Genomic DNA, 72,089 nt, shown 5'->3' on the forward strand with positions numbered 1-72,089 from the left:
TCGGTGGTCGTCTCTTCCTCTAGGTATGCGCCTCCTTATTATCCACTCCATGCTCCTACAGTCCTGCGAATTCGCGGCCCCAAGTAGTAGATCGTGGTAAAATTCACTGGAGGGGATTTTTGTGCTCTGCTCTGTTCGACGAACTGGGTGGGGATTTTTTCTCCTTTTCTACGATCATGCGGTTAATTAGTCAGGGCTGTTGTGGAATTCGTAGTGGTGATGATGCGAAAGGCTAAAATCTAGCGCTACTTGCACTTGGTTTGGTTCAGAAAACCCGCAAAGTCTCTCGGATTGGTTAATAATCATATATGTATGCCCTTCCTTCATGTTTGATTAGCACATGCATGTTTCACCCGACTTGTATGAATAGGTTGCTGCTTGTTAGGCACGATGGACATGGTTTGGTCAAGTGCAAATTGAAATGGGAATTGGGTAGGTAGTTAGGCATGATGGCTGGTTGTTGCTGCCCTGTTTATTTTAGTTGTGAGGACGACTAGTTCTGTTGCTGTTTCCCTGTCAAATGTTCTGTTGTGAGGACGACTAGTTCTGCTCTAGCTGGCATAAACACATCAATGTGGTGCTACCAGCTCTTGAACCGACAAGAAAATTGGTTAACTGTACAAGAAAATGTGGTGCTACCAACCCTCCTCCTGCCCCCGTGAGCTACCCCTCCTCCTCTCCTCCTCTCCCCCTCTCCCCCTCTCACAATTTTTCACATTTTTCTTCCTGGTTCATTAGTTTTAGATATTGTACATCAAGAAAAACCAAATGCAACCAAAACAGTCAGTTATAGCGTTGTTTGTCTTGGCTAGTCTTTGCTGATAATAATCATCAACTTGTTGTCTTTTCCTCTCAAGGTTCTTGAACAGAAACAAGAAAGGAACGCCCTGTGACTCTATATGTTTCCAAGAGTAGGTAGAATTTGCACGCAACCACCTGTTGTACGTGGAGGTCGGAACATAGGGAGTTGAGCAAGCTAGCGGTAGTTTGACTCCAAGTCTCCTCCCGGCTGTCATGAGACGTCCATGTTGTTCTTTCTGTAGTGTACTAGAAAGGTTACATCTTACAAGTTTAGAAGTGCATAGAGGAATGTATGGCATCGTGCAGCCCAACATAACAGAACAATAGAAGTCCAGAATTCAAAAAATAAAAACAGTAGAAGTCGTTGAGACGTTAGTTGATGATGACAAATTTTTTTCTGAACTCTAATTCAGAATGCCTTTTCTTTCTGAATGGCATGTGCAATTTCTGCAAGGGAAGATCCTTGGTTAATATCTGAAACTTGGTTAATCTACTAGATAAAACTTGGTTCTATCTGAAACAAAGAAACTATACACTAGATAAAATGGTTAGTATCTGAAGGGTTAAGCTTATTTTTGGTTAATCTACTGCTTCAAGTTTGCTTCATCAAATGATGCCTTTTTTGGCCATTTTAATATTTATTGAAATGGTTAGTATCTGGTACTTTAATCTTCCACAGTTCACCAAGAATCACTAGGAGTACTGTGCTGCTGTATTATGCCTATAAAAACACTTGTTTGGTCAATTAAACAGGGCATTGAAAATTGATAGGGCATTTTTGTTTTCTGTTGAACCTAAGCAATTTCATACGCTTGACAAAGTTGATGCTTTGTTCTTTTGCTCTGCTCTGCTCTTGCTCTGCATGTGCTTCTCAGTTTGCTAGCTATATCTCTAGGTTCTTGATTGGCTTCACTAGTTGATTGGTTGTTTGCATTGTCTGTTTGTGCTAATTTCCCCCGAGCACCCATGATCTATAGTTTTTGTTACAGACAGAGAGTTGGTCCACTAGTTATGTAGTTTTTAGGAAAATGCTAGTAACTTGTGCTTTCATATCCTAGTTATGTAGTTTTTAGGCAAATGCTAGTAACTTGTGCTTTCATATCTCTGTATTGGTTCAGTAGGTGTTTCCTTTATTTTGTCAGTGTTAGATCATCTAACTGAATTTGTGTGTACAAGCCCTGCAGTGCAGATGTATTTTAGTGTAAGCTCAGCAATTTTCAGTGTAGCCCTGATGCTTCTTATATGTAATTACAGTATAAAACGTCCCCTAATAACAGTGTAAATTTTCCCATAATTTTTGTTACACTGAAAATAAGGCAATTAACTAGCTACTTACTTTTTTTGCCCATTGGCATTTGACTTTGTATGGAACCTGAAGCTGTATACCAACTTATCAGATTTATTGTGCTTCTTTGCCACATTTACAGCTACCATGTTGTTTTGATACAGAAACAGTTTGGTAGCTGTCCGTGAACAATGTGGTAGCTGGTACAGTTACCAGGTCTTTTTTTTAATTGAACCAAACTGGTACAGTTACCAGGTCAGATGATGCTTAGACTAGGAAGATTGCTGCTAGATGTTAATTTGCTGGTACTAGCTACAATTTGGCACTGAAAAGCAAAAGCAAAAGCCCTTGAGTTTGCTGATATATATTTTTCCATGTTGTGATGGAGGCCTTTTTTGCCTTGTCCACCCAAGAGGCCCTTGAGTTTGCTGGAATGTCGATTAACTTCCGTTCCGGCAAATTCGGGTACTCCATATGTCCTATTTTCAGCAAAGGTCATGCTGAAATTTTCCGTGAATTTTAGCATGACTTTGCTAAAAATAGGACATATGGGGTACTTGTGACTAATGCATGCGCCGGGGTATCTTAGTAGTTAATTAAGTAGGATCAAGTGCCCCTTTATTCTAGCTGCATTAAACCATAGGCGTGCCTCGGTGTCGAAAAACCCTCAATGATAAAAGCTTAGATTTTAGGATGCCTCTGTGTCGACAAACCCTAAATGATGAGACCATGATCTTGTTCGTTGACAATAACCAACTTTTTGACCAAACTTTGTTTCTATTCAGAGAGAAACATGGCCCAGAACGATGAGGCCGGGGGTTCGGGCGGCAAGGCATTCTGGGAGCTGTCCCGAGAGATGGAGGAACAACCTCACTTGTATGAGGACGCCGCCTTCCCCACCGATCCTGAGACCACTGATGGTACCGCCGAGGATGACCCCACTGATGCCACCACTGATGGTGCCGCCGAGGATGCCACCACTGATGATGGCGGCGCACGCACAGATGGCAGCCAACAGAAGAGGCAACGGAAGGACCGGCACCCGACCGTGCTCCGCACCCTCAAGGAGGAAGTTACTGAAGTGGACTCCGACGGGAATCCAACGGCGCCCGAACAAATAGTCAAGGGGTACTCGCTTCAGCTCGGGTGCATTCTCCGGAGCACCGTCTCGATCAACACCGAGAACCTGAGGCATCCTGACCGAGGGAATTTGCGCAACCTCCTCTTCACGAAGCTGCACGAACGATACAAGTTCCCCGCTGCTTTTGAAAACACAAGCCTCAAAGGGAATAAAGTGAACAATGCTGCCCTCACGAAGATGAGCAAGGCCCTGTCTACTTGGAAAAGCAATGTGAAGAGAATGATCGAGAAAGGTGAGAGTTATGAGAAGATCAAGGAGAAAAATCCTTCGATCACCGAAGATGACTACAACGACTTCAAGATCAATTGCTCGAGCACCGCAAACTCCCAATCAAGTCAGTGGGGTAAAGAAATGCGGGAGCTGAACTTAGGGGAACACAAACTCGGTCCCGGCGGTTACAGAGTGGCGGAGCCTATATGGGACAAGGAGGACGCGGAGCGTGCCGAGAAAGGCCTACCGCCCCGCTTTGAGAAATACAGCGGTAACAAGCACACTAGGAACTATGTCAGGGCCCGGTACAAGGAGGACCCGATAACAAAGGAGCTTACCACGGATCCGAAGACCAGGGCGCTTGAGCTTGTTCTGGTAAGGAATACACCCCCGCGTAATTAGCTCCATATGGTTGCATTCTAATTAATGAAGCCAAATTTCTAAATGGTTCACATTCCTTCCGCAGGCGACTGAAAGCAGTAGCGCGGGGTCGACTACGAGCAACCCTTGGGACACCACTCTAAATAGGGCATTGAATGTAATGAAGAACAAGGATAAGCTCAGTAAGCCGACGTCAGTTGGTCGTGTGGCCGGCAAAGGCTTGTCCACAAAATGGGGGTCATACTATACCGCTGGTGTGCGGAAGGAGAAAAAGACCAGCTCGGAAAGCCAGGCGCGCGAGGTTCAAGAACTCAAGGCACAGGTGGCGCGGATTCCGGAGATTGTCCAAGAGCAAGTGGAACAACGACTCGGAGCGACGATCACCGCCATTGTGCCTACCTTGATCCAGGGGTTGAGTGCGTGGATTGCGGGCGGCCAACAGGGGCCGCCCCCGATTCCTAGCTTCATGGCCAGCAACTCGCAGAATGCGATGGCGGGGCCATTGGTGTCTCCGGTGGAGGCGGCATTGGTGTCTCCGACGCCGGCACGGGAGCTTAATGCACCCGGGTGTACGCCGGCCGGCACCTCTGCAGCAAGCGGCCCCTCCGTCAACTACACGCCCGCCGTTGGCGGTGCCTCGACATTAGCCGAGCTCGACGCCATCATCACGGTAACTAATTAAGCCTCTCTCGGCCGAGGACTTCATCTCCTTGCCTTTGACTGGGCATCCCTGATGCCCTACATGTTTTCGCAGGGCGCCGCCGACGTTCCGTGCACTCTCCTGCACTTCGTGAACAACGAGTTGGTCGATGTCGCGAAGGGCAAAATCGTTCAACCAGGCAACCCCTTGTTCCACGGTACCCAGATGCCACCCAACTTGTTTAGGGTTCAACTGGTTCGGGTGCTGCCAGGCTGCGACGAGTTGTTACCTCTGATTCGACCCGTCGGGGCCGACGATGATGATGTGATGACCCTCAGCGCCTGCCTGAGCTGGCCCCTGCTTTGGCCGAAGAGCCAGATTCGTTTGGGGGCGGGGGACACCACCCCAAAGACAACACCGCCAGTCGTGCCGGCGCCAAGTCGGCCCCATGGCAAGACCGCCGCAACGGTGCTGGACATCCCTATGCCACTGGATCCAAACATGCATATGGCACAGGATCAGAACGACTACGACGACGATACATTTGGCAACGTCGATCAGTACTTTGCCGAACATGGGTACGATGGCGACTTCATGGGGGCTCCTTCTCAAGAACCCAACCCAACAAAATACGTGCGCGATCTAGCTGGTACCGCGGAGAAGCCAAGTTGCAACAGGCGTCGTCTGCCGTTCAGCTCTCAGGAGACGCCTCCAGCTGCCGACTTCACCGAGCCTCAGATAGGCGAGGTGCGAAATATTATCAGCCCAAATACACTCAAGAAGGCGGTCTGTGAGCAGAACTCGGTCCCATTACAGGAGAAGAAGAAGGCACGCAAAAGAAAGACTAACAAGGGTGCGAGCCAGCCGGCACCGAGTACGATCCATGCTCAGGACGGGCCACCTTCACCTGAGGATATCTCGAGGAGGGTGCATGTGGCGGGTAGGGCGATGCTACCGACAAATATGCTCAATGCTGCAACCGGTGCTATGCGGAGTCTGCATGACAGTGTTCTTTCTTTGGAGAAGCGGCGTCTCAGAGAGAAGGATGTGGCATACCCGGTTTTCGCGGCCAAGGTGCCAGAGGGCAAGGGCTTTGTGGATAACTCCATCGGGGGTACGATTGTCCTGCGGTTTGATGACATCCACGCTATGTTGAACCTTCATCCGCTGCACTACACCTTTGTTCGGCTATTTTTGCTGAGTATGGAGATGCGGATCATTCGCGACAAGACCCCGGACATCGTGATAGTCGACCCCTTCTACATGCGTGCCAAGATCTTGGGCAGCGCTGGGGACCGGCAAGTCGCGAGTTCTTACCTCGAAGGCGTCATTCTGGCAAACCAAGATAAGGATAACTTCCTCGTGCCTTACTTTCCCGAGTAAGTCCTCCCCTCAACCGCCCCGTAACATATGAATTCTTAGATTTCGATCGTTTTTCTTTTAACATTCCGTGTTTTCTGCAGTGACACACATTGCACGCTCATCCTCCTAAGCCCCAAATATTCCATGGCCACGTATTTCGACCCGGACCGTCAGTCGAACGTAGACTACACAAATGTCAAGAAGGTTCTTGATGATGTTCTCCCCGGCTACGTCAAATCTGGAGGCACCTTCACCAGGCCTATTCGTAAGTACGGCAAGCACGTGTTCTCCCACAATACGACGTTCTGCTGCGTCAAGCAGCCGCCTGGCGGTCAGAAGGGTGCCTACTACGCCATCCATCACATGCGGGCGATCGTACGGGACCATCATCAACTTCTGCTACCGAGTAGACTCAAAGATTGGGCCGCGAGTGTGTCGGCAATCCAGGACACGGACATCAGACAAGAATTCTTTCGCATCCAGTCGGAGTTTGCGGAAATCATCCATCAAGATGTCCTTCGTACCTCGGGGCAGTTCTACCTCAGAAATCAACCGTCCAATAGTGACATCGACACAATGCTACAAATGCAGGCTGACAACGCCCGTTCTTTCATGACTCCCACGATAGACGGCGGCTTCATCCACGCTTCGGTCCCTTGAGTCGAGTCGAAAGCAGTGATGCTATGTCTAGTTCTGAAACATAGATTGGCTCATGTTGTAATTAAACTTTAATGAACTTGTAGTATGTCTCTTTGGTTTCGAGAGTCGTTCAACTTAGATGTAATCGATGCTATTAATGTCTTGCTTTTCTCTTCCGATCGTTCTGTTGCATACTTATATATTGCTTATGTATTGTCTGTGAATTGGTACTAACGTTTCGTTTGGCTAGTGCATAGCGATGCTGACGTATGTCGTGTACAAGGGTAAGGTTCCCGGAGTCTACGACGACTGGGAGGAGTGTCGGAGACAGGTTCACCGATTCAGCGGTAACAATTACAAAGGGTACACCACTAGGGCCGAGGCCGAATCTAGATACGCCCGCTATCTAGCGGGAGAGGGGAGGGAGCGCTGGAGGAACCGGATGAAGACGAGTTTCATCGTGATGATGCTCATCGTGATGACCGCAACTCTCTTTTATATGATGGTAGTTTAGATGATCGATATCGACTTGTAATGTGAAGACAAACTCGCTACTCGCGGTCTCGAGACTTGTAATATAATGTTCTATCTTTGTTCGATCTTTTCAATTCGGAGACTAATATGATGAATTGTATTCGGAGACTAATATGATGAATTGTATTCAAAGACTAATCTTCTATTGTATTCGATGAATCTGTTGTTGATGTGTGCTGTCTATATTTTGTCAAATTATACATTTTGTAACCTGTGCAAAAAACAGAAAATAAAAAATAAAAAAACCTAATATTCATACTAATGGCGCATCACATGACAGTGCGCCATTAGTATGACAAAGCATACTAATGGCGCATCACTGAAGAGTGCGCCATTAGTATGCCGAGGTTACTAATGGCGCATCTTACTGCCGTGCGCCATTAGTATGCCAGAGCACCTGGCTATACATGTCCCCTGGGAGGCATACTAATGGTGCACTTCTGTATACACTAATGGCGCATCAGTGGTGCGCCATTAGTATATCAGATACTAATGGCGCACCAGGGGGTGCGCCATTAGTAAAATATACTAATGGCGTGGTACTAATGGCGCACCGCTAATGCGCCATTAATGGCCAAATTAGGTGCGCCATTAGTAGGCCTTTTCCTAGTAGTGAGATATTAAAGATCCTTGAGGCAGGTATCATTTATCCCGTTGCTGATAGTGAATGGGTAAGCCCTGTCCATTGTGTCCCTAAAAAGGGAGGTATTACCGTTGTTCCTAATGATAAAGATGAATTGATCTCGCAAAGAATTATTACAGGTTATAGGATGGTAATTGATTTCCGTAAGTTAAATAAAGCTACTAAGAAACATCATTACCCTTTACCTTTTATTGATCAAATGCTAGAAAGGCTATCCAAACACACATTTTTGCTTTCTGGATGGTTATTCTGGTTTCTCTCAAATACCTGTGTCAGCGAAGGATCAATCTAAAACTACTTTTACTTGCCCTTTTGGTACTTTTGCTTATAGACGTATGCCTTTTGGTTTATGTAATGCACCTGCTACCTTTCAAAGATGCATGATGGCTATATTTTCTGATTTTTATGAAAAGATTTGTGAGGTATTCATGGATGACTTCTCCGTCTATGGATCCTCTTTTGTTGATTGTTTGAGCAACCTTGATCGAGTTTTGCAGAGATGCGAAGACACTAGTCTCGTCCTGAATTGGGAAAAGTGTCACTTTATGGTTAATGAAGGCATTGTCTTGGGGCACAAGATCTCCAAGAGAGGTATTGAAGTTGATAAAGCCAAAGTTGATGCTATTGAAAAGATGCCATGTCCCAAGGACATAAAAGGTATAAGAAGTTTTCTTGCTCACGCCGGTTTTTATAGAAGGTTCATTAAGGACTTTTCTAAAATCTCTAGGCCTCTGACTAATTTATTGCAAAAAGATATTCCTTTTGTCTTTGATGATGATTGTGTAGAAGCATTTTAAACACTCAAGAAAGCTTTGATCACTGCACCTATTGTTCAGTCACCTGATTGGAATTTACCTTTTGAAATTATGTGTGATGCTAGTGATTATGCTGTAGGTGCTGTTTTAGGGCAAAGAGTCGATAAGAAATTGAATGTTATCCAGTATGCTAGTAAGACTCTTGATATTGCCCAGAGAAATTATGCTACTACTGAAAAAGAGTTCTTAGCAGTTGTGTTTGCGTGTGATAAGTTTAGACCTTATATTGTCGATTCCAAAGTTACTATTCACATTGATCATGCCGCCATTAAATATCTTATAGAAAAGAAAGATGCTAAGCCTAGACTCATTAGATGGGTTCTCTTGCTCCAAGAATTTGACTTGCATATTATTGATAGAAAGGGAGCTGAGAACCCTGTTGCAGACAACTTGTCTAGGTTAGAGAATGTTCTTGATGACCCACTGCCTATTAATGATAGCTTTCCTAATGAACAATTAGCGGTCGTCAATGCTTCTCGTACTGCTCCTTGGTATGCTGACTATGCTAATTACATTGTTTCTAAATATATACCGCCTAGTTTCACTTACCAGCAAAAGAAAACGTTCTTTTATGATTTAAGACACTATTTCTGGGATGACCCACATCTTTATAAAGGAGTAGATGGTGTTATTAGACGTTGTGTGCCTGAGCATGAACAGGAACAGATCCTACGCAAGTTTCACTCTGAATCCTATGGAGGACACCACGCTGGAGATAGAACTGCACACAAGGTACTACAATCTGGTTTTTATTGGCCTACTCTCTTCAAAGATGCTCGTAAGTTTGTCTTATCTTGTGATGAATGTCAAAGAATAGGTAACATTAGTAGACGTCAAGAAATGCCTATGAATTATTCTCTTGTTATTGAACCGTTTGATATTTGGGGCTTTGATTATATGGGATCTTTTCCTGCCTCCAATGGTTATACACATATTTTACTTGTTGTTGATTACGTTACTAAGTGGGTAGAAGCTACTCCAACTAGTAGTGCTGGTCATAACACTTCTATTAAAATGCTTAAAGAAGTTATTTTTCCGAGGTTTGGAGTCCCTAGATATCTTATGACTAATGGTGGTTCACATTTTATTCATGGTGCTTTCCGTAAGATGCTTGCTAAGTATGATGTCAATCATAGAATAGCATCTCCTTACCATCCGCAGTCTAGTGGTCAACTAGAGTTGAGCAATAGAGAGCTCAAATTAATTTTGCAAAAGACTGTGAATAGATCTAGAAAGAATTGGTCCAAAAAACTTGATGATGCATTATGGGCCTATAGAACTGCATACAAAAATCATATGGGTATGTCTCCTTATAAGATGGTTTATGGAAAAGCATGTCATTTACCTCTTGAACTTGAACATAAGGCATATTGGGCTATTAAAGAGCTCAATTACGACTTCAAACTTGCCGGTGAGAAGAGTTTATTTGATATTAGCTCACTTGATGAATGGAGAACCCAAGCGTATGAGAATGCCAAGCTTTTCAAAGAAAAAGTCAAACGTTGGCATGATAAGAGAATACAAAAGCGTGAGTTTAACGTAGGAGATTATGTGTTATTATTCAACTCTCGTTTAAGATTTTTTGCAGGAAAACTTCTCTCAAAATGGGAAGGTCCCTACATTATCGAGGAGGTCTATCGTTCTGGTGCTATAAAAATCAACAACTTTGAAGGCACAAATCCGAGGGTGGTAAACGGTCAAAGAATTAAACATTATATTTCAGGTAATCCTATCAATGTTGAAACTAATATTATTGAAACCATAACCCCTGAGGAATACATAAGAGACACTTTCCAGAATGTTCCAGACTCCGAAAAGGCATAGGTACATGGTACGATAAGTAAACCGACTCCAAAACAACTCTAATGGCAATTTTTATCAGTTTTGGATTATTTAAGAATTTTAGGAAGAAGGAAGTAGTCCAAAGGGACACGAGGCTCCCACGAGAGAGGAGCCCCCCCCCCTGTAGGGCGCGCCCCCCTGTCTCGTGGGCACCTCGTGTGCCTCCCGGACTCCGTTTTCTTGTATGTTACGTATTTTGGTTGGTAAAAATTCATTATATATACTCCCGAAGGCTTTGACCACCGTATCATGCAAATATCCTCTGTTTTCGTTTCGAGCTGTCTCCGTTGCAGATTTAGAGTACCATGACTTCTCCCTCCTCCAACAACGAAGATAAGGATGCTTGGCTATTGAAGATAGAGCTGAAAAGAGAGGAACCGAAAGAGATCAACAAGGATGAAGGGATCAAGAAGGCCATGGAGGTCCATGCTCCGGTGGTGAAAGAAGAAGACGTCCCTCAACCTTTACCTAACCTTTTCACTCCAACAGAGATTGAAGCTTTCAATATGATTGAGTTAGATCGCATATAGAACAAATATCTCACACAGGAGAATATCTTGTTGAAGGATCATATCGCCAGACTCAAGGGCATTATCTGCAAGTTGGAGGAGCTTTTACGCTCGATGTGTGATTACCCACCGTCATCATCACCACCTCCATCACCTACGAGGAAATAATCACATGGATATGGCACTCCCCTTGGCAACCGCCAAGCTTGGGGGAGGTGCCCCGGTATCGTATCATCATCACACTCCTATCTTTACCGCTTTATTTAGTTTGATCCTTTTAGTAGTATCTTGATCTAGTAGTTTGAAGTTTTTGATATCAAGTAGTTTTGAGTTTTGCATTGTGATCTCTTTATGTAATCGAGTCCGTGTGCTTTCTATAATAAAGATTAGTGTTGAGTCAAGGGCTTTGCTATGATTGCTATGATCTTGAAAAAGTAGAAAGAATAAAAGAGTTCATATTGACCTTATGGATAGTGATAACTTCACACATAGAAAGTATGAGGCATAAAAATTGTTGAGAGTTGATGAACGTAGCCTTGGTCATCGTTGCAATTAATAGGAAGTGATAAGGAAAGAGGGGTTCACATATAAATATATTATCTTGAACATCTTTTATGATTGTGAAGCACTCATTAAGTATGACATGCTAAAAGAGTTGATGTTGGACAAGGAAAACAACGTAATGGTTTATGTTTTTCGACATCTCAGTTAAAGTATATTGTCATTGACCTTCCAAACATGTTGAGCTTGCCTTTCCCCCTCTTGCTAGCCAAATTCCTTGCACCAAGTAGAGATACTACTTGTGCTTCCAAATATCCTCAAACCCAGTTTTGCCATAAGAGTCCACCATACCTACCTATGGATTGAGTAAGATCCTTCAAGTAAGTTGTCATCGGTGCAAGCAATAAAAATTGCTCTCTAAATATGTATGACTTATTAGTGCAGAGAAAATAAGCTTTGTACAAACTTGTTGTGGAAGTAATAAATGCGACGGACTGCATAATAAAGGTCCACATACAAGGGGCAATATAAAGTGACGTTCTTTTGCATTAAGATTTCGTGCATCAACCCTAAACACGCATGACAACCTCTGCTTCCCTCTGCGAAGGGCCTATATTTTACTTTATGTTTTTTACTTTATGTTTGAGTCAAGGTGATCTTCACCTTTCCCTTTTTCACTTTATCCTTTGGCAAGCTCTTCGTGTTTGAAAGATCATGATATATATATCCAATTGGATGTAAGTTAGCATGGTCTATTATTGTTGACATCACCTAAAGGTGAATACGTTGGGAGGCAACACAATAAGCCCCTATCTTTCTCAGTGCCGGCTGAAACTCTATAACCACAAGTATTGCGTGAGTGTGAGCAATTATGGGAGACTACGAGATAGTTGAGTATGTGAACTTGTTGAAAAACTCTATTATTGACTCTTTCTGATGTTACGATAAATTGCAATTGCTTCAATGATTGAGATTATAGTTTATTAAGTCCCAATGAAGTTTTTGAACCATACTTGACATTGTGAATTGCTTATTACTTGAGCATAGGAAATCATATGACAAAATCTATATATGTTGTTGTTATTAGAATGATCATGATGCCCTCATGTCCGTATTTTATTTTTATCGACACCTCTATCTCTAGACATGTGGACATATTTTTTGATTTTGGCTTTCGCTTGAGGACAAGCGAGGTCTAAGCTTGGGGGAGTTGATACGTCCATTTTGCATCATGCTTTTATATCAATATTTATTGCATTATGGGCTGTTATTACACATTATATCTCAATACTTATGGCTATTCTCTCTTATTTTACAAGGTTTACCATGAAGAGGGGGAATGCCGGCAGCTAGAATTCTGGCTGGAAAAGGAGCAAACGTTGGAAACCTATTCTGCACAACTCCAAAAGTCCTGAAACTCCACGAAACAACTTTTTGGATTTAATAAGAATTTATGAGCGAAAGAAATAGGCCAGGGGGCCCACACCCTATCCAGGAGACAAGGGGCGCCCCCTTATAGGGCGCGACCCCCTATCTCATGGGCCCCCTGGTGGGCCTCCGACGTCCATCTTCTGCTATATCATCACTTTTACCCTGGAAAAAATCGTGGGCAAGCTTACGGGACGAAACTCCGCCGCCACGAGGCGGAACCTTGGCAGAATCAATCTAGGGCTCTGGCGGAGCTGTTCTGCCGGGGACACTTCCCTCCGGGAGGGGGAAATCATCACCAACGATCCTCTCATTGAGAGGGGGTCAATCTCCATCAACATCTTCACCAGCACCATCTCATCTCAAAACCCTAGTTCATCTCTTGTATCCAATCTTGTATCAAAACCACAAATTGGTACCTGTGGGTTGCTAGTAGTGTTGATTACTCCTTGTAGTTGATGCTAATTGGTTTACTTGGTGGAAGATCATATGTTTAGATCCTTTATGCATATTATTACTCCTCTGATTATGAACATGAATATGCTTTGTGAGTAGTTACATTTGTTCCTGAGGACATGGGTGAAGTCTTGCTATTAGTAGTCATGTGAATTTGGTATTCGTTCGATATATTGATGAGATGTATGTTGTCTTTTCCTCTAGTGGTGTTATGTGAACGTCGACTACATGACACTTCACCATTATTTGGGCCTAGAGGAAGGTATGGGGAAGTAATAAGTAGATGATGGGTTGCTAGAGTGACAGAAGCTTAAACCCTAGTTTATGCGTTGCTTCGTTAGGGGTTGATATGGATCCATATGCTTAATGTTGTGGTTAGGTTCACCTTAATACCTTCTTTTGTAGTTGCGGATGCTTGCAATAGGGGTTAATCATGAGTGGGATGCTTGTCCAAGTTAGGGCAGTACCCAAGTACCGGTCCACCCACATATCAAATTATCAAAGTACCGAACGCGAATCATATGAACGTGATGAAAACTAGCTTGACGATAATTCCCAATGTGTCCTCGGGAGCTCCTTCTTCATTATTAGAATTTGTCCAGGCTTATCCTTTGCTACCTAAAGGATTGGGCCACCTTGCTGCACTTTATTTACTTTATTTACTTTTTGCTCGTTACTATTTATCTTATCACAGAACTACCTATCACCTACTATTTCAGTGCTTGCAGAGAAAACCTTATCGAAAACCGCTTATCATTTCCTTCTGCTCCTCGTCGGGTTCGACACTCTTACTTATCGAAAGGACTATGATAGATCCCTTACACTTGTGGGTCATCAACCTCCGGCGTGGCGTTTAGCACGGGGCCGATGCTGTAGGTCGTCGCCAGGGCCGGCTCATCCTCTGCTCCGCCACCTCTATCGTTCCCGCCGGGGTTTTCACCCCGGCCTTGGTTCGCCGCGGCTGCCCGTGCGCCGGTGAGTCAAATCCCCACATATCTTGATCCAAGATGTAGATTAGCGGTTAATTTCTTAGGCATGTGCTAGGATTGATAGGATTCTAGCAGATCCGATTGGATGCGATCCCAATCGAATCCAATCAGACTGATCTGTTCTTGTTTTGTACAGTGCGTGTGCTATTGCTTGTGTTCATGCTAGAATGCTAGTAGCTGTGTTACATTCTAGATTCATGTTCATGCTAGAATCCTAGAATCATGCTAGTCCGAGTCCTACTACATGCTAGATTTGTGCTACATGCTAGTAGCTGTGTTCATGCTAGAATCATGTTCATGTTGAGTGATGAATGCTAGAATCATGTTGACTGATGGCATGTTCATGTTAGGATCATGTCCTTGTTTCATGTTGCATGTTGAAGCTAGGGTTTGTGCCATGAGTGGATGTTATACGTGCATGTAGTAGGACCATTTTAGGATGGTCCCAAATATGCATGGCTGCACATGGGTGCTATTGGCACTTGCTGTTGCTATTTCTAGATGTTTCCTTGTTTAGGATAGTGCAGTGATCAGTCCCAGTTACAGCAAAGAAGATGCCACTGATCAGTGACTTGCCCAACAACAAGTGCCATTGATCAGTGGCATTTGCCCCTAGGCAAATGCCACTTATCAATGGCACTTGCTTTTGGGCAAAATGGCACTTATCAATGGCACTTACTATTGGGCAAGTCACTGATCAGTGTCATGGCTGTGCTATTGGGCAAGTCACTAATCAATGTCATTGATCAATGCCATTTGCACTACAGCAAGTAGATTAGTGATCTTGCCCAACACCAAGTGCCACTGATCATTGCCATTTAGCCATAAGCACATGACACTGATCAGTGGCACTGATTAGTGGCACTTGCGTTGGGCATTCTAGCATTCATCACTAATCAGTGGCACTTGCTGTTGGGCATGGCACTGATCAGTGGCATTTGCTTGCTTGCTTGTTTGCTTGCTTGCTTGCTTGTTTGCTTGCTTGCTTGCTTTGTTTCATACTAATACTTGTCATGTTGCCTGACAAGATACTGAAGACTGACTGGGATATGGTGGGTGGAGGAGCTCAGGTCGTGGCCGGAGCTGAGCGCGTCGAGGATTTCATCCCCACGAACATGTGGCTCGGGACGGTGGACCTGCCTGGCAGGATCGCCTTCATGAGCGTGCCTCATTCAAGGGGACGATCTCCGAGGCAGGGCCACGACGAGGGAGCCAGGGAGCCGATGAGATTCTACCAGCATATCAAGGACAGCGAGGACCTCGCCATGCTCGTCGTCCCTCCCAAGTTCATGGAGGTGATGAACAACTGGTTGGTGATCAAGCGACTCCCGCGCGTGGTCAAGCTCTCAGCCAACAAGTGGTGCGTGTCGTGGTCCTAAGACTGACAGTAGAATGGGGTAGGTATGAGGAGGCAAGATCTCGGCTATGGTGAAGTTGTACACACAATATTTACGAGTTCAGGCCCTTCACGGTGGAAGTAAAAGCCCTACGTCTCGGTGCCCAGAGGTGATCGACTGGATTATATGCGTGTGGTGTTACAGGGGGTCCTTCGCTCTCGATGCCGCCACTCCGCCACCATGGTGAAGGACAAGACGGTAGCGCTAGAACACGCAAAGAAGGCGACGGGGGTGGCGAAAGGCAAGAAGCAGAACCGCGGATCGTCGTCGCGCTCTACTCTGCGGCCGGGCTGGATCCAAGGCGATTGGATCTGGTCGTTGCTCCGGCAGGAAGATCTGGATGAACTGGTGGAATCTGGATTGATCACCAAGGGCGCGGCAAGGTTGCTAGAGGGGGAGGCAGAGCAGCAGCCACGGCCGGGTGAGTGTGTTTTGCTCGCCACCCATGTCGATCGGGGCTTTTCGCTTCCTCCTCACCCCTTTTTCCGGGGTTTCTTGAACTTCTTTAGCGCCCAACTCCATCACTTTTCTCCCAATACCATCACATATCTTGCTGCATTCGTGTCCATGTGCGAGAAATTTCTGGGGTGTCGATCGCAGTGGGGTCTTTTCAAGCACATTTTCACCATCCGTTCTCAATCAGTGAAGAAATCAAATATGGGTGACGAGAAAACACATGTCATTTAGATGTGTGGGGGCTTGGGCATCCAGAAGAGGTAGAGGAGCTCTTTTCCTTCCATGACTCTTCGTGAATCGGTCAGGGGCTAGCAGTCGACCTGGTTCTACTACCGGGACCTCGCAACTCCAGGCCAGTCGACCAGACTTCCCCACTTCACCTTTGATCGCGTTCAGACTCCTTCTTCGCTGAAAGTGACTGCTGCTGAGAGCATGGAGACGAACATGCTAGTTTAGAGGGTGGTCCACTTATCAATCAGGCGTCACTGGCATGGATCTGCTGGAAGTATTCCTCAGTCGACGCTTCCAGCCTCTCCAGGCCTGTGACCATCCCATGTGGATGTACTCTGGGGTCGACGACACCGCTCGGGTCCATCCAGAGGAAGTACTATACAAGACGGTGGCCATGTGGTTGAAGAGCATTACAGGCAACAAGGACAACCCCAGAGGAGCCAGGAGAGTCGACCCCTTCAGGGACAGCAATCTGCCAGACAAGGTGTGTCTTCCGTCGCCGGCTGTTTTTGGGTATATATTCCGACTGCTCTTGAACCCGACTGACTTTTACCCGACTTCTTATCTTGTAGGTTTTTACTGAGATGTACTCGATGCCCAATGGTGAACAAGTTCTGGAGCAGGGCCGGGAGGGAGAGAACAGCACGGAGGAGAGTGGTGAATGGAAATCTTCGGACGAAGAAGACGAGGAGGAAAGCGAGGAGTTGGACAACGAAGAAGCGGTCGACTCGCCGCCTCGCTCAGAACGTCGATCGAAGCAACATCATGACCCAGCGGGCGGGCGTGGTAAGAACGTGGCCCCAAGCACCCAAACGTAGAAGCGCACTCGGATGTCGACTCCGAAGCCAATAGAAAAAGTCGCCAAGCAGCCCAAGGTTGCTCCTCCAAAAGCTCGGAAGACTCTGCCCAGGATCAAGATGGATGTTCCTATTGCCTCTGGGTGAGTATCCTTTCTGTGTTTACCTCTACCGACTGATTCTTCTGCTCTGACTGAACAGATCGTGCACCTTTCCAGCCCAACCTCAGCCGCGACTGACATGGACGTTGACAAGGCCCCAGGAGATGAGGAAACCGATGACGCGGCCACCTCGCGAGCTGGTAAGTCCCTTTGACCAAAACTTATTTTGTCGATTGAGTTGTCCGTCAGTTGACTCTCTGATGTCTACTACACAACCTTCTTCTTGTAGACGTTGTTGGGCCTCCAAGTGCAGAGGTTTGTAGGACAGTAGCAAATTTCCCTCAAGTGGATGAGCTAAGGTTTATTAGGAGGCGTAGGATAAAGATGGTCTCTCTCAAGCAACCCTGCAACCAAATAACAAAGAGTCTCTTGTGTCCCCAACACACCCAATACAATGGTAAATTGTACAGGTGCAGTAGTTCGACGAAGAGATGGTGATACAAGTGCAATATGGATGATAGATACAGATTTTTGTAATCTGAAAATATAAAAACAGCAAGGTAACTAATGATAAAAGTGAGCATAAACGGTATTGCAATGGTAGGAAACAAGGCATAGGGTTCATACTTTCACTAGTGCAAGTTCTCTCAACAATAATAACATAGATAGATCATATAACAATCCCTCAACATGCAACAAAGAGTCACTCCAAAGCCACTAATAGCGGAGAACAAATGAAGAGATTATGGTAGGGTACGAAACCACCTCAAAGTTATCCTTTTTGTTCTATCTACTCAAGAGTCCGTAGTAAAATAACATGCAGCTATTCTTTCCGTTCAATCTATCATAGAGTTCATACTAGAATAACACCTTAAGACACAAATCAACCAAAACCCTAATGTCACCTAGATACTCCATTGTCACCTCAAGTATCCGTGGGCATAATTATACGATATGCATCACACAATCTCAGATTCATCTATTCAACCAACACAAAGTACTTCAAAGAGTGCCCCAAAGTTTCTACCAGAGAGTCAAGACAAAAACGTGTGCCAACCCCTATGCATAGGTTCATGGGCGGAACCCGCAAGTTGATCACCAAAACATGCATCAAGTGGATCACATGAGTATCCCATTGTCACCACAGATAAGCACGGCAAGACATACATCAAGTGTTCTCAAATCCTTAAAGACTCAATCCAACAAGATAACTTCAAGAGGAAAACTCAATTCATCACAAGAGAGTAGAGGGGAGAAACATCATAAGATCCAACTATAATAGCAAAGCTCGCGATACATCAAGATCGTGCCATAGAGAGAAAACGAGAGAGAGAGAGAGAGAGAGAGAGAGAGAGAGAGAGAGAGAGAGATCAAACACATAGCTACTGGTACATACCCTCAGCCCCGAGGGTGAACTACTCCCTCCTCGTCATGGATAGCGTCGGGATGATGAAGATGGCCATCGGTGAGGGGATCCCCCCTCCGACAGGGTGCCGGAACGGGCTCCTGAGAGGTTTTGGGTGGCTACAGAGGCTTGCGGTGGCGGAACTCCCGATATATCTTGTCCTTCGATGTTTTTAGGGTATATGGGAATATATATGCGAAAGAAGTCGGTCGGGGGAGTCTCGAGTGGCCCATGAGACAGGAGGGCGCGCCCAGTAGGGGGGGCACCCTCGTGGCCACCTCGAAGCTTCCTTTACTTCAACTCCAAGTCTCCTGGATCACGTTCGTTCCAAAAATCACGCTCCCGAAGGTTTCATTCCATTTGGACTCCGTTTGATATTCCTTTTCTTCGAAACACTGAAATAGGCAAAAAAATAGCAATATGCGCTGGGCCTCTGGTTAATAGGTTAGTCCCAAAAATAATATAAAAGTGTATAATAAAGCCCATAAACATTCAAAACAGATAATAAAATAGCATGAATGCTTCATAAATTTTAGATACGTTGGAGACGTATCAGCATCCCCAAGCTTAATTCCTGCTCGTCCTCGAGTAGGTAAATGATAAAAGAAAGAATTTATAAAGTGTGAATGCTAGAAGGTGCACAAGTTTGATCAATGATAATTTCAATCACCTTTTCTAGCATGATTATATGTCATAACAGTGGTTCATCTCATAAAACTTCTCACGAACAAATAACAAGCAATTCACATGTTAAAGCATAGACCATAAACTTTTTTGAAAGCTAGCAAACTTCATTCTCAGTCATCAAACAATTACAATTCATCTTATTTTCAGGAAGGGTCTATGTCAGAGCTTTGATTTTAGCAAACTCCACATACTCAACTATCATATAGTCTTCTACAATTGCTAACACTCATGCAATACTTATGGTTATGGAGTTTTAATCGGACATTGAGAAAGATAGGGGCTTATAATTTCGTCTCCCAACGTATTCACCTTTGGGTGATGTCAACAATAATAGTTCATGCTAACTTACATCTAATTGGATATGTATATATATATATATATATATATATATATATATATATATATATATATATCAGGATCTTTCCAACATGAGGTGCTTGCCAAAGGATAAAATGAAAAAGGGAAAGGTGAAGATCACCTTGACTCTTGCATAAATTAAAAGACATAAAGTAAAAGATAGGCCCTTCGCGGAGGAAAGCAGAGGTTGTCATGCGCTTTTATGGTTGGATGCACAAAATCTTAATGCAAAAGAACGTCACTTTATATTGCCACTTGTATATGGACCTTTATTATGCAGTCTGTCGCTTTTATTGCTTCCATAACAAGATCGTATAAAGCTTATTTTATTCACACTAATAGATCATACATATTTAGAGAGCAATTTTTATTGCATGCACCGATGACAACTTACTTGAAGGATCTTACTCAATCCATAGGTAGGTACGGTGGACTCTCATGGCAAAACTAGTTTAAGTATATTTGGAAGCACAAGTAGTATCTCTACTTGGTGCAAGGAATTTTGGCTAACATGAGGGGGAAAGGCAAGCTCAACATGTTTGAATGATCCATGACAATATACTTTAACTGAGATGTGAGAAAACATAACCCATTACATTTTCTTCCTTGTCCAACATCAACTCTTTAGCATGTCATACTTAATGAGTGCTCACAATTATAAAAGATGTCCAAGATAGTATATTTATATGTGAAATCTCTCTTCCTTCAATATTCTTTCATGAATTGTTCAAATGACCAATACAATGGTTGCTAACCTTCAATAAATTTACAACCTCTACTTCTTAGATGTGAAGTCATTACTCCCCATGGGATAAGCAAATGAGACATATATAATTTCAGATTTATGACAATCAACTCATCCAACAATTTACTCATAGGATATAAGTGAAGCACACGAGTAAATGAAAAACTACTCCAAAAAGATATAAGTGAAGATCAATGAGTAGCTAAATAATGTAACTATGTGAAGACTCTCTCTCATTAAAGAATTTCAGATCTTAGTATTGTATTCAAACAGCAAGCAAAACAAAATAAAATGACATTACAAGGATAGCACAACTCATGTGAAGAAGCAAAAACTTAGTTCAACCAATACTAACCGATAATTGTCGAAGAAGAAAGGTGGGATGCCTACCGGGGCATCCCCAAGCTTAGATGCTTGAGACTTATTAAAATATTATCTTGGAGTGCATTGGGCATCCCCAAGCTTGAACTTTTGTGTCTCCTTAATTCCTCTCATATCATGGTTTCTCTCTTTATCAAAAGCTTCATCCACACCAAACTCAACAAGAACTCATGAGATAGACTAGTATAAACCAATGCAAAACCTTATCATTATCTACTGTATCAAATCACTAAAATTATTATTCAACATTGCATACTAAATGTCTCTGCATATTTAATACTCCTATCCTCAAATAAAATCATTAAACAAGCAAACATATGCAAACAATGCAAACATAACAACAATCTGCCAAAACAGTATAGTTTGTAAAGAATGCAAGATTCATCGTACTTCCCTAACTTAAAAAATTATGAAACAAATATTACGCTGTAGAAGATTTATCAGGTCTCAATATGCAAGAAGTTCCAACATTATACCATTCTCTGACTTTTCTAGGGAATTTTTGCAATAGCGGTAAACTTTCTATTTTCAAACAGCAACATGTATAATAGCGAAATAAGCATGGTAAAGGCTATCCTTGACATTTTAATTGAAAATAAAGATGCAAAACATTATTCTAAATAACAGCAAGCAAATACTAACAAAATAAAATGACGCTCCAAGCAAAACACATATCATGTGGTGAATAAAAATATAGCTCCAAGTAAAGTTACCGATGAACGAAGACGAAAGAGGGGATGCCATCCGGGGCATCCCCAAGCTTAGGCTCTTGGTTGTCCTTGAATATTGCCTTGGGGTGCCCTGGGCATCCCCAAGCTTAGGCTCTTGCCACTCCTTATTCCATAGTCCATCGAATCTTTACCCAAAACTTGAAAACTTCACAACACAAAACTCAACAGAAAACTCGTAAGCTCTGTTAGTATAAGAAAATAAAGCCACCTCTTAGGTACTGTAATGAACTCATTATAAATTCATATTGGTGTAGTATCTACTGTATTCCAATTTCTCTATGGTTCATACCCTCCGATACTACTCATAGATTCATCAAAATAAGCAAACAACACAATGAAAACAGAATCTGTTAAAAATAGAACAGTCTGTAGTAATCTGTATCAAACCTATACTTCTGGAACTCCAAAAATTATACCAAATTACGAAGTCCTAAGAAATTTGTGTACCAATCAAGAGAAAAAAGAATAAGATAAAAATCACGTTTCTGTGAATTATAAAAACTAATTTACTGGGTGCAAAAGTTTCTGATTTTCAGCAGGATCAACACAACTATCACCGTAAGCTATCCTAAAAGTCTTACTTGGCACTTTATTGAAACAAAAGCTATAAAACATGATTACTACAGTAGCATAATCATTAGGACACACAAAAACAGTAAGGGTAAATATTGGGTTTTCTCCCAACAAGCGCTTTTCTTTAATGCCTTTCTAGCTAGGTATGATGATGACAATGATGCTCATATAAAAGATAAGAATTGAAACATAACAGGAGCATCATGAAGCATATGACTAGCACATTTAAGCCTAACCCACTTCCTATGCATAGGGATTTTGTGAGCAAACAACTTATGGGAACAATAATCAACTAGCATAGGAAGGCAAAACAAGCATAGCTTCAAGATTTTAAGCACATAGAGAGGAAACTTGACATTGTTGCAATTCCTACAAGCATATGTTCCTCCCTCATAATAATTTTCAGTAGCATCATGAATGAATTCAACCATATAACCAGCACCTAAAGCATTCTTTTCATGATCTACAAGCATAGAAAATTTACTACTCTCCACATAAGCAAAATTCTTCTCATTCAGAATAGTGGGAGTATCATAAAAGACTTGAATACTATAAATTGTTTCCACATTAAAAGAGTAATGTTCAGAAAAGAGGTAATCATAATCATGACAAGTTTTATAAATATAATCATCACTACTTTTTATAGCATAAGTTTCATCACAATAATCATCATAAGTAGCAACTTCGTTCTCATCATAATCGATTGAAACCTCTCCCAAGATAGTGGAATCATCACTAAATAAAGTTGACACTCTTCCAAATCCACTTTCATATTCATCACAATAAGGTTCAACATTCTACAAAATAGTGGGATCACTAATTCCTAAAGTTGTCACTCTTACAAACCCACTTTCATCAATATAATCATCATAGGTAAGAGGCATGCTATCATCATAACAACTTTGCGTATCAAAACTTGGGAGGCAAAAAATATCATCTTCATTAAATGTAGCATCCCCAAGCTTTGGACAAACATTAATTTCAGCAAATATATTCTCAAATATGTCATCCTCATCAAACATAGCTTCCCCAAGCTTGGGCCTTTTCATATCATAAGCATAATCACTCTCATCATTAATAGTATGAATAGCACCAATAGTATAACAATTATCATCATTACAATGAGTAGTAGGAGCAACATCATTTGGGAGGGATACCTTTTTACCTTTGTTGCTCCTTCTTTTCTTTTTCTTCTTCACATTATGTGTGGGTTCAACTTTCTTCTTTGAGCTCCTTATTGATGAGATTGGTTGAATAGAAAGCTCCTCCTCGTTACCTCCCCGGCAATGGCGCTAGAAAAGATCTTGATGTCTAATACACAACCTTCTTCTTCTAGACGTTGTTGGGCCTCCAAGTGCAGAGGTTTGTAGGACATAGCAAATTTCCCTCAAGTGGATGACCTAAGGTTTATCAATCCGTAGGAGGCGTAGGATGAAGATGGTCTCTCTCAAGCAACCCTGCAACCAAATAACAAAGAGTCTCTTGTGTCCCCAACACACCCAATACAATGGTAAATTGTACAGGTGCAGCAGTTCGACGAAGAGATGGTGATACAAGTGCAATATGGATGATAGATACATATTTTTGTAATCTGAAAATATAAAAACAGCAAGGTAACTAATGATAAAAGTGAGCATAAACGGTATTGCAATGGTAGGAAACAAGGCATAGGGTTCATACTTTCACTAGTGCAAGTTCTCTCAACAATAATAACATAGATAGATCATATAACAATCCCTCAACATGCAACAAAGAGTCACTCCAAAGCCACTAATAGCGGAGAACAAATGAAGAGATTATGGTAGGGTACAAAACCACCTCAAAGTTATCCTTTTTGTTCTATCTACTCAAGAGTCCGTAGTAAAATAACATGAAGCTATTCTTTCCGTTCAATCTATCATAGAGTTCATACTAGAATAACACCTTAAGACACAAATCAACCAAAACCCTAATGTCACCTAGATACTCCATTGTCACCTCAAGTATCCGTGGGCATGGTTATACGATATGGATCACACAATCTCAGATTCATCTATTCAACCAACACAAAGTACTTCAAAGAGTGCCCCAAAGTCTCTACCGGAGAGTCAAGACGAAAACGTGTGCCAACCCCTATGCATAGGTTCATGGGCGGAACCCGCGAGTTGATCCCCAAAACATGCATCAAGTGGATCACATGAATATCCCATTGTCACCACAGATAAGCACGGCAAGACATACATGAAGTGTTCTCAAATCCTTAAAGACTCAATCCGACAAGATAACTTCAAGAGGAGAACTCCATTCATCACAAGAGAGTAGAGGGGGAGAAACATCATAAGATCCAACTATAATAGCAAAGCTCGCGATACATCAAGATCATGCCATAGGGAGAACACGAGAGAGAGAGATCAAACACATAGCTACTGGTACATACCCTCAACCCCGAGGGTGAACTACTCCCTCCTCGTCATGGATAGCGCCGGGATGACGAAGATGTCCACCGGTGAGGGATCCCCCCTCCGACAGGGTGCCGGAGCGGTCTCCCGAGAGGTTTTTGGTGGCTACCGAGGCTTGCGGTGGCGGAACTCCCGATCTATCTTGTCCTTCGATGTTTTTAGGGTATATGGGAATATATAGGAGAAAGAAGTCGGTCGGGGGAGTCTCGAGGGGCCCACGAGATAGGGGGCGCGCCCGTAGGGTGGGGGCACCCTCGTGGCCACCTTGAAGCTTCCTTTACTTCAACTCCAAGTCTCCTGGATCACGTTCGTTCCAAAAATCACGCTCCCGAAGGTTTGATTCCGTTTGGACTCCGTTTGATATTCCTTTTCTTTGAAACACTTAAATAGGCAAAAAAAATAGCAATATGGGCTGGGCCTCCAGTTAATAGGTTAGTCCCAAAAAATATAAAAGTGTATAATAAAGCCCATAAACATTCAAAACAAATAATAAAATAGCATGAATGCTTCATAAATTATAAATACATTGGAGACGTATCACTCTCTGATGTTCTCTTTTTGCTGCAGCTCCACAAGACATCGTCATGCTTCCCGATGATGAAGAAGAAGAAGTTCCTCTGAAGGAGAGGAGGAGGAGAGGCAAGGGCTCGAGCCGGAGACGGCTTGAAGTCCAAGTCCCTCAGTCGACGCCGGTCCTTGAGGCGGTGGTCGAGCGATCCGGAGATCTAGTTCGGACCAACGTCACATTTGCCAACCCGCTGACGACTGATCGCCCATCAGGGTCGACCGCTCCGATTCCTGCAGCTCCAGTGCAACTCCATGCGTCCAACCCAGTGGCTGCTTCGACCGCTTTGGCGCCATCACTCTTGGCTACATACCAAACTCCACACGACTCGCCAAGTGCCGCCAAGGAGGCTCTTCCCCAGGTGAATCTTGTTATGGAGCAAATGAAGGTGATGCACGAGGCCAATCAGGTGGCCTATAATGCCAGCACCGCTCTGCAGACCAATTTTAAGGTCAGTTACCTCCCGACTGAACTTTTGAATCATGAAAAACTACCGCTGTAGCTTTGCTGCCCATATGTGCATCTACTATCATGGGTCTGTGTTTCATATCCGATCACCCACTAGGGTGTGCCTGCCTTAGAGTTTAACAAGTCTTTTACTCCACTCGACTCATGCTGAGTCGAGTGTTTTGTCCGAACCAGTGACTGCAACTAAGCCTCCGAGTGAGAGGATTGCTCACCACTCGGTAGGATTTTTTAAACTTAGGCGAGTACTGGACTGCAGCTAAGCCTCCTAGTGAGAGGCTTGCTCACCACTCGGTAGGATTTTTTCAACTTAGGCAAAACAGATTCGTAGCTAAGCCTCTGAGTGAGAGGATTGCTCACCACTCGGTAGGATTTTTCAAACTTAGGCGAGTACTGGACTGCAGCTAAGCCTCCGAGTGAGAGGATTGCTCACCACTCGGTAGAATTTTTTAAACTTAGGCGAAACGGATTCGCAGCTAAGGCACCCACTGGGGGATTTGGAATATGTAAAAAGGGAACAACAATCATTCAGGACACTGTAAAATCGTGTCTTTGATAATCAAACTAGAAGGTATTTCTTATTACATCTCAACAGTCTGAATGCTTAAGTGTAAAAGGGGCGGAGCAGCTCCGCATTCCAAGCGCGTGGCTCGTCTTTATTGTGCTCGACATTGTAAAGATGGCATGCTCCGTTGTGGAGCACTTTGTTGACAATGAAGGTGCCTTCCCAAGCAGGAGCGAGCTTGTGTGGTTTCTGCTAGTCCACCCGAAGAACCAAGTCTCCCTCCTGAAATGCCCGACCCCTCACGTTTCTGGCATGGAATCGACGTAGATCTTGCTGATAAATGGTCGACTGGATCAAGGCCATCTCTCTTTCCTCTTCTAGGAGATCAACTGCATCTTGCCGAGCCTGTTCTGCTTCATCCTCTAAGAAAATTTCAACTCGGGTGCATTGTGAAGCAAGTCACTCGGAAGTACAGCTTCAACTCTATAGACTAAGAAGAATGGAGTTCGGCCAGTCGACCGATTAGGAGTTGTCCTCAATCCCCAAAGTACTGATGGAAGTTCATCGACCCAGGCACATGTTGCATGCTTGAGGTCACGCATCAATCGGGGTTTCAGTCCTTTGAGAATCAATCCATTTGCTCTTTCAGCTTGCCCATTCGACTAAGGATGGGCGACTGAAGCATAGTCGACCTTAGTGCCTTGGAAAGCACAAAAGGCTCTAAACTCGTTAGAATCGAAGTTCAACCCATTACCAGTGATGATGTTGTGTGGAACACCATATCTAAATGTTAATTCTCTGATGAAGCTAACATATGTACTTACTTCAAGGTTTTTGATGGGCTTGGCTTCAATCCATTTGGTGAACTTGTCGACTGCTACGAGCACATGGGTAAAGCCACTCCTGCAAGTCCTCAGAGGTCCAACCATATATAATCCCCAGACAGCAAAAGGCCAGACGAGTGGAGTAGTCTTCAGAGCTGACGCGGGTTTATGGGACATGTTGGAGTAAAACTGACAGCCTTCACATTTGTCTACTATTTCTTTCACCATCTCGTTGGCATGTGGCCACTAAAATCTGTGTTGGTATGCTTTGGCCATGATTGTCCGAGAGGACGCATGGTGACCATAGGTCCTCGAGTGAATATCATTGAGGATCATTCGGCCTTCTTCTGGCGTGATGCATTTCTGGCTGACTCCAGTTAGACTTTCTCTGAACAACTATCCTCTTATCACAGTAAAGGCTTTGGATCGTCGGACGATCTGTCGAGCCTCTTCTTCATCCTCTGGAAGTTCTTTCCTAAGAATGTATGCAATGTATGGCACTGTCCAGTCGGGAGTGACGACCAAAACCTCCATGATCAAGTCGACCACGGCTGGGACTTCGACTTCAGTCGGATCTGTGGCACTCTTAGGCTGTGGGGGCTCTTTAGTAAAAGGATCTTCCTGAATTGAACGTGTGTGAATATGTTCCAAAAACACATTGCTGGGAATGGTCTCTCTCTTGGATCCTATCTTTGCCAAGTCATCAGCAGCTTGATTTTTCAGTTGGGGTATATGGTGAAGCTCCAACCCCTCAAACTTCTTTTCCAACTTTCTTACTGCGTTGCAATAACCAGTCATAGTCGGGCTCCTGACATCCCATTCTTTCATTACTTGATTAACCACCAAATCTGAGTCATCATAGACCATGAGGCGATGGACGCTGAGTGAAATGGCCATACGCAACCCGTATAAAAGTGCTTCATATTCAGCTTCATTGTTGGAGGAATCAAAATGAATCTGGAGAACATAGCTGAGCTTGTCGCCACGGGGGGATACCAATACCACCCCAGCACCAGAACCATTCAACATTTTGGAGCCATCGAAGAACATGGTCCAATGCTTCGAGTGAACCTGAGTCGGCAGTTGTTACTCAATCCACTCGGCAAGGAAATCTGCAATTGCTTGGGACTTGATAGCTTTCTTTGCCTCAAACTTGATATCCAATGGAAGGAGTTCAATCGCCCATTTTGCCACTCGACAAGTTGCATCTCTGTTGTTCAGAATTTCAGATAATGGTGCATCACTGATGATTGTAATGGAGTGATCAGAGAAATAGTGTGCAACCTTCTTCATGGTCATGTAGATTCCATAAACAAGCTTCTGATAATGCGGATATCTCTGCTTGGATGGAGTCAAAACTTCAGAAAGATAATACACTGGACGCTAAACTTTATAGGCTTTCCTTCTTCCTCCCGCTCGACCGTGAGTACTGTACTGACAACTTGTCCAGTGGCTGCAATGTAAAGCAGTAAAGGCTCTTTGCTGGTTGGTGCAGCAAGCACCGGCTGGGTGGAAAGCAGGGCTTTGAGCTCTACAAACACTGTGTCAGCTTCATAGTCCACTCAAATTTATCAGATTTCTTTATCAGTCGGTAAAGAGGTAAGGCCTTTTCATTGAGATGAGAAATGAATCGACTCAAGGCGGCCAAACAACCAGTAAGCTTCTGAACGTTGTGCACACACACAGGGCGTTTCATTCGGAGGATGGCACCGACTTTCTCTGGGTTCGCGTTGATCCCCCATTCGGAAACGAGGAAACCGAGTAACTTTCCACCTAGGAATCCGAATGTGCACTTCGACGGATTAAGCTTGATATCATACCTTTTTAGGTTGGCAAAGGTTTCTGCGAGGTCAGTCAGCAGGTCGGAACCCTTACGCGACTTGATCACAATGTCATCCATATATGCTTCCACATTCCGACTGATTTGAGTGAGCAGGCACTTCTGAATCATCCTCATGAATGTGGCGCCAGCATTTTTGAGACCAAATGGCATGGTAGCAAAAGCACCAGAATGGGGTGATGAAAGCCGTTTTTATTTCATTGGGTCCATACAGTCGGATCTAATGATACCCGGAATATGCATCTAGAAATGACAAGCGCTCACACCCCACAGTCGAGTCAACAATCTGATTGATGCGGGGGAGAGGGAAATGATCTTTTGGGCAGGCCTGATTGATATGCTTGAAATTGATGCACATACAAAGTGAATCGTCCTTCTTAGGGACCATGACCACATTGGCAAGCCACTTGGAGTGGTAGATCTCTCGGATGAACTCCGCTGCTAGGAGCCGAGCCACTTCCTTGCCAATTCCTTTTCTCTTCTGCACGGCGGACCGTCGAAGATGCTCTTTGACAGGTTTTGCCTTCGGATCGACTCGCAAACGGTGCTCAGCCAGTCCCCTGGGTACACCTGGTATGTCAGAAGGTTTCCAAGCAAAGATGCCCCAGTTCTCACGGAGGAACTGGATGAGGGCTTCTTCCTATTTGCTGTCGAGTGTTGTTGAGATGTGAGTCGGTGCAGCATTGGGATCGCTCGGGTGAATATGAATCGGCTTCGTTTCTCCAGATGACTGAAATGCAAAATCTATGGCAGGCTTCTTGGCAAGCAACAAATCACTCTAATCTGCATTTTTCTGATACTCTTGGAATTCAACTACTGCCATTTGTGCATCGGCAATTTTAGAACCCTTCTGGGAGCATTCCTCTGCCTTCTGCCGATTGCTAATGACTGTGATCACTCCTCTGGGGCCAGGCATCTTCAGCTTGAGGTACACGTAACATGGTCGAGCCATAAAACGTGCATAAGCAGGCCTACCCAGAATAGCATGATAAGCACTCTGGAAATCCACTACCTCAATGTCAACTTTTCCTTGCGGTAATTCTTGAAATCACCGAAAACTACGTCAAGGACGATCTGGCCGAGTGACTCAGCTTTCTTTCCAGGGATAACGCCATGAAAACTCATATTGCTTTCGCTAAGCTTGGACACCGGAATGCCCATCCCTTTTAAGGTTTCAGCATAAAGGATATTCAGGTTGCTACCACCATCCATTAGCATTTTGGTCAGTCGGGTGCCTTCAACAACTAGGTTGACTACCAACGCTTGCCTCCCAGGAGTGGCTATACGCGCCGGGTGATCAGACTGGTTGAATGTGATGGATGTTTGTGATCATTTCATGTATGTCGTCGTTGCCGAAGCAACCATATTTACTTCTCTGTTGATAACTTTCAATCGACTTTTGCTCTCAACATCAGCAAAAATCACCAGGGTGGAATTGACCTTAGGATAACCATCATCTTCCTCTTTGTCCTCCTCCTTGTCTGACTCCTTTTCCTTTTCACTGGACTATTTCTCTCAGAATTGCTGGATCAGGAGTCGACATTGCCGAGTGGTGTGCTTAGGATAAATCAGATTACCCTCTTCATCCTTCTTCGTATGAATGTGACATGGTAAATCCAACACATCATTTTTCCACTTGATCTTTTACCTTCTTAGGGGTCCAGGGCCCCTTAGGATTTCCTTTAAACTTTCCTTGAACTACTGCTGCAGTTTCACCAGGCGCTGCAGGTTCAGCCTTACGTTTCTATTTCCGGTTGGAATTGCCTCCACCGGCGTCCTGGCCGACTGGTTTACTCTTTCCACTGCGGAGTCGATCCTCTTCTTCTCCGTTAGCGTACCGAGTAGCTATTTCCATCATCCGAGTTAGAGACATATCTCCAGTCCGACCGAACTTCAGGACTAGCTCTCGATATTTAACGCCTTCCTTGAAGGCACACACTACTTGGTGCTTCGATACATTTTCCACTGTGTGATGCAAAGTGGTCCACCTCTGAATGTAATCCCTTAGAGTCTCACTCGGTTTTTGCATGCAATGCTGCAATTCTGTTAATCCTGCTGGACGCTTGCAAGTACCCTCAAAAGTTCCAACGAACACTCGGGCAAGCTCCTCCCAACTGAATATACGACCAGGGGCTAACTGATTCAACCACGCTCTGGCTGACCCTTCCAACATCAAAGGAAGATGCTTCATGGCCACTTCATCATTACCGCCACCAATCTGCACAGCCACTCGGTAATCCTCAAGCCAAGTGTCAGGCTTGGACTCTCTAGTGAACTTGCTGACTCTAGTCGCCAACCTGAAGTTGGGAGGAATCACTGCAGCCCTTATGGCTCTGCTGAAACATTCTGGACCTGAAACATGAACTCTGCTGCCAGTCGGACGATCTCTGTCAAGGCCCTCCCTATGCGCTCTGTTCCGGTCGATTAGACCTTGAACGAGAATAGATCTCGCATCAAAGCCTGGCTCTCTTGGGTCGACCGGTACTCTATGCTCGCCACTGTGAGGGTATCTGTCATCATACTGCCGAGGCACATATGATCCACTCCTCAAAGGAGGTGTGGGCACTCAACGACGGCCGCCACGGCCGAGTCGGTGATCATGTTGCCCATGGTTCATGTACTGATCCTGCTGATGCCCATGACCTTCACGCCGCAGGGGCGATCTTGGGCTATGGGCCGACTGAACTGTATCCGCCATCACGGACCTGTTGTGTTTTGTTCTCTTGCTGCCCGGAGTAAGGCCCGGATCTACATCAAACCTCTGCCAGCCTTCGACTGGGAAGGCTGAATTGACTCTGCTATACGGGCCGCAGCTGTGAGATTTTGAATCGGAGTGCGGTATACCTTAGTTTGAGGCGGAAAAAGCTGTTGTCGACTGGACTCAGGGATCCGCTCCCGAGCACGCTCGTCGAGTGCATGCTGAAGGTTCTTCAGTCGAGTGCGCTCAGCCAAATTAGCCAGGCGCACCTCTTCCAAGGCCCGAGCCTCGGGGGTTTCCCCAACGATAGGCGTGTGGAGTGCATCCATGTTGCGGCGTCGAAGTTCTTCTCTCTGATGTGAAGAGAGGGGTTCGGGATGGTACTCCTCATGGACACGCGACGGATCGCCGCCACCATCACCGCCGTCGTTGGGGCGGAAGCCAAGCGGACTATGTGGTTCGTCGACCATCAAGACTTCAGTCGCAGGGTCGCTACTATCGCACTCGGATGCGGTCTTGATGGAGCCAGTCGAACAGGCCGTAGAGAGTTTCGTCGGGCTCGATTGCCGCGACTTGATGGGTGGCCGACTGACGAGCCACCGATCGTTTCACCCACCGCTGAAGCCACGACCGACCGGATCACTTGCGACGGCGAACAGCGGGGAGTGAGGACACCACGGGAGCCAACTGATACTGGATCGACGGCTGCCAGAGAAGGACGCCGCGTACGCACATGCGAAAGTGCGTCGCCCCACGGATGGGGAGCGCCTCAATGTCAAGGGGAGCTTCCTGAAGCCAGGCGGAGTCATCGGCGACGAAGACGAGTGTGCCGAGACGGATCTCGCGGCCCTCAGGCAATCGACCGCCGGAAACCATGATGATAGGGATCGGAAAAATTGCAACTTCACCAAAAAGTCGCTAAGACACCTGCCCCAAGGTGGGCGCCAACTGTCGTGGTCCTAAGACTGATAGTAGAATGGGGGTAGGTATGAGGAGGCAAGATCTCAGCTATGTTGAAGTTGTACACACAAGATTTACGAGTTCATGCCCTTGTGGAAGTAAAAGCCCTACGTCTCGATGCCCGGAGGCGGTCGACTGGATTATATGCGTGTGGAGTTACAGGGGGTGTGAACCCTTGTGCCAGAGGAGGGGGTGGCTTATATAGAGTGCGCCAGGACCCCAGCCGTCCCCCGTTACAAAGAGTTCAGTGTACATAAAGATGGGGCGTTACTGATAATGCCAGCCTTAAGTACCTTTAATGGCCTTAAAGACTACGGAGTGAATACTCGCCCGTTGTTGTTCTGACTGACTTTTGGTCTTCTGTAGGTCGAGTGGTTTCTGTTATGGTCGAGTGATTTCAGGATGGAGGGGTACCCGAGTGGTCCATTGGTAGAGTGGATTGCACTCGACATCCTTGTTGGGTACTCCCTATTGTCTCTTGATCTCCTTTGCTTCTAGGGTAGTGACCTTGGTAGGGCGTATAGGTCAGGCCTGTGACCCTACCCTAGGTCTGTATCCTCATCAGTGCGTGTTTTGGGTGCAGGTCCAGAACTTCGAGGGCCACGTGGTGCTTGGCTGGGAGTGGAACTACTTCTGTCGCCGCCACCGCATCGTCCCGGCGACCTCGTCGTTGTGCACATCTCCGGACTCGGACTGAAGGTTCAGATCTACAACCACGACTCGTCGGTGATGTGTAGGTATCATTGCAGCAGGCACAACTGCCTTGGTGGCATCGAGCAGGCTATGTAGTTAAGTTAAGTCAGGTGTTAGTGGAGAACTTTTAGGGTGTGTGGCGAGACTTGTGCTGGGAACTTGTCCATATTTTGGCCAGGAGCAGCACCCTGGCACAGCAGGGAAGGAGGATGCCCTTGCTCTTAATCTAGACTTATGCTATCTAGTTAAGTAGTTTGCTATATTAAGTTTGTTGTCATTACATTGCTTGCTTTGTTTGATCTTACTGTTGTGATGTTGCTGTTGTGCTGATCATGTGTGGTGGTAAGGCCACCATATTTGAATGGGGTGAGCAGAACACAAACGCTATTTGCAACCAAACAGCTGAAGTTTGCATCTGCTCACACCCTAAGCACAAATGCGGACAACCAAACAGCAGGGGAGTAAGTGCCTCTCGATGCGATGCAGGCAACCAAATAGGTTGCATCTACTGCATATGAGGCTGTTTTTCAGTAACCAGGCTGGCTAGAGATGGACATGCAATGCAACTACTGTTGCAAACTGCAACCAAACACGCCCTATGAGAATTTAGAAGTCACGCCGGAGTTGACCGTTGGCACAACAGGGTGGTGCCTTACCGCACCGCAGGCGCACGCAGCGTGGTTCACTTGACCGACCAACCGACCCAATAGTAGGAGTAGGCCTTGAATTCAAAAGGCCGGTCCTTTAGGACAGTGTTAATCTCATCAGGTGGAAGTCATCTTTTCTCTTGCTGCTGGGCCGGCCCACGCAGCCACTGGCTCGGCGCCAGATTGCGTTGTGGAGCAAGAGGCACTGACTAGGATGAAGTAGTTAATTGAGGACTACTTTCTTTCAAAAATCACTTTGCAACAAATGGTGCGTTGCATGTGTGCTATTTATCGCAGCCTTAAAAATTTCTATCTTTTTTGTGGATTTGTTTATTCAAAATGTTTTATGCGTCCAAATCTTCAACCGTATTTATCCTTGGATTCCTCGCGTCTAGATCTTCAAAACTAGATCGCATGTTGATAGGTTTTGACAAACTTTTTTTCACGAAAAAATTGGACGAAAAAATCATGTTTGGTTTCACGAAAAAATTGGAAGGAAAACAAACGTGTTTTTTTCCGTTTCCGAGAGGCATGGTCGTGCCTTTCGCGAAAGCAAAACCGTGCCTCCCACAGAAAAAAAAATGAAAACGCGTTTTTTTCGTTTCCTAGAGGCACGGTTGTGCGTCTCGTGGAAGGAAAACCGTGCCTCTCGCGGCAGAAAAAAATGCATTTTTTCCGTTTCTGAGAGCCTCTCGCGGAAGCAAATATGTGCCTCACGCGGAAGGGAAAAAAAGAAAACGCGTTATTTATTTTCTTTTCCGAGAGGCACAGCTGTTCCTCTTGTGGAAGCAAATCCGTGCCTCTTACGGAAGCAAAAAAACACGTTCTTTTTTCAATTTCTGAGAGACACGGTTGTGCCTCTCGCGGAAGCAAATCCGTGCATCTCGCAGAAGCAAAAAAAAAGGAAAAAAACACATTGAAGCAAAAGAAGAAAACTATGCCTTTTAAGAAAAAATGCCAAAAGCTAAGAAAGACAGGTGGAAAAACGAAAAGCCAAAAAAAACAAGCGAAAAACATCTAAAAAGCCGAAAACGCGTGTGGAAAAATAAAAAAAATCCGAAGGAAGCACCCAGAGCGCAGCATGTGACGGCGGCTAAGAGCGCGCCAAGTCGGTATCCCTACCTGGCAAACTATCCTCGTTTTCAAAGTCCCTAATTTTGTCCTCTGCTATAGTATTCCGGTTAGTAGACGGCTTCCTTCATCGGAAATCTAGCCAGTGCTTTCCATTAGGTGTGCACGCGCTCTCAACCCACCTCAAGTGACTTTTCGAAGGCTCCTAAACAAGCGCTCCCCAATTAGTTACTCTCTGACTAGGAGGTCTCTCCATCGATGGATGTCCTATCCATCGGTGGAAATAAAGTTTCTTTGACAGCCGACTAAACAAAGACGATAAGTTTAAAGTTTTTTGAGCTTTTTTCTTCCCAAAACAAAGCACATTTTAATCATTACAATATAACAGAATTTTTCGATTCCATCAGAACAGTACAGCACGTGCATTCCGTTCCACCATAATAGTCCGTGTTATTTCATCAGTATATACAAAGTTTCATCCATTCCACTATATTATGCTAATTACCCGAGTCCCTACTCTTCCTCGAGAAAGAGTCCAGCCATTTCTTATAATCCTTTCAAAGATGGGTCCCAATCACTCCACTCAGCGACTACCTGCCTCTATACCTGGTTGCGAGTCCCAAGGATGACGTATCCATTGGTCCCGCGCGACGTCTTCCCAAGTGAGGCGACCGGGGGCTCCCCTCCCTCCCTCCAGCGCCTCCTCCCTCCCCCTAGCCCCCTCCCGCCACCGCTGGCGTGTGACACCGGGCCTTGCTCGTGTGGTGTCATCATCGGCAGCCCCGGCTTCCCCGCCCGCAGCGCCCTTGCTCGGGAGGGCTGGCAGCGGTGTCCCTAGGTCGACGATGGTTCTGGCGACGATGCGCTGTTTCGCATGGCGCAGCTCCGGGTGGTGAGGTGGTGATGACACGGCCGCTTGGCTGCGGGTTGGTGCGGTGGCTAGAGGCAGAGCCCTCCAGGCCCGGAGATGGAGCTCTCCACGTATCTTTTTTTGGCATCGTAATACGTGTTTCATTCATATCATGAGAAACAAAGTACAAGTCACGTAAAGACCGGCATGACAATACTGAAAAGATAGCAGAACATCGTTGAGCTTAATACAAACTCCGGTCACCTGCCTCCGGCACCACCACAGCAGCCACCAAAGAAAAAAATGACGGATCACCTCCTCATCCGAGCTCGACGCGGCTCAATCGCTAATAAGCAACTTTGCGGACCTCCAAAATGGCTCACCAAAAGTGAAACCGTTGTCGTTGAACGAATCAGACCGGGGCAACACCCCGGGCACGTCGTCGAACTCCAGATCTGGCACCCCACCACGACTAAGACGTCGGAGGAAATCATAGCTCTCCATGTATCTGCATATGCATGGTTACACGTCTATCGTAGAATATGGAAGGAAAAAACATGTTTTTTCCTTCTTGCAAGAGGCACGGCTGTGCCTCTTGTGTAAGCAAATTCGTGCCTTCACGAGACGTAAATCCATGTCCCTCGTGGCAAAAAAAGCTTTTTTTTTCACCGAAGATCAATTTTTTGGTCCAAAACATAAGCAAAACCGGGGGGAAACTGAAAGGCAAAAAAATAAAAAAAACATTTAAAATCAAAAAACGCACAGAAAAATAAAAAAATCTGAAGTGAGCACCCAAAGCGCGACACGTGACGGCTGAGAGCGCGTCAGGTGGCGCGCTCCCAGCCCATCCAAAGTAACCCATGCGGGGGCTCCTGAAGGAATACTCGCTCATTAGTTGATCTGTGCAAATAGGACCTATCCAACAAAAGGGTCAGATCGATCCTCATATGTATTGCGCTAATTTTATTTGTTGGAGGCCGGTCCTGGTTGTATGTTATGATATGATGATCAAGTGGAGTTCCCATATATGACGCTTGGTGCAAAATATCGTCGAGTGGACACATAGAGTGATCGTGTATGGGATCGTCCAGTCGGTTTTATAGTGATTTTGTTGTTTTTTCTTTTGGTTTTATGAATTGTTTTTTTCATATTTTCCATAGAAGACATGCATTTTAATTTTATTAAATTCGATTTTCGAAATTTATGAATATTTTTAAAATGCCTTTACAATACAGAATGTTTTACTTATTTCCTGAATATTTTTATTTAAAACTGATATTTTTTAGATTTCAAAAAGGTTCTTTAAAATAGTGAGCACTTCTTCAAAAAATAATATATTAAAAATAGTCAAAATGAAAAGGTGGACGACAAATGGAACAATAATACAAAACACACAAAACTAAAAAGAACCTGATAGAAACCGAGAAAAAAGAGAGAAAAGCAAAATGGAAAATAAACCTACTACTAGGCTTGGCCAAGGGAGCACAAACAATATGCTTCGATCGACTCCCTCCAATTGAAACTTTGATATTGTGAGTATCGTATAAGAAATACCGACCTAATGGGTGATGCCATGTATCGCCCTTTTCGGGTGATACCACTTCTATCACCTGCTACCAACGCATTTCGGCTAGTCTTCGGGTGTGTCTCATCATGCATAGATTTTTTTATTCAGAGTGTGTGTGCTTTATTATTATATTATTATCTATTCATTTTTTTCTCATGTATACAGAATATTATATAAATGTTTTCAAAATATTATAGGTTAAAAATTAGTCCATGAGACAAATAACTACCACCTTGTCTTTAAACAAATTCCTCATGCATTTGAAAACATGTAAAAAAAATATTTTGAAAATGTTCATCATTTATTTAAAAGAAAAATATGAACTGGTATATAGAAAATGTTCAATGTGTTTATTTGAAAGATGGTTGTCATGTATTTAGAAATTATTCAATGTATATTTGGAAAATGTTCAACATATACTAGCAAAATGTCATTGTCAGGACCCCGATCCTAAGTCACATCGATCTAGCATGTAACATATCATATCAATTTGCGGCCTCACGCACGGTATTCCCACTGGTGCCACCTTACCTGGCCCGGAACCGTTTGCGCCTTTTGGCTCACGTGTATGATAGTGCCGCTAGCATCCATATGACAAATAACCCGAACCGACATGACTAGTCGTAAACCCAAGGTGACACTAACTTACAGGGACAGGCATACATGACCCAGCAATGAACGTGTCGATCAACAACGTATGAACCCAAGTCGTAGCAAGCTACAGGGACTTAAAGGAACAACGCGTGACATTTTCCCAAAGGGACAGACACATGAACAAAGAAGGACACATGCCGGCCAGCCTAAGTGTTTCGGAGCAGTAGCAAGCTACCATGGCTCAGTGGAAGCACTAGGAGACATTTCCCGGTAAGAGAAGCTACCAAGAATAAACAACTAGGTTGTCGAATCCCACACATACCAAGCATTTCAATAACATACACATAATATGCTCGATATGTGCAAATACAACATGGCATCACAATACAACTCTACATCTCAAGTATTTATTCATTAGGCTTCGAGGAGCCAAGTATTACAATCATGGGTATCATGACCCAACATTCGGAGCATACAAACAACGGAAGCATAACATGTCTGAGTACAGACAACTACAAATGAAAAGGGGCTGAAAAGCCTGACTATCTACCAGATCCTGCCGAGGGCACAAGATCGTAGCTGAGGTAACAAGCTAAACGTCGAAGTCCATGTGAAACTAATAGCGAGACTGAAGTCTCTCTGCAAAAATATAAATTAAGCAAACGTGAGTACAAATGTACCCAGCAAGACTTACATCAGAACTATCTACATATGCATCATTATCAATAAAGGGATGGTGGGGTTTAATTGCAGCAAGCCAGCTTTGACACGGTGGCTATACTGAACTATAACTGCAAGCAACTCTTTTGAGGTGGTGCACACGAGTCCACATATTCACCATATCAATACACCACTATGGATGCGCTCCCGTCTCCCTACGAGAACGCCATCCATAGCACTCACGCTTATCTTGCACATTTTACAGTATCCACTTTCACTTGTCTATGAACTGTATAGGCAACCCAGAGGTTCTTTACCGCGGATGCGGCTATTCGAATAGATCATTTATAACTCTGCAGGGGTGTACTTCTTCACACATATTTCCACCACTTAGCGTCTGCACACGACATGTGCTCGGCAGACTTCAAGCGAAAGCCGACGTGGGTGTAGACCACGACCTGACTAACCACACAAGTCTCTAGTCCAGGTTTATCGTCTATTCAGGTTCCATCCGCAGGGAGTCCGGCTGAGGTTTCCACATATGGCCCCGAACGATGTGTACAGGGTTCCGCGACACCAAATGGGCGCCCGGCATACCCGACCACGTGCCTACCACATCACAACCCACCCCTCGGGTCAGCGTTGCGCACGGCCTCCAGCATACTACAAACACCAAAAACTATTTGCAACTCTTGGACAGAGGACAGGGGCGCACTAGTAGAAAAAGGGTCAAACGTGAAGCACATTAGTGTCGGTTTGTATTTGAGCCGGCACAAATGTATACATTAGTGCCGGTTCCAACGGCTAGCCGGGCCGCTCTCATTAGTACCGGTTTGTGGCTAACCTTTAGCACCGGTTCTTGCCACGAACCGGTACTAATGAGAGTGGTGGCAGGATGTTGTCAGTCTGGGCCCCCTCCAGCACCTTTAGTACCGGTTCTTGGCACAAACCGGTATTAAAGGTCGTCCTACATAAACCCTTCGTCCACCCGAGCTCGCTTTGTTCTTCCCCTTTCCCCTCTCCTCTCTGTTCTTCCCCTCTTCCTCTCGAGCTCATCACACATTTTACCCAAAATTTGTCAAGATTTGAAGGCCCCATCCATTCAAATGATCAAGAGGTTAGCAACTTTGTCCTTTCATCTCTCATTGCTAGATTAGCTCTTGCAATGCTTTATATAGTTATTAATTTGTGAGTTTAGTAATTTGGGAGGAAATATATATATGTGCTAGTATTTGGTTTATATGCAATTTGAGGTCAAAAATAACACTTAGTTTGCATATGTAGGTGTGGTTTACTTAGTGCCTTCTAAATCTCCGTCGTAACCACCGTCGATCGCCCGCACCGTCCCGTCGCCGGCACCACCTTGTGGTGAGCCTCTTGTCCATGAAATTTTATATAAAAAATTGATGTTTGTGTGATTTGGATATATAGTTACTCGTATAATAATTATCTTACCCGTACGTTGTTTGTTATACATAGTGCCATGGTTTTGATATCCGTCCCCGTCAGCCCTCGTCCTTGTTATGATTCGGATGTGGTATATTCTCTTTTAAAACTATTTGTTACATTTCGTGTTTATGACAAATTATGCCCATCAAGTTGACATAGATATTTTTATCTAGGAGGTATGTGAACCGGAAATTCCAACCGACCCTATTGTCGAGAGGATAAATTTAGTTGAAAGAGAAAACGAGTACTTGAAAGAAAAATTGAAAAGAATTGAGGGGGAGAAGATGGAATTGGAGTTGCATGTTGCCGATGTCGTCGATGATCACAAGATCAAGATGGAGAAAATGCGCTTGAAGATTAGAAAGATTAGAAAATATGCCATCGATAGTGAGGCTTGGTATCATTATGCTGTTGGATCAATTGTTACGTTAGTTGCGATCTTGATCGCATTTGTTGTTGCATTTAAATGCTTTAGCTAGAGAGTTATATGTTTGTTGCATTTAAGTGTTGTATGAACTTTATGTATGAACTTGTATTAATTTGGTATATTCGGTGTTGTGTAATGAAGATGAGCCGGCAATGGATGTACGATGACCGATGCTCTCCCCAGTTCGTTGAGGGCGTGCATACTTTTCTGCTTGCTGCTGAGGCAAACAAGCGGGCGGATGGTTTTATGCCTTGTCCATGTGCTGGCTGTAAGAATGGTCGCAATTACTCTACGTCAAGAACCATTCACGTCCACCTGTTTGAGTCCGGTTTCATGCCCCACTATAATGTTTGGACCAAGCACGGAGAAAGAGGGTTTATGATGGAAGACAATGAAGAAGAAGAGGACGACGACAGCTATCCTGGTCATGGGTTCCCTGAATACTATGATACAACAATGGGGGAAGAAGCTGAGCCGGTAATGCGGGAAGAAGCTGAGCTGTCAATGCGGGAAGAAGCTGAAGAAGAGGCATCAGATGAGCCCGTTGATGATCTAGGTCGGGCCATTGCCGATGCAAAGAGAAACTGCGCAAGTGATTTGGAGAAGAAGAAGTTGCAGCGCATGTTAGAGGATCACAAAAAAATTGTTGTACCCGAATTGCGTAGGTGACAAGAAAAAGCTGGGCACCACACTGGAATTGCTGCAATGGAAGGCAGAGAATGGTGTATCTGACAAGGGATTTGGAAAGTTGCTGGTAATGATAAAGGATATGCTTCCAAAGGACAACGAATTGCCCGAGAGTACGTACGAAGCAAAGAAGGCTGTCTGCCCTCTAGGGTTAGAGGTGCAGAAGATACATGCATGCCCTAATGATTGCATCCTCTACCGCGGTGAGTACGAGGATTTGAACGCTTGCCCAATATGTGGTGCATTGCGCTATAAGATCAGCCGCGATGAGCATGGTGATGTCGAGGGCGAGCGCTCCAGGAAGAAGATTCCTGCCAAGGTGATGTGGTATTCTCCTATAATACCACGGTTGAAACGTTTGTTCCAAAACAAAGAGCATGCCAAGGCGATGCGATGGCACAAAGAAGACCGTAAGAAAGACAGAAAGTTGAGAATACCCGCTGACGGGTCGTAGTGGAGAAAAATCGAAAGAAAGTATGGGAAGGAGTTTGCAGATGACGCAAGGAGCGTATGGTTTGGTCTAAGCGTAGATGGCATTAATCCTTTTGGGGAGCAGAGCAGCAACCATAGCACCTGGCCTATGACTCTATGTTTGTATAACCTTCCTCTTTGGTTGTGCATGAAGCGGAAGTTCATTATGATGCCAGTGCTCATCCAAGGCCCTAAGCAACCCGGCAACGACATTGATGTGTACCTAAGGCCATTAGTTGAAGAACTCTTACAACTGTGGAATGGAACAGGTGTACGTGCGTGGGATGAGCACATGGGGGAAGAATTTGACCTAAAGGCATTGCTGTTCGTGACCATCAATGATTGGTCTGCTCTCAGTAACCTTTCAGGACAGACAAACAAGGGATACCGCGGATGCACGCACTGTTTGGATGATACCGACAATATATATTTGAATAGTTGTAAGAAGAATGTGTACCTGGGACATCGTCGATTTCTTCTGAGCAGGCATCCCGTAAGAAAGAAAGGCAAGCATTTCAAAGGTGAGGCGGATCACCGAACGAAGCCTCTCCACCGTACTGGTGCTGATGTACATGATATGGTCAAGGATTTGAAGATGATATTTGGAAAGGGTCATGGCGGACAACCTGTTCCAAAGGACGCTGACGGACGCACACCCATGTGGAAGAAGAAATCTATATTTTGGGACCTGCCATATTGGAAAGACCTAGAGGTCCGCTCCGCAATCGACGTGATGCACGTGACGAAGAATCTTTGCGTGACCCTGCTTGGCTTCTTGGGCGTGTATGGGAAGACAAAAGATACACCTGAGGCACGGGAGGACCAGCAACGTATGCACGGAGAAGACGGTATACATCAGGGTCATGCAAGCTACACTCTTACCAAAGAAGAGAAGGAAATATTCTTTGAATGTCTGCTCAGTATTAAGGTACCGTCTGGCTTCTCGTCGAATATAAAGGGAATAATAAACATGGCAGAGAAAAAGTTCCAGAACCTAAAGTCTCATGACTGCCACATGATTATGACGCAACTGCTTCCGATTGCATTGAGGGGGCTTCTACCAGAAAATGTTCGATTAGCCATTGTGAAGCTATGTGTATTTCTCAATGCAATCTCTCAGAAGGTAATCGATCCAGAAATCATACCAAGGTTACAGAATGATTTGGTGCAATCTCTTGTCAGTTTCAAGTTGGTGTTCCCACCATCCTTCTTCAACATCATGACGCACGTCCTAGTTCACCTATGCGAAGAGACTAATGTTTTGGGTCCTGTATTTCTACACAATATGTTCCCCTTTGAGAGGTTCATGGGAGTCTTAAAGAAATATGTTCATAACCGTGCTAGGCCAGAAGGAAGCATCTCCAAGGGCCATCAAAATGAGGAGGTCATTGAGTTTTGTATTGACTTTATTTCTGACCTTAAGCCGATTGGTGTTCCTGAATCACGGCATAAGGGCAGACTGGATGGAAAAGGCACGCTAGAAGGGGAACAAATAATATGTATGGACGAACATTCTCTCACTAAAGCACACTACACAGTTCTACGGAATTCTGCCTTGGTTTCTTCCTCTGTTTCCGTCGTCTCCGTCGCTGTCGTCGCCCCCGTCCCCATCGCCGCCCTCGTCTCCGTCGCCGCCCCCGTCCCCGTCGCTGCCCCCGTCCCCGTCGCTGCCCTCGTCTCTGTCACCTCCCCGGGCACGTCCCCGTCGCACCGTCCCCGCGTCGCCGCCCCGGCCCGTCACCGCCCCCGGCCGTCGCCTCGCCGTCGCCTCGCCGTCGCCGTCGCCCTGCTGTGAGCTCTCCCCCTCTAACCCCTCTCCCTCGCCCCCGGCGGCCACCATGGACGCCGCCCCTCCCCGAGCCCATACACACAAACACACAAGCATGATAAACACACACACACACATATATATATATGTATGAATTAATGCATGTATATATTAGTATATACATATTTTGTATGTTTAATTAGTTTAGATTATTTAGATAATTATTTTTTCACTATTATATATGTATGAATGCATGTTAGATGGATATAATTAGTGTTTAATTAGTATGGAATTTTTTTATATAATGTTGTTTTTCAGTTTTTTAATGGATGTATAGAAGTTGTGTTTTCTGTTTTTAGTGTTAGATGCTTAATTAGTATGAAATAGTATATAGATTTTTGAAATAGTAGAAATGTTAGAAATTTTAGTTATCAAAATCCAATCATTAAAAAAATGTTACTTTTTGCGGGCATATAGCTAGTATTTGTTCTCGACAATGCCCGGCCCGCATCCTCGCCGTCGACCCGTCCGCGACGACGTCCAGCCGACCCATGTCCGGGACTGGGCTCCGCCGGGCTGGCACTGGGAGGTGCTGCCTGGAGGGGCGCGCCGCTTGATGAGGAACCCGGCCCCGGGTCCCGTCGTCGACCCTGATCTCGTTTGGTGGCGTTCGCGTGGGCCAGTTTCGGTGCGGAGGGACCCGGCCCCGCCGGAGGTGGTACGTCGCCATGTCAGGGAGGAGGACAAGCACGTCCATCGCTACATGGTTGCGTTAGAGGGCGGCAGGTTCTCCAATACCTGGCAGTATCTTCGGGGATCTCACTTCAGCTATGATCCTGTGAGGGTTCCTTCTCTTTGGGTGTCCACCGCCCGCGCCGCAGGAACCGCGAGTGTCCTAGATTCTTCTGTAGTATTCGATCTTTAATTAGCTAGCCAGTGATGTACTATTCAATATTATAAATTATTCGAGACGATGTATTCGAGATTATATCTATTATTCTAGACGAAGTATTCGAGATTATATCTATTATTCGAGATGATGTAATTTGAATACTAAATTGTTTTATATTTCTTTTGGATTAGTTAAATAAAAGCTATGGTAGACAATACCGACAGAGAGGGAGAACAGACCATGTTCGATATGATACGCGGGCCAGATGATGATCAGAATGAAGAAGATTATGACGGCTCCGAATTTCTAAACAACACCGGAGAGGGTGATATGATATTCGATCGCGACGACCGAATTGATGAAGTCATGAACTACGATTATGACGATGACGAAGAACATGTTGATCCTGAAACAACAAAGACCGGCGAGGTATATATATTTATATAAGCAGGTATCTGGTGATCATCACATGTTTTAAATGACTTGAAGATATATTAACGAATCGATCTTTGTTTTTTCAGCCATTCGGATCGAGCAAATCTTCAGTCAAAAGGACGAAACGAGGCCCGAACAAAAAGTTGAAGGAGGGCGTAAAGTACAATATCGAGGCAGTCAGACCTAATGGCGAACCATTAGCGCCTAAGAAGATTGCGGACAAGTTCGTTCGTCAGTGTGGAGTTCTTGTGAAGGACCAACTCCCGATCTCCCTTCAAGAATGGAGAGAGCCAGCAAAAGACAAAAAACAAAAAGGCAAAGAGGACGCTGCTCCACGTCCAGATGTTACTTTTGTCGACAAGAATCAAAAAGATCTGCTTTGGGATACTCTAATGGAACATTTCACCCTACCAGATCATTTCACAGAAGCAGATGTGCAGAAAGTCAAGGACGCTCCTCTTACGAAGATGGCGGTTGCATTCAAGAACCACAAGAATCATGAATGGGACAAGTATGTCAAGGGAGGAAGGAAGACTCCAGTATTCGAGGGAACACTAGAGAACCAACGTGCTCATTGGGACGATTTCATGAAATTCAAGGATTCGGAATTAGCTAAGGAACGGTAGAGAATAAACAAGAAGAATGCCGAAAAAAAGGATAAGTTCCATAAGCTGGGGCCAGGTGGCTATGCGGTGGCAATGCCTAAGTGGGATAAGTCTGAGAAAGAGATGGAGGATGCAGGTGTCACTCCGGTTACTAAGAGTTGGCCCCCTAGGTGCAGGACTTGGTTCTATGCGCATGGGGGGAGTTGGACCCGAAGACAGGCAATGTTTCAACGAAGGCAAGTCTGAAGGGAGCCGACGATGCGATACTTGTTGCAATAGAAGAGGCGCGATCGGGGGTGTTCCAGCCCAACAGAGAGAACGACGAGCTTACGCGTGCCCTGGGAAATCCTGAACACCCGGGAAGAACACGAGGCAAGGGCGCTATTCCGTGGTATGAGGGGTTTTCAGACTGGAACACCGACTACAGAACCCGTGCGAGAAAGAAGATCGCGGAGGAGAAGAAGAGGAAGATGGAGGAGGAGCAGAGGAAGCGGGACTATGAACGCCTTCAAGGCCTAGAAGCAAGTTAAGCGGAATTGGCAGTCAAATTCCAGCGGCAGCAGGAGCAGATCGACTCACTTACCCAGCAAAGAGGGTCTCAGCAGCTGCAGCAGCTAGCGAATGATCCAGCATTGGATAGCACCGCCCCATCCATGCCGAGAAGCAGCGTGGGTTCCGCCCCGGACGACGCAATGTTGGGTAGATACCCCGTGGATGACATCACGGAGAACACTAGCTGCGAGCTACACGTCAAAATGAAGAACATATCCATGAAGGTGGCGGACGCCGTTGCTTTTACAAATCCCCCCGAGGCAACCTTCCATTGCAACCCGATTCCAGCGGGCTATGTTCGTGTCTTGGTTGATGAGGTGGTGGACCCATATTCGGAGCTAGAGCTTGACATTCCTGGAGGTGACGACGAGCACTTTCTCGAAGAGGCCAACCATCGTATCATCCTATGGAAAAAGGATTGCATCATCTTTCGAAGGCCACCGACACCGCGTTAGCCGACTCCTCGTCGAAGTCCGCCACCGAGTCAGCAGACTCCCGCTCCTGCAAGTCCACCAAGTCCGGCAAAGTGTCAGGCCACTCCTCCTCCAAGTCCGGCAAAGTGTCAGGCCACTCCTCCTCCTCCAAGTCCGCCACAGCGTCAGACATCCACTCCTCCTCCAAGTCCGGCACAACCTCAGGCCACTCCTCCTCCAAGTCCGGCACAGCTTCAGGCCACTCCTCCTCGTCCAACTCAGCCCCGTCAGCCGTCTCCGCCGCCTCAGCAATCACAGAAGAGACACCCCGCAGCTATGGTGTGTAGCGGTACGAGTCGAGGTAGTACAGGAAGTACAGGCGGAGGCAAGCGATATAAATATGGTCCAAGCCTCACGCCTCTTCCGCAGAGGGCTTATGACAGGTCCGAGGAGGAAATCGCAGCCATATCGAAGGCCGAGGTGGAAGCCCATTTTGCACCGAAACTGCCACCGCCGCCAAGGGAGAAAGTGCCTGAGGAAACGATTGACCACTTCATTCGTATGGCTCAACCAGCAGCTCCCAAGCCTGTTGACACAGACTATGAGCGCCACATCAGGAAGTTAAATCAAGCACGTCTACGTAAGGAGGCGAGCTCGGGATCGAGCAAACAACAAGCAGCTGTCAAAAAATGCGGGAAAACCATTCCCCAGCTGGGAGAACAGGCGGCGCAATCGATCCCCTCGCTTGTTGTGCGAACAACACGTGACAGTACGCGCGCCCAATATTATTGTGGGCAAATAGTTTACGTTCCCGAGGTGGGCAATGTGGTAATAACGGAGGAGCATATAATGCAGGCTGAAGTTCTCAACATCACTGTTGGACAACTCCTCGAGATTGAGCCCATGCATGTGCTTAGAGAGGATGAAATAAAACGGAAATATGTCCGGGGCCAACCTTTGGTCGAGCCAGACAAGGTCAAGAACCTCCCAACGAGAATGTATGAATTGCATCAATGGTACATGAACATTACCAAGATTTCAGATCGATTGTCCCTCATGGTGAATGTCAAGGAGGATCATTACTTCCATGAGAAAGCTCTGTCCGTTGAGTATTCTGAACTGTTTCAGTTATACAATCAAGACGCACTCGACAAATCTATCGTCAGTTGCTATTGTCTGTAAGTGATTTCTTTCTGTAATTTAAGTCTCAAGCTAGCTGTAGTGATCCTTTTGATCAATCATTACCTGTAATTATCCTCACTATATTTTTTTCTGTGGTATTATGCAGGATGAAGATGTATGAAATGAGAAAAGGTGGACGCTATGGCATTGGGTTCATTGACCCAAACACCATTAATGAATACACATGGCGGATAAATCCACATCATCAAAAGGACGTAGAGGACAACATGCTAGAGTTCTTGAAGCGTCTCAAATACAATGAAGATATACTACTTCCTTACAACTTCCAGTGAGTCACACTGTCTTGTACTATAAATTCTCTGTTTTTGCCTACTAGCTAGCTACATGTTTTTGCTTACATATGCCCGCTTAATTAAGACATGAAAACGTGTGTGCATGCAGATTTCACTGGGTCTTGTGTATCATTAAAGTTGACGCCGGAACAGTTGAAATACTGGACTCACTATCAAAGTTAAAACTGACTATAACATCTTGTTTGGGATAGTCAACAGGTAATTTCAATCATTATTAACTATATATCTCGGCCTATTTAGTTCGTCATTTCATGATATGAACTATTTAATAACCCCTTTTTTCATTTTCTTTGTCGGCGGGCAGGGCTTGGGCAAGGTTCATCAGCGTCACGGATGGCGAATGGAAAAAAAAGCTTCAATGGTTTCGACCCAAGGTAAGTAATTAAGTAGTACTAGCTAGCTAGCTAGCTGCCATCTCTTTAATTATCATGCTTGATTAATTATTATCTGATCAAATTCCATTCTCGTAAAGGCCCTGAAGCAGGCGCAGGGGACTGATCTGTGTGCATTCTGCGTTTGCGAGAACATTCGCATGATGGCGTCCGAAAGGAGCAGATCTCAAAGATAAGAATGGGTACGCTTGTCAGAACACTATTCACAATGTTTACACCATTATCGATATCTAGTCACACAACTAATACACATGCATATTGATCTCCTTCTTAACAGTTCAGAGAGGTGCGGGAGAAGCTCCTAGAAACGGAGCGCGTAGAAGCACTTCAAGAGGAAATAGCGGGATTTTTGCTCGACCAGGTCATAAATCCGAAGGGAGAATACTATTACCCGCTACCGCCCCCATGAAAACCACTTTCAATTGTCATCATGCTCCGAAGGCACCAATTAGGCTAATGCCACTGGCTCCGAAGGCAACATGCATATGTAGGAGAAATTGTATATAGCTAGCTATACATTTGTGTATGTGTGAATTAATTAATATGGTGGTTTGTGAGACACTGATGATATATATATGCATGATTGGTTCTACTAGAAATTATATATATATATATATATATATATATATATATATATATATATATGCATAACGTGTACAATGTGTAGTATCGTAAAATACCAGCAAACGAAAAAGAATTAAAATGGAAACACAAAATTAAATGAAAAAGAAATCATAAAACTAAAAAAAACCCAAAACTTATAGTACCGGTTGGTATTACCAACCGGTACTAAAGGGCTCCAGCCCCCCGGAGCTGGCTCGTGCCATGTGGTTGCCCTTTAGCACCGGTTCGTGCTGAACCGGTACTAAAGGGGGGCCTTTAGTACCCACACTTTAGTGCCGGTTATGGTACCGACACTAAAGGGCTTTACGAACCGGTGCTATTGCCCGGTTCTGCACTAGTGGCGGTTAATAAGTTGAGCGGGGTCATATTTTAGGGCCCAACGTGTGGTAGTAGTTGTTCATGGATCATAAACACAGAACTCAGTTTCTAAGGACGGCTTCAATGAGACAACCCACCATCTACTCCTACATGGCCTCTCACCGCTACCTTTACCAAATTGTATAAACACACTTAGCTCACACACAGTTGGACCTGTTCAGCACCATTCCAATTCATCCCCGATGAATCAGACCTGACTCAACTCTAAGCAGTAGCAGGCATGACAAACAAGCATGAATGAGTAGGCACAACATGGCTCAAACAACTCCTACTCATGCTAGTGGGTTTCATCTATTTACTGTGGCAATGGCAGGTCATGCAGAGGAAAAGGGTTCAACTACCACAGCAAGTAACAAATGAATCATTGTTGTCCTAATGCAGTAAAAGAGAGCAAGGGTGAGAGAGTGGGATTGTATCAGAATGAACAAGGGGGTTTTGCTTTCCTGGCACTTGTGAAGATGATATAACTCTTCATCGATGTCATCGAACTCATCATCGGAACCACGTCTTTCAAGAGGGGACAAATACCGGCAACAGAGAAGAAGACACAATCAATGCAATGCATAATATGATGCATGATCATGACATGGCAATATGATGTGGTTGAGCTAATGCAACTAAAACCAGATGGGTTTGAGTCATTTTGAACCAAAGGTTCAACCCCAAACTCAAACTATGAACTTAGATAGCGCATTATCATGTTTTGATCTAAACAGCAATGTTAAGTTGTTTAAACATGCATGAAACCAGTACAGATTGATAGATTGGATTTTTCTGATCATTTTTCATATATAAATCTTTGCATTTGGAGTTACAGATTAATTTCTATGATTTTTAGAAGTTCGCACTATTTTCTAGAATTTTCTGAATAGGAATAAATCCAGAAAAGGCCATTACTGCATCAGCATTGTGTCACTGTGACGTCACCTGGTCAACAGAGTCGGACAGGTCAAACCTGACCAGTGGGGCCCACTGGTCAGTGACACAACTAACTAATAGGGTTAGTTAGCGTTAGGTTAAGCACTAACCTAGGTTAATTAGGGCCTGGGCCCACATGTCAGTGGCTCATCTAACTTAACTAAGTTAATTAGCGCTAATTAAGCTAGCACTAATTTAACAGAGGCTTGGCCCACAAGTCAGTGACCCTGGGAAGGTCAAACAGGGTCAAACCCCGGGTCAGCGGGGTCAAACCCGCCGGCGACTCGACGCCGGCGAGGCCAGACGCGGTGGTGGTGCTCGGGATTGCTCCTCCGTCAACCAAAATGACTGTGGTTTGGTCCTACACGCTCCTGGGAGTGAGCCGCGTCGGCTGGTGGTGGTGGCCGAGCTCGGGTTGGCCGGGAACTACGCCGGCGACGACCGTGGAGGTTGCCAGAGCTCGGGTGAGCTCGGGGTCGAGGCTACAGCGGCCTTGGCGATGCGAGGTTAGCACCTACGCCGTCTACACGGTGCGGCAAGGCCAACGGGCACAGGCATGGGACTAATAGGTCAGCGGAGCCTCGTCGGCGACGAGCTCATGTGGCGGCGTGCTACGGTCAACAAGGGGGCGATGTCTACGGCGAGCAAATGAAGCAGAGGAGAGGGGGGTTCGACATAAGGGCTCACATGGAGTCGGTAGGGCGGCTCAGCAAGCTCGAGGAGGCACCGTGGACGATGAACGGGCGCCAGCGATCTCGGCGGACGAAGCTTGAAGAAGAGGTTGGGGAAGCTTCTACAAGGCTTCCGGCGGGGCGTGGCTCGGCGAGGAGGAAGAGGTGGTCGAGGCGGAGCCTCTGAGTGCATCGGCGAGGCGAGGCAGTGGTTGTGGCCACAACAACGGCAAACGACGGCGACAACGGCGATCGGGCATGAGAGGAGAGAGAGCAGAGGAGGGGAGAAGCTCGGGGAGGGAGTGAGAGAGGTCCAAGGGGCTGCGTGGCGCCGCGAGAGACATCCAGGGGGAGGAAGGGTCAGCCAGGCAGGGTGGAGGTGGCCGGCGCGCGCCGGGCACACGCCCTCTGCCTACTGGCGAAGAAGACGACATGGGCGCCAGGTGGGCTGGGCCAACAGTGTTGGGCCGGCAGGTAAGTTAGCCAGGTAAGTTTTCTTTTCTTTTATTTTCTGTTTTCTATTTCTTCTGTAGCTTTAGGGCTTTATTAAAAATACCAGAACAAACCCAAAAATCATGAAATTACTCATGGCTACTGTTTAGAATATTACCAACAACAAACATTTAGGTCATGATTATTTGGACATTTAAAATATTATATATTTCCTCCGTAAAGTAATATAAGAGCGTTTAGATCACTACTTTAGTAATATAAACGCTCTTATATTAGTTTACAGAGGGAGTAGCATTTAAATGCCCAAATGCAAATAGCATAGATTTAATTCAGTGACCCAATAATGTCCTAGAAAATTGTGCATTATTTTGTCAGAGGTTCTAGACCAAGGCAAAGATGGTGAACATTTTAGAAGGGCATTTCAGGTTCATTGAAAAAGATTTTAGTAAACCCTAGTTGATTTAAGCGGTGCTTGGGGTTTCTGTCATCCCCATTTCAAATTTCCAGAGAATTTAAACATGATGCATGGAGATTATGCAATGACAGTCATGTACAAAATATCTTTTTTACCAAAAATGTGCATCATATACATTTTTTTTACATTCCATTTAAAAAAACAAAAAGGGGAAATAGTAGAAAAGAACAAATGAAAAGAAAAGAAAAGAAAATGCAAAAGCAAAAGGTAAAAAATGAACAATCAAACCAATAACAGTTCATCCCGGTAAACTGAATAGAAAACCATCTGGCAAATCGGTTCATAAAGAGAGAATAAGGCCGAAAGAACATAACTCGTCGTGAATCGCTGCTCTTTTGGGCCGATTCTCATAATACGACCCCAATGAGCGAGTGTCCGAATAAGGCCATAATAAAGAGAGAATAAGGCCGAAAAAATGTATAGGCTGAATAAGAAAATGTATGATGTGTACGAAGAAAAGTAGACATCGAAACATATATTAAAAATATATATCCGACCACTTGAGGTAGTTACACTCATGTCTGATATACTATCATGTAGTAGTATATACTACTTTGTCATCGTGTATAAGCTATTTCAAAGTGTATTACATGAAAAAATTGTAAGTTGGCCCATGATTTCTATTATATTTGTAAAATACCTACATATTTGTACGTAAAAATGAGCATACTTAAAATATGATACATACTACCAAAAAAGTAGTATATATACTTCTTATATACTACACACTTCGCATACATACTCTCCAATTTGATAGATACTACATACAGCATATAAAATGCAAGTGGTGGTAACTACCACCAGGTGATAGGAAATGTACAATAACTTTGAAAACAATAAACATGGAAAAAATTATTGGGAAAAATGTTAATCTTGTATTTGAGAAATCTAAACCTGTATTAAAAAATTAATCTTGACGTATATGAAAAGTTTACAATCTTTTAAAAAATGTAGATATGTTTTTAAAAATAAAAAGAAATAAAAAACTGAAGATAAAATGGGAACAATAAAAACTAAGTGAAAAACAGTTCAAAGAAAAAAACGAGGAAGAAACAAAAGAAAATTAAAAAGAAGGGAAAATAAAACATAAGAAACAGGGAAAAGTAGACCGACATAAACATTAACACGAACCCAACAGTGAAAACCGAACAAAGTAACCCACACAGAAAAAACTGGGTCCGTAAAAGGGAATAAAATGTCATGACCTAGTACACTAATGGGCCATCATGGTCACGTTGCGCCTGAGGCCGCCAGAGCGTACATCTTGCTATAAGTGAGATATAGATCCTGCGATACATAACCTTCCGTCAAAGTACGTGATAGATAACCATTGCGGGGAACCCTCGTTTCACGCACGTAGCATGAAATACAGCTCTTCTCCTACAAAACGTGAACCTTCCCGCTAGCTTTGTTAGTAGACGCATTGTTTAATGGTTTTGAACTTTCCATCCAGTTTTGGCCGAGATCATTAATTAAGGGGTATCCATTACAAAAGACAATATCACTTTCCTAGGGGTTGAGTACTGGCGCATTGCATGAGTGTCACTTCTCGCAACCTGGGACTTTTCCTTTCTATCGTTGGATTTCTCGTGCATCCAAATCCAAGCCAGAATGGGCAAGAAAATTAAAACCAAGCAGAAGTAACTTGTTTTTCACCCTCTTCTTCATTTCTGAGAGGCACACTTGTGGAAGCAAAAATGTGCCCCCATGAGAATCTGTGCCTGCCATGGAAGCAAAAAAAAACACGTTTTTTTCTTTTTCTCGCGGAAGCAAATCCATGCTTCCCATGGAAGAAGAAAAAAAAAGTGTTTTTTCGTGCATAAACAATTTGACTTTTTTGTTCTCCAAAATATTGGGAAAACCACGCGAAAACAAAAAAACACCTAAAACCCAAAACGCGTACAGAAAAATTATAAAAAAAATCCTGAGGGAGGGCCCAACATGAGACATATGGCTGCAGTTGCGGGCATGCTATGTGTCGCGCACTCATCCACCAAAGTGGCCTATGCGGGGCTCGTGCAAGGGCTAGTCCTTGATCAGTTGCTCTCGGTTTCGGAGGTTCGATCATTGTTTTATTCCTTTCCTTTTTTCTATGTTTTCCTGTCAGTTTTTTGGTTTTTTTGTTGAACTTTTTCATAATCACACTCTTTTCAAATATGTGAACATTGTATATTTATCAAATTTTAATCAAATTCAATAACTTTTGTACAATTTGAGAACTTTTTAATTTACGTACACTCTTAAAACTCATGATCATTTATTAATATCTTGAATATTTTTCTAATTTTTTGTTTTTCTAAATTAAAAAATCAAATTCATGAGAAGTTTCCATATTCATGAACCTTTTTCAAATACATGATATTTTAAATTTGTGGTATTTATCAAATCTGCAAAGAAAAGATTTAGATTTTTGTCCTTCTAGCTGCTGGTTTTTAACTTTTTATCCCATAAGGTGGAAGCGAAAGGAAAAAAAGTAACTAATTAAGGGGTACCTCTTGGAGGCCTTCCGTAAATGTATTTTTTTTTACCATGGGAGACCGTCAAGTGATGCAGCCAACCACCGCGACATGTCGCGCTCTAGGCGCATCCTCGGGAATTTTTTTCCTCTAACATTTTTGGGTCCATTCCCTAAATTTTTGTAATGGAAATTGGTAGCTTCTTCTGGGGAAGCAACTTTTTTTCGCGAGAAACACAACATGTACTTTTGCGAGAATCAAGTTGTTCTTCTAAAAAGGAAAATCATTGCCATGAGATATAGAGGAGCACACCCTTGCTGCTCGCGGGAAGCATGACCTGTGCTTCCCGAAAGGAGTAGTGTCTTTTTTCAAACAAAAAAATGACGAGTGACCTTTCCAACGGTACATCTTAACTAGTGATTTCGAAAAATAAAATCATGCAAAATGTACTAGACGAGTGATTGTAACTAGCGGGGCAGTGGCTATTTTTTGGCCTGGCCAATTCACATCTTAACACTCACCTATGAAAATGTGCGACACTGGAGGACCCGCAATTGAGGCATCACATTTTTTAGGTGAAATAAGCGGAGACCCTATTCAGCGCTTCAGGCGCCAGGGAAGCTCCCCGTCGCCCACAGCCGACACTAATAAGCTGGCCCATGTATTCAACTGCATTTGAGAAGAAAACAAAAAAAATCACAAAACACGTAAAAAGTTGTGAATTCAAAATAGTTCACCGGTTTTTAAAGAAAAATCATGAATTTGGAAAAAAAAAGCTCATTGATTTGAAAACAGCTCATTGATTTGAAAAAAGTTCATAAATTTCAAAAAAAGTTCATCGACATTGAAAAAGAGTTCATGGAATATGAAAAAAAATCATCAATTGTTTTGAAAAAAATCATTGAATTTGAAAAAAAATCATCAATTTGGAAAAAGTGCAACAATTTTGAAAAAAGTTCATTGATTAAGAAAAAGTTCATAATTTTAAAAGAAGATTATTGATTTTGAAAAACTTCACCGATTTAGAAAAACATTGATATTTTAAAAAAGTGTATCAAAATTGAAAATTTTCATCGATTTTGAAGAGAAAGAAAAAAAGTTTGGTGATTTTGAGAAAAAGTTCACGAATTTGAAAAAAGTCTGCGCATTGAAGAAAACAAAGAGGAAAAAAAACAAGAAAAAAGGGGAAAAACAAATGTGAACTCTTGATTCACAACGAACTGAGGAAATAATAAAGCGCAAATAAGAAGTTAAACATCACCCATGTGAAGATGGCGTAGTGGTTACTACTGTTTTGTGTAACTCGAGGTGAAGAAGTCCAGGTAGTTGTCATCGTAGTCGTCAAGGGGGTCTGTCATCTTCTCATCTATGAAGCAGGAGACAGCGGCGCGCGCACGCTGTGCAAGGGCGCGTCACATCTTGCTGCGCTCATGCTGCTGCCCCAGAGCCCACATGCGGTCCTCCCTGACAGGTCTTGAATTCCATGCCCATCACTCGCACCTTTCTTGAAGCTTAGCAGGAAAAAATGCGAATGGGCCAACCTAGCTCGTAGTGGGTTGTGTGCCGGATGGTGAAAATGCCTATAACCGGCGAAGCGCCAAATAGAGAATAACAAAATAAGGCGGGCGCCGCTATATCTCGCGTTCAGCGAGTCTCGGTATGAAATCCAGAGGACCTTGGGTTAGGGAGTCCCGAGTTGTGGGTCTCGGATCATGGGTAACAGGATCAGAGAGACGATGTTTACCCAGGTTAGGGCCTTCTTTATGGAGGTAAAACCCTACGTCCTTCTCTTGTTTATATTGATAGAGATGTATCAAGTACATAGTTGACCTACGTCAAGATCGTAAGATGTGTTCTAACTCTAGGCTGGGTGAATGAGATTTCGTTAATATCCCCTCTACGGGCTAAACCCTCTGGCTTATATACAGGCTAGGTAGGGCATTGCTACTTCTTGAGCTTGCGTTGGTTTTTCCCTTTAAGAGGAAAGGGTGATGCAACAAAGTAGAGATAAGTATTTCCCTCAGTAAGAGAACCAAGGTATCAATCCAGTGGGAGGTACAAGCAAGTCTCCAATCTATGCACCTACACAAACAATCAAACACTTGCACCCAACGCGACAAAGGGGTTGTCAATCCCTTCACGGTCACTTGCAAGGATGAGATCTGATAGAGATAGATATAAAAGATTACTAACACGTAAAACAAAGTAAAAACAAATAAATTGCAGCAAGGTATTTTTGGGTTTTTGCTTTTATATATCTGAATATATATGATGGTAAATGGACCCGGGGGCCATAGGTTTCACTAGAGGCTTCTCTCTTGAAAGAAAACATACGGTGGGTGAAAAAATTATTGTCAAGCAAATGATAGAAAAGCGCAAAGTTATGATGATATCCAAGGCAATGATTATGAATATAGGCATCACGTCCGTGTCAAGTAGACCGAAATGATTCTGCATCTACTATACTATTACTCCACACATCGACCGCTATCCAGCATGCATCTAAAGTATTAAGTTCATAAGAATGGATAAACGCTTTAAGTATGATGACATGATGTAGAGGGATAAACTCAAGCAATATGATATAAACCCCATCTTTTAACCCTTGATGGCAACAATACAATACGTGTTTCGCTACCCCTACTTTGTCACTGGGTGAGGACACCGCAATATTGAACCCAAAACTAAGCACCTCCCCCATTGCAAAAAATACCAATCTAGTTGGCCAAACCAAACAGATAATTCGAAAAGAAATACAAAGATATTTAATCATGCACAAAAGAATTCAGAGAAGATTCAAATAATATTCATAGATAATCTGATCATAAATCCACAGTTCATCGAATCTCGACAAACACATCGCAAAAGAATATTACATCGGATATAACTCCAAGAACATCGAGGAGAACATCGTATTGTAGATCATAGAGAGAAGAAGCCATATAGATACTAGTTATGGACCCGTAGGTCTGTGGTAAACAACTCACACTTCATCGGTAGGGCAATAGAGTTGATGTCGAAGCCCTCCGTGATCGAATCCCCCTTCGGCAGATCGCTGGAAAAGGCCCCAAATGTGATCTCATGGGAACAGAGGCTTGCGGCGGCAGAAAAGTATTTTTCTATATGCTTCTGTTGGTTTGGGAATATTTGAGAATTTATAGGCCGAAGATTAGGGTTAGAGGACCTCCAGGGGGGGCACAAACCAGGGGCGCCGCCCCTAGGGCGTGCCCCTATGGCTTGTCACCGCCTTGTAGGTCTTCTGACCTCCTCTCCAAGTCTCGTAGGTGTCTTCTGGTCCAAGAAAAAATATCACAAAAGTTTTATTCCGTTTGGACTTCGTTTGATATTCCTTTTCTGTAAAACTCAAAAACAAGGAAAAAAACAGAAACTGGCAGTGGGCTCTAGGTTAATAGGTTAGTCCCAAAAATAATATAAAATGGCATATTAATGCATATAAAACATCCAAAATAGATAATATAATAGCATGGAACAATCAAAAATTATAGATACGTTGGAGACGTATCAGGCATCTAGGGTTACAAGGTCGGTATCTTGGCGTGGAGGCGGTGGGAAAAGTCTTGGAGTATACGGCAAGTCTTCGGTAGATGAAAATGATAGGCAAATGGCAAATAATCTAAATGCAAGGAGATGAATGTTTATGCGATGGAACTTGATAGATGTTGTTGATGTCGCCCCGGCAACGGCGCCGGAAATTCTTCCTGCTACTTGCTAGCTGCGTTGGGATTTTCCCGAAGAGGAGAGGATGATGCAGTATAGTAGAGATAAGTATTTCCCTGAGTTAAGAAACAAGGTTATCAATCCAGTAGGAGAACCAAGCAGCACCTCATTAGCAGTACCTACACACAAAATAACAAATACTTGCACCCAACACAAACAAAGGGTTGTCAATCCCTTGGCGGTTAATTGCAAGGATCAAATCTCGTAGTGATAGATAGATAAATAAAAAAGTAAATAAAGCTGCAGCAAAGTATTTTTGTATTTTTAATATATGATAAAAATATAGACCTGGGGGCCATAGTTTTCACTAGAGGTTTCTCTCTTGAAAATAGCATATAGTGGGTAAACAAATTACTGTTGGGAAATTGATAGAATCATGACGATATCCAAGGCAATGATCATGTATAAGGCATCACGTTCGAGACAAGTATACCGACTCCTGCCTGCATCTATTACTACTACTCCACACGTCTACCGCTATCAAGCATGCATCTAGAGTATTAAGTTCATAAAGAACGGAGTAACGCCTCAAGCAAGATGACATGATGTAGACAAAGTAACCTCAATCAATATGAATAAACCCCATCGTTTTATCTTAATGGCAACAATACAAATATGTGTCTTGTCCCTTTCTGTCACTGGGATATAGATCACTGCAAGATTGAACCCATCATAATGCACCTCTCCCATGCAAGAGAAATTAATCTAGTTGGCCAAACTAAATCAATAAATCAGAGAGAAATACAAAGCTATAATAATCATGCATAAAAGAGTTCAGAGAAGACTCAAATAATATTCATGGATAATCTAATCATAAACTCATAATTCATAGGAGACTCTATATATGAAAAATATGGTGCTACTTTGAAGCACAATTGTTGAAAGGAAAGTAACATTGCCCCTTCTCTCTTTTTCTATCATTTTTTTGTTGGGCTTTTTGGCCTCTCCTTTTTGTTTTTTTGTGGGCTCTATTTGGCCTCTCTTTTTCCGTCGGAGTCTCATCCCGACTCGTGGGGGGAATCATAGCCTCCATCATCCTTTCCTCACTTGGGACAATGCTCTAATAATGAATATGATTATCATCACACTTCTGTTTACTTAAAACTCAAAAATTACAACTCGATACTAGAACAAAATATGACTATATATGAATGCCACTGGAGGTGTACCAGGATGTGCAATGATCTAGCGTAACATGTATAAAAAATAATGAATGGTTGTTGAGCCACAAATACTATGTCAGCTATGTGATCATGCAAAGCAATATGACAATGATGATGTGTGTCATAATAACGGAACGGTGGAAGTTGCATGGCAATATATCTCGGAATGGCTAAGGAAATGCCATAATAGATAGGTATGGTGGCTGTTTTGAGGAAGATATAAGGAGGCTTATGTGTAATAGAGTGTATCATGTCACGGGGTTTGGATGCACTGACGGAGTTTGCACCATATCTCAAGGTGAGAAAGGGCAATGCATGGTACCAAAGAGGCTAGCAAATGGTGAAAAGATGAGAGTGCGTATAATCCATGGACTCGCTCTCGAAGCAAAGTACTACTACGCATGCCCCTAGGAGGATAGATTGGTAGTAAAAGACCATCGCTCGTCCCCGACCACCACCCATAAGGAAGACAATCAATAATAAATTACGCTTCAACTTCATAGCATAACAAGAGATATACGTGCATGCTTCGGGAATCACAAATCATAACACCAATATTTTTACTAAACCATAATTAATCACTAGCACAACCCACATATTACCACCTTTATATCGCAAAACTATTGCGAGGAGTCAAACTTATCATATTCAGTGATCGACATGAAAGGTTTTGTTATATCCCTCTTGAATACCTATCATATTAGGACCAAATTCATAACTTGTACTAATTGCCATTACTATTGTTAACTCTCAAAAAGATATAGGTGAAGCATGAGAGTGCAACTACTTTCATTGAAATATAACCACCACCGTGTTATAAAAGATATAAGTGAAGCACTAGAGCAATTGCCTAGCTCAAAAGATATAAGTGAAGCACATAGAGTATTCTGATAAATCACGAATAATGTGTGTCCCTCTCAAAAAGGTGTGTCCGGCAAATATGATTGTGACAAACTACAAAGCAAACAAAGCAAAGACTCATATAATACACGACACTCGAAGCAAAACTCATATCATGTGATGAAAAAAAGTATAGCTCCAAGTAAAATTACCGATAGTTGGTAGAAGAAAGAGGGGGATGCCTTCCGGGGTATCCCCAAGCTTGGATGTTTGGGAGTCCTTGAATATTACCTTGGGGTGGCTCGGGCATCCCCAAGCTTAGGCTCTTGCCACTCCTTATTCTTTCATCCATTGTGATCTCACTCAAAACTTGAAAACTTCAGCACACAAAACTCAACAAAAACCTTCGTGAAATCTGTTAGTATAACAAAGCAAATCACTACTTTAGGTACTGTTGTAAATGCATTCATATTTTATTATTGCATTATACCTACTGTATTCTAACTTCACCATGGCTTATACCTGATAAGTCTCCAACGTCTATAATTTTTTATTGTTCCATGCTATTATATTATCTGTTTTGGATGTTTTATATGCATTAATATGCTATTTTATATTATTTTTGGGACTAACCTATAAACCTAGAGCCCAGTGCCAGTTTTCTGTTTTTTCCTTGTTTTTGAGCTTCGCTGAAAAGGAATACCAAATGGAGTTCAAACTAAATAAAACCTTCACGATGATTTTTCTTGGACCAGAAGACACCCCGGAGACTTGGAGATGAAGTCAGGAGAGCCGCGAGGCGGCGGCAAGGGGGGAGCGCGCGCCCGGGGGGGGTAGGGCGTGCACCCTTGCCTTGCCGCCTCCTCAAGACTCCTCTGACCTAACCCTTGGCCCTATATATTCACATATATCCCCAAACCACCAGAAGCATCCACGAAAACACTTTTCCACCGCCGCAACCTTTTGTACCCATGAGATCCCATCTAGGGGCCTTTTTCGGCATCCTGTCGGAGGGGGATTCAATCACGGAGGGCTACTACATCAACTCTATTGCCCTTCCGATGAAGCGTGAGTAGTTTAGCTCAGACCTACGGGTCCATAGCTAGTAGCTAGATGACTTATTCTCTCTCTTTGATTCTCAATACCACGTTCTCCTTGATGTTCTTGGAGATCTATCCGATGTAATTTTCTTTTGCGGTGTGTTTGTCGAGATCCGATGAATTGTGGATTGATGATCAACTTATCTATGAATAATATTTGAATCTTCTCTAAATTCTTATATGCATGATTTGATATCTTTGTAATTCTCTTTGAACTATCGCTTTAGTTTGGCCAACTAGATTGGTTTTTCTTGCAATGGGAGAAGTGCTTAGCTTTGGGTTCAATCTTGCGGTGTCCTTTCCTAGTGACAGTAGGGGCAGTAAGACACGTATTGTATTGTTGCCATCGAGCATAAAAATATGGGGTTTACATCATATTTCTTGAGTTTATTCCTCTACATCATGTCATCTTACTTAATGTGTTACTCTGTACTTCATGAACTTATTACTCTAGATGCAGTCAAGAGTCGGTCAATGTGTGGAGTAATAGTAGTAGATAAAGAACCATTTCGGTCTACTTGACACGGACGTGATGCCTATATTTCATAATCATTGCCTTAGATATTGTCATAACTTTGCGCTTTTCTATCAATTGCTTGACAGTAATTTATTCACCCACCATATTATTTGCCATCTTGAGAGAAGCCACTAGTGAAACCTATGGCTCTTGGGTCTATTTTCCATCATATAAGTTTCTGATCTACTATTTTGCAATCTTTTACTTTCCGATCTATAAACCAAAAATACCAAAAATGTTTACTTTATCTTTTGCTTAGTTTATTCTATCTCTATCAAATCTCACTTTTGCAAGTAACTGTGAAGGGATTGGCAACCCCTTTATCGTGTTCGGTGCAAGTTGTTTGATTGTTTGTGCTGGTCTTGGTGATTTGTGCGTTGTCTCCTACTGGATTGATACCTTGGTTCTCTAACTAAGGGAAATATTTATCTCTACTTTGCTGCATCACCCTTTCCTCTTCAAGCAAAAAACCAACGCAAGATCAAGAAGTAGCAGGAAGAATTTCTGGCGCCGTTGCCGAGGAGATGTACGCCAAGTCAAGTCATACCAAGTAACCATCATAAAACTCTCATCTCTTGCATTACGTTATTCGCCATTTGCCTCTCGTTTTCCTCTCCCCCACTTCTAAAACTATTTTCAAAAAGATTCGCCCTTTTTTCTCCCTTCTCTTCGCCCTTTTTCTTCGCCCCTCTTCCATCTGTCTTCTTCGTTTCCTTTTTATTTGCTCATACGCTAGTTCGCTTGTCTTTCTTTCATGGCTAGTCCTTCTATTATTGTTAGCACTCCCGATAATGAGGTTCTTAGCTTTAAACAAAGGGAGGGAGAAAATTTAAAATATGCTTGGTATATAATTTGCAATGCTCAGAATAGATCTACTCGGAAGCAATCTACTACCGTTCTCCTTCGCAATTTTTATGTGGGTGTTACTCCTTGGAATAGATATGTTCTAGATACTATTACTGGAGGGAATTTCTTGGGGAGCCATACTTTTGGTTCTTACAATGCTATGCTAGATTTGTTAGGCCCGCCACCTCTTTTGATCAATGGAACTGCTTTCACCGTAGAACATGTGATGCAAAGGCTTGATATTATTGAGAATAAAATTGCCACTGTAGAGTTGATTGAAAATTTGGATAAAAAGATTCATAATTAGATTAATCAAGGTAGGATCTAAGGTAGGAGTTACTTTAAAGAATCTTAGAGAAAAGGAACCTATAGTTAATGAAAAGATAGATCAAGATTCTACTAGAATTGGCAAACTAGAAGACATTATTACCAACTTGGGTTCCACTTTTTCCTCCGTTAAAACTACTCAAAATCTTCCTCCTACTAAGACTACCAAGTTTATTTACGTTCCTAAAAATAAGGGTGAATCTTCTAGTAAGGAAAATGAAGATCTCAAAACCATAAGTGTTCACCCCAATTTTCTCTATATTATTAAGGAACCCATTGCCACGAATGAATTTCTTGATTTCTTGCCTAGGAGTTTGATCATTGACAAAACCAAAGAATCTCCTAAGTATTATAAGTGTGCAATTGAGGAATTGCATACCAAAGATGACAATACTAAGATCTATTAGTGTTTTTATGCCTAGCTAAGGGCGTTAAACAATAGCGCTTGTCGGGAGACAACCCAATTTTATTTTTGTTCTTTGCTTTTTGCTCTTGTTTTGCTTTGAATAATTATTCTATCCTCTGGTTAGATGTGGCTTTGTGTTTTAATTAGTGTTTGTGCCAAGTAAGACCTTTGGGATGGCTTACGGTGATAGTTGTTTTGATCTAGCTGAAAAACAAAAACTTTTGCGCCCAGGAAAATAATTTTCATAATTCATAGAAGCGTGTTTTTGATCTGATTCTTCTTGAACAGAATTGGTACACAAATTTCTCAGGTTTTCCTAATATTTCAGAAATTTTGGAGTTACAGAAGTATTCGAAGTTTCCAGATTGCTATAGAATGTTCTATTTTTGACAGCTTCTGTTTTCTATGTGTTGTTTGCTTATTTTGATGAATCTATGGGTAGCATCGGGGGGGGGGGTATGAACCATGGAAAGTTTGAATATAGTAGATATTACACCAATATAAATAAAGAATGAGTTCACAACAATATCAAAAGTGGTGATTTATTTTCTTATACTAATGGAGCTTATGAGATTTTCTGTTGAGTTTTGTGTTGTGAAGTTTTCAAGTTTTGGGTAAGGATTTGATGGACTATTGAATAAGGAGTGGCAAGAGCCTAAGATTGGGGATGCCCAAGGCACCCCAAGGTAATATTCAAGGACAACCAAGATCCTAAGCTTGGGGATGCCCAAGGCACCCCAAGGTAATATTCAAGGACAACCAAGAGCCTAAGCTTGGGGATGCCCCGGAAGGCATCCCCTCTTTCATCTTTGTCTATTGCTAACTTTACTTGAGGCTATATTTTTATTCACCACATGATATGTGTTTTGCTTGGTGCATCTTGTATGATTTGAGTCTTTGCTTTTTAGTTTGCCATAATCATCCTTGATGTACACACCTTTTGAGAGGGACATGCATGAATTGTGATTTATTAGAATACTCTATGTGCTTCACAGTTATATTTTGAGCTAGGCAATATTGCTCTAGTGCTTCACTTATATCTTTCTAGAGCACGGCGGTGGTTTTACTTTGAGAGTCTTTTTAAACAACATGGTAATTTGCTTGGTTATAAAATTAGTCCTAATATGATAGGCATCCAAGAGGGATATAATAAAAAACTTTCATATAAAGTGCATTGAATACTATGAGAAGTTTGATTCCTTATGATTGTTTTGACATATAAATATGGTGATATTAGAGTCATGCTAGTGAGTAATTGTGAATTGGAGAAATACTTGTGTTGAGGTTTGTGATTCCCATAGCATGCACGTATGGTGAACCGTTATGTAACGAAGTTGGAGCATGAGGTATTTATTGATTGTCTTCCTTATGAGTGGCAGTCGGGGACGAGCGATGGTATTTTCCTACCAATCTATCCCCCTAGGAGCATGCGCGTAGTACTTTGTTTTGATGACTAATAGATTTTTGCAATAAGTATGTGAGTTCTTTATGACTAATGTTGAGTCCATGGATTATATGCACTCTCACCCTTCCACCATTGCTAGCCTCTATATTACCGTGCAAATTTCGCCGGTAGCATACACCCACCATATACCTTCCTCAAAACAGCCACCGTACCTACCTCTTATGGCAATTTCATAGCCATTCCGAGATATATTACCATGCAACTTTCCATTGTTTCGTTTATTATGACACGCTTCATCATTGTCATATTGCTTTGCATGATCATGTAGTTGACATCGTATTTGTGGCAAAGCCACCTTTCATAATTCTTTCATACATGTCACTCTTGAGTCATTGCACATCCCGGAACACCGATGGAGGCATTCATATAGAGTCATATTTTTGTTCTAAGTATCGAGTTGTAATTCTTGAGTTGTAAGTAAATAGAAGTGTGATGATCATCATTATTAGAGCATTGTCCCATGTGAGGAAATAAAAAAAGGAGGCCAAAGAAGCCAAACAAAAAATGAGAGAAAAAGAGAGAAGGGGCAATGTTACTATCCTTTTTCCACACTTGTGCTTCAAAGTAGCACCATGATCTTCATGATAGAGAGTCTCCTATTTCGTCATTTTCATATACTAGTGGGAAATTTTCATTATAGAACTTGGCTTGTATATTCCAACGTTGGGCTTCGTCAAATCGCCCTAGGTCTTCATGAGCAAGCAAGTTGGATGCACACCCACTTAGTTTTTCTTTTTGAGCTTTCATAAACTTATAGCTCTAGTGCATTCGTTGCATGGCAATCCCTACTCACTCACATTGATATCTATTGATGGGCATCTACATAGCCCGTTGATAGTTGATGTGAGACTATCTCCCTCTTTTTGTCTTCTCCACAACCATCATATCCTATTCCACCTACAATGTTATGTCCATGGCTCATGCTCATGTATTGTGCCAAAGTTGAAAAGTTTTGAGAACAAGTATGAAACAATTGCTTGGCTTGTCATCCGGGATGTGCATGATTTGAATATTTTGTGTGATGAAGATAGAGCATAGCCAGACTATATGATTTTGTAGGGATAACTTTCTTTGGCCATGTTATTTCAAGAAGACATAATTGCCTTGTTAGTATGCTTGAAGTGTTATTATTTTATGTCAATATTAAACTTTTGTTTTGAATCTTATGTATCTGAACATTCATGCCACAATAAATAAAAATTATGGATAAATACGTTAGGTAGCATTCCACATCAAAAATTCTGTTTTTATCATTTACCTACTCGACGACGAGCATGAATTAAGCTTGGGGATGCTTGATACGTCTCCAACGTATGTATAATTTTTTATTGTTCCATGCTATTATATTATCTGTTTTGGATGTTTTATATGCATTAATTTGCTATTTTATATTATTTTTGGGACTAACCTATTAACCTTGAGCCCAGTGCCAGTTTTTGTTTTTTTCCTTGTTTTTGAGTTTTGCAGAAAAGGAATACCAAATGGAGTCCTAACGGAATAAAACCTTCGCGATGATTTTTCTTGGACCATAAGACACCCCGGAGACTTGGAGATGAAGTCAGAAGAGCAGCGAGGCGGCGACAAGGGTGGAGGCACACCCAGGGGTAGGGCGCGTCCGCTGCCTTGCCGCCTCCTCGGGACTCCTCTGACCTAACCCTTGGCCCTATATATTCACATATATCCCCAGACCACCAGAAGCATCCATGAAAACACTATACCACCGCCTACGGGTCCATAACTAGTAGCTAGATGGCTTCTTCTCTCTCTCTTTGATTCTCAATACCATGTTCTCCTCGATGTTCTTGGAGATCTATCCGATGTAATCTTCTTTTGTGGTGTGTTTGTCGAGATTCGTTGAATTGTGGATTTATGATCAGCTTATCTATGAATATTATTTGAATCTTCTCAGAATTCTTATATGCATGATATAATATCTTTGTAATTGTCTTTGAACTATCGGTTTAGTTTGGCCAACTAGATTGGTTTTTCTTGCAATGGGAGAAGTGCTTAGCTTTGGGTTCAATCTTGCGGTGCCCTTTCCCAGTGAAAGTAGGGGCGGCAAGGCACGTATTGTATTGTTGCCATCGAGGATAAAAAGATGGGGTTCACATCATATTTCTTGAGTTTATTCCTCTACATCATGTCATCTTACTTAATACGTTACTCTGTTCTTCATGAACTTAATACTCTAGATGCAGGCAGGAGTCGGTCGATGTGTGGAGTAATAGTAGTAGATGCAGAATCGTTTTGGTCTACTTGACACAGACATGATGCCTATATTTCATAATCATTGCCTTAGATATCGGCATAACCTTGCGCTTTTCTATCAATTGCTCGACAGTAATTTGTTCACCCACCGTATTATTTGCCATCTTGAGAGAAGCCACTAGTGAAACCTATGGCCCCTGGGTCTATTTTCCATCATATAAGTTTCTGATCTACTATTTTGCAATCTTTTACTTTCCGATCTATAAACCAAAAAAACAAAAATGTTTACTTTATCTTTTGTTTAGTTTATTCTATCTCTATCAAATCTCACTTTTGCAAGTAACCGTGAAGGGATTGACAACCCCTTTATCGCGTTGGGTGCAAGTTGTTTGATTGTTTGTGCAGGTCTTGGTGATTTGTGCGTTGTCTCCTACTGGATTGATACCTTGGATCTCTAACTGAGAAAAATACTTATCTCTACTTTGCTGCATCACCCTTTCCTCTTCAAGGGAAAAACCAACGCAAGCTCAAAAAGTAGCAATACCTCCGATACAAATCCATAGATTCATCAAAACAAGCAAACAATGCAACAAAAATAGAATCTGTCAAAAACATAATAGTCTATAATAATTCGAACAATGACCATACTTCCGTAACTCGAGAAATTCTGAAACATTAGGAAAACATGGGCAATTTGTTTATCAATCCCGTGTGAGAAATTAAGAATTTTATCAAGCTCCACCAAATTTTAACAATTCTAATACTAGACGCAAAAGTTTCTGTTTTTGCACAGAGTCAAAGCAACTACCATCCAAATTATCCCAGAGGCTTTACTTGGCACAAACACTAATTAAAACTCAAAAACACAATCATAATAGTAGCATAATTGTATTCACACAACAAACATAAAAAGAACTAGAAAAAAATAAGATAACTATTGGGTTGCCTCCAAACTAGCGCTATCATTTTACGCCCCTAGCTAGGCGTAATGCATAGTTTCAAGTGTTGTCATCCTTGGTTTTTGCAATCTTGATGGGGCTTTTCTCGAACTCGAAAAATTCTGAAACATTAGGAAACTATAATAGCATGGAACAACGTTGGAGATGTATCAGGCCTCCGGAGTCCACCTCGAGATGAATGAGGGCCCATCAACCCTTCCCGAGGAGCATGGGCCGACTAGGTTAGCACCCCCTACTCCAGGACACCGTCAGTAGCCCCTTAACAGGTCTTTGATGCCGAGGATGACGTTCTTGGACTTTGGTCCCAGAGTCTTTGGCTCAATAGGCAAGTTCCCGTGAATGATTCCTCCAGCTCTGCTTCGGAAAGTCCTCGGCAAGGTCAGCAACCTTGCAGGGTGGGCCTAGCCCTGTCGCACATGGCATCTAATTTTTTACCTTGGTAATAGCGTCTTATAGGGAATCGAGTCGCTTTATGACAAAACATAAAAGCGTCGGCTTTCGCCCTTTTTATTTGCGCGGCAGACGTGCAGATTTGCAATGCGCACCGACCCCTTCTTTCGAGCAAACCGCATAAGTTCTCCCCTCGTCCCAAGTCCAACCTTGAGAGCTTCCCATGGCGAGCGATGCGGGTTCTTCGAGGTGCTCTCACAGCCCCGTTAGAGGTGACTGGGGTAGCTGTGCCGCCTCGTGCATCCAATTGAAGCACCTGGCTATCCAAGGATACCTATCAGATTCAGATATGTCAGCAACCTGCGCAGGATTAACATCCATCAACGGGCAGGTACACATGGAGAGTCATCCTTCCCATCGAGAGGACGAAAGGGTATGTGCTACCTCTTGAGCATGCGTTGGTTTTTCCTTGAAGAGGAAAGGGTGATGCAGCAAAGTAGCGTAAGTATTTCCCTCAGTTTTGAGAACCAAGGTATCAATCCAGTAGGAGACGACACACAAGTCACCTAGTACCTGCACAAACAATCAAGAACCTTGCAACCAACGCAATAAAGGGGTTGTCAATCCCTTCACAGTCACTCGCAAAAGTGAGATCTGATAGAGATAGTAACGTAAATATTTTTTGTATTTTTGTTGTATATATTAGAAAGTAAAGATTGCAAAATAGTAAATTAGATGCGATGTAAACAAAAGAGATGTAATATAATAGGAAAGAGGTGACCCGGGGGCCATAGGTTTCACTAGTGGCTTCTCTCAAGATAGCATGTATTACGGTGGGTGAACAAATTACTGTCGAGCAATTGATAGAAGAGCGCATAATTATGAAGACATCTAAGGCAATGATCATGAACATAGGCATCACGTCTCTGTCAAGTAGAACGAAATGATTCTGCATCTACTACTATTACTCCACACATCGACCGCTATCCAGCATGCATCTAGAGTATTAAGTTCATAAAAACGGAGTAACACATTAAGCAAGATGACATGATGTAGAGGGATAAACTCAAGCAATATGATATAAACCCCATCTTTTTATCCTCCATGGCAACAATACAATACGTGCCTTGCTGCCCCTACTGTCACTGGGAAAGGACACCATAAGATTGAACCCAAAGCTAAGCACTTCTCCCATTGCAAGAAAGATCAATCTAGTAGGCCAAACTAAACCGATAATTCAAAGAGACTTGCAAATATATCAAATCATGGATATAAGAAATCAGAGAAGAACCAAATAATATTCATAGATAATCAAGTTCATAAATCCACAATTCATCCGATCTTGGCAAACACACCGCAAAAGAGTATTACATCGAATAGATCTTCAAGAACATCGAGGAGAACATGGTATTGAGATTCAAAGAGAGAGAAGAAGCCATCTTGCTAATAACTATGGACCTGAAGGTCTGTGGTGAACTACTCACGGTTCATCAGAGAGGCAATGGTGTTGATGTAGAAGCCCTCCATGATCGATTCCCCCTCCAACAGATCATCGAAAAAGGCCCCAAGATGGGATCTCACGGGTACAGAAGGTTGCGGCGGTGGAAAAGTGGTTTCGTGGCTCCCCCTGATGTTTCTAGGGTATAAGAGTATATATAGGTGAAAGAAGTATGTCGGTGGAGCTACGAGGGGCCCACGAGGGTGGGGGGCACGCTTACCCCCTGGGCACGCCCTCCTGCCTCGTGGACTCCTTGTAGAGTCCCAGACTTCAACTCCAAGTCTTCTGGATTGCTTTTGGTCCAAGAAAGATCCTCGCGAAGGTTTCATTCCGTTTGGACTCTGTTTGATATTCCTTTTCTATAAAACACTAAAATAGGCACAAAGAAACAGAAACTGGCATTGGGCCTTCGGTTAGTAGGTTAGTCCCGAAAATAATATAAAAGAGCATATTAAAGCCCATTAAACATCCAAAACAGATAATATAATAGCATGGAACAATCAAAAATTATAGATACGTTGGAGGCGTATCAAGCATCCCCAAGCTTAATTACTGCTCGTCCTCGAGTAGGTAAATGATAAAAACAGAATTTTTGATGTGGAATTCTACCTAGCATATTTCTTAATGTGATTTTCTTTATTGTGGCATGAATGTTCATATCCGAAAGATTCAAGACAAAAGTTTAATATTGACATAAAAACAATAATACTTCAAACATACTAACAAAGCAATTATGTCTTCTCAAAATAACATGGCCAAAGAAAGCTATCCCTACAAAATCATATAGTCTGGCTATGCTCTATCTTCATCACACAAAGTATTTAATCATGTACAACCCCAGTTTTAGCCAAGCAATTGTTTCATACTTTAGTATTTTCAAACTTTTTCAATCTTCACGCAATACATGAACGTGAGCCATGGACACCACTATATGTGGAATAGAATGGTGGTTGTGGAGAAGACAAAAAAGGAGAAGATAGTCTCACATCAACTAGGCGTATCAACAGGCTATGGAGATGCCCATCAATAGATATCAATGTGAGTGAGTAGGGATTGCCATGCAACAGATGCACTAGAGTTATAAGTGTATGAAAGCTCAACAAGAAAAACTAAGTGGGTGTGCATCCAACTTGCTTGCTCACGAAGACCTAGGGCACTTTTGAGGAAGCCCATCTTTGGAATATACAAGCCAAGTTCTATAATGAAAAATTCCCACTAGTATATGGAAGTGTCAACATAGGAGACTCTCTATCATGAAGATCATGGTGCTACTTTGAAGCACAAGTGTGGTAAAAGGACAGTAGCATTGCCCCTTCTCTCTTTTTCTCTCATTTTTTTATTTGGGCCTTTCTCTCTTTTTTTATGGCCTCTTTTTTTAGTCCGGAGTCTCATCCTGACTTATGGGGGAATCATAGTCTCCATCATCCTTTCCTCACTGGGACAATGCTCTAATAATGAAGATCATCACACTTTTATTTACTTACAACTCAAGAATTACAACTCAATACTTAGAACAAAATATGACTCTATGTGAATGCCTCCGGCGGTGTACCGGGATGTGCAATGATTCAAGAGTGACATGTATGAAAAATTATGAATGGTGGATTTGCCACAAATACAATGTCAACTACATGATCATGCTAGCAATACAACAATGATGGAGCGTGTCATAATAAACAGAATGGTGGAAAGTTGCATGGCAATATATCTCGGAATGGCTATGGAAATGCCATAATAGGTAGGTATGGTGGCTGTTTTGAGGAAGGTATATGGTGGGTGTATGGTACCGGCGAAAGTTGCGCGGGTACTAGAGAGGCTAGCAATGGTGGAAGGGTGAGAGTGCGTATAATCCATGGACTCAATATTAGTCATAAAGAACTCACATACTTATTGCAAAAATCTACAAGTAATCAAAAAAAAGTATTACACACATGCTCCTAGGGGAAGGGTTGGTAGGAGTTAACCATCGTGCGATCCCGACCTCCACACATAAGGAAGGGAATCAATAAATAAATCATGCTCCAACTTCATCACATAACGGTTCACCATACGTGCATGCTACGGGAATCACAAACTTTAACACAAGTATTCCTCAAATTCACAACTACTCAACTAGCATGTCTCTAATATCACCATCCTCATATCTCAAAACAATCATCAAGCATCAAACTTCTCATAGTATTCAACGCACTTTATATGAAAGTTTTTATTATACCCATCTTGGATACCCATCATATTAGGACTAATTTTATAACCAAAGCAAATTACCATGCTGTTCTAAAAGAATCTCAAAATAATATAAGTGAAACATGAGAGATCAATAATTTCTATAAAATAAAACCACCATCGTGCTCTAAAAAAGATATAAGCGAAGCACTAGAGCAAAATTGTCTATCTCAAAAGATATAAGTGAAGCACATAGAGTATTCTAATAAATTCCGAGTCATGTGTGTCTCTCCCAAAAGGTGTGTACAGCAAGGATGATTGTGGTAAACTAAAAGGCAAACACTCAAATCATACAAGATGCTCCAAGCAAAACACATATCATGTGGTGAATAAAAATATAGCCTCAAGTAAAGTTACCGATAGACGAAGACGAAAGAGGGGATGCCTTCCGGGGCATCCCCAAGCTTAGGCTTTTGGTTGCCCTTGAATT

Source organism: Triticum dicoccoides, chromosome 1B (assembly GCF_002162155.2).
Source record: "Triticum dicoccoides isolate Atlit2015 ecotype Zavitan chromosome 1B, WEW_v2.0, whole genome shotgun sequence".
Classification (NCBI taxonomy): Eukaryota; Viridiplantae; Streptophyta; class Magnoliopsida; order Poales; family Poaceae; genus Triticum; species Triticum dicoccoides.